Consider the following 72089-nt stretch of genomic DNA (forward strand, 5'->3'; position numbering starts at 1 on the left):
TTCAGTTGTTCTTGTTCTCTTTACTTTAACACGTTCCTGAACTACTCTCCCTGGATACTTCCTTTGCTTCTTCATGCTTTACCTTGTGTTTATCTATAGCTTTGTTACATCTATACAGTAAGCTGCTTGGAAACAAAGAACTGTTCATGGTTTCTAGCCCCAGCACCTAACATAAAGCCTGGTACATAATAGGCATTTAACAATGTTTGTTGGATTGAATAGGGTTGGAAAGGAGCACTAGACTAAGCCCACATGAGAAAATGTCTAGTTCTGTCTTCTGGAAGATGAGAACTGCAGGCTGAGTGACATGTGAACACAACACAGCTGGAAGAAATGGAGTAGAATCAAAATGGTGGAGTGAAGGGTCATAGCTGCCAAATATCCTCCAAAACTTCTCCTACAAAATGACCACAGAAAATGTCAAATTGAATTCTGAGCAGAAAAGCCAACAAAAAGTCAGAGTGAGTCATTGATCCAGCCCAGGGCAGCTTAAATAGGGACAGTGGACACTGGGGTGGGGAGAGCCCAGGAGCACAATGTATAGGTTGTGGTGGAATTATAACTGACTGTGGACCTAGGTGGCAGCACTGTGGGAGTGCTGTGTATACCCAATGCACAGGTAAGGCAACTAAACACCAGGTCAGAAAGAGATTCTAAGGGATTCCTGGGCTAGCACTGGGTGCAGGATCCAGTGCCATTTGGCAGCTCCATAGCCTATTACCCAGTTCTGGGTGACAATTCAAGGCTAAGAGGAGCAGTCACAGTCACAAGGGACCAAGGGTCCTACATGGGTGAGGATCAGAGGGCAGAGAAGGAGGACAGTTACCAGTCCTCTGCCTGGATTATACCATCTTGGAAGCATCAGAAACCTATAGGCCCTTAGATCAAGCTACAGAAGCATTCTGGCCATCCCCACCATGCCAGAGGGAGCAAGTCCAAAGTCAAGAAACAGACTGGAAAAATGAGCAAATAACAAAAAAGAACCTGATCATATATAGCTGCTGTAGTGACAGCGAAGCTCAAGACACAAACTCAGAAAAAAAAATGGCATGAAAACACCTACAAGCAAAGCCTCAAAGAAAAATAGAGATTGGACACAAGCCCAACAAGAATCACTAGAAGAGTTAAAGAAAGATTTTTAAAAAAAGCAAAAAAAAAAAAAGATTTTAAAAACAAAATAAGAGTTGTAGAGGGAAAATTGGGAAAAGAAATGAGAGCAATGCAAGAAAATTATGAAAAGAGAATTGACTGCTTGGTAAAAGAGGTACAAAATCTCACTGAAGAAAATGACTCCTTAAAAATTAGAATTGGTCAATTGGAAGCTAAGAACTACACAAGATATCAAGAAACAATAAAAAAAGTCAAAAGACTGAAAAGCTAGAAGAAAATGTGAAATATCTCACCAGAAAAGTAACTGACCTGGAAAATAGATCAAAGAGAAATAATTTAAGAATTATTGCACTATCTGAAAGCCATGATCAATAAAAGAACCTAGACATCATATTAAAGAAATTATAAAGGAAAACTGCCCAGACATCATGGAACCAGAGGGCAAAATAGAAATTAAAAGGATCTATCAATCACCTCCTAAAAGAGATCCCAAAATGAAAATTCTCAAACATATTATAGCTAAATTCAAGTGCTCCCAAGTTAAGGAGCAAATATTGTAAGCAAGCAGAAAGAAATAATTAAAATACTATGGAGACACAGTCAGGATTGCACAAAATTTAGCAACTACCAGAAGCGGTAGGGCTTGGAATATGATGTTCTGGAAGGCAAAAGAGCTAGGATTATGACCAAGAATAACCTACCCAGCAAAAATGAATGTAATCCTATGAGATAAAAACAGACATTTAATGAAATAGAGGACTTTCAAGCATTCCTGATAAGATTAGAGCTGAATAAAAATTTTGACATTCGAACACAAGACTCAAGAGAAGCATAAAAAGGTAAACATGAATGAGAAATCATAAGGGACTTAATAAGGTTAAATTCTTTACATTCCTATGTGGGAAAATAATACATGTAGTTCCTAAGAATTTTATCACTGAAGTATTTAGAAGGTGTCTATTTAGACAGATGGCATAGGTGTGAGCCTTATTATATTGAGATAATCTCAAAAAAAAATTAGAGGGGGTGAGAAAGAGGGATACAATGGGAGGAGGGAGAAGGGAGAGGAAGAATGGGGAAAATAATTGCACATAAAAGAGGATCCCAAAGAAGAGCTTTTACAGTGGAGGGGGAAATGGTGTGGGGCATGGGCAATGCTTGAACTTCTCTTCTGAACTACTTCAAGGAGAGGAGAATATATATACACATACAGCTGGGTATAGAAAATTATCTCACCCAATAGGGAAGTGGGAGGGAAAGGGGCTAAGAGAAATGAAGGGGGGATAAGAGAGAGGGCAGATAAAAAGCTAAACAAATTTTTGAAGAGGGAATGGGATAAAAAAGAAGAATAAATAGAAGAGTATAAGATTTAGGGAATTAAGCAGTTAGCAGTCATAACTATGAATGTGAATGGGATGAACCCACCCATAAAATGGAAGAGGATGGCAGACGATATTAGAAACTAGAATCCAACAATATGTTGGAGACACTTGAGAACAGAAAAGACACACAAAGAGTTAAAATAAGGGGCTGGAGCAGAATCTATTATGCATCAGCTGAAGTAAAAAAGGCAAGGTTAGCAATCATGATCTCAGACAAAGCAAAAGCAAAAATAAGCCTGATTAAAAGAGATAATCAGGGAAACTACATTTTGCTAAAAGACATCATAAACAATGCAATAATATCAATACTGAACATAGATGCACCAAATTGCATAACATCTAAATTCTTGAGGGAAAAGTTAAAAGAATTACAAGGAGAAATAGACAATAAAAGTACATGGGTGAGGGACCTCAATTTACTCATTTCATACCTAAAATAATTTTAAAAAGTTAAGGTCATGAATAGAACTTTTTAAAAAAAAGTTAGATATGATCAGCCTCTAGATAATATTAAATGGGAATTAAAAGAAGTATACCTTCTCTCAGCTGTACATGGCACCTTCACAAAAACTGACCAAATAGTAGGACATAAAAGCCTCTCAAACAAATGCAGAAAAGGAGAAATAATAAATATACACTTTTCAGATGAGTAGAGGCCATAATAGCCTCCATAGCAGGCATGATCAGGGGGATACCTTTGCTGGTTGCAAGTGACTACGACTATACCTGCCTTTTAGTGGTGGTAGGTGAAGACAATGGGGAAGATTACTCCCTGATTGGTATGACTATGTTCTAGGCACTTTGATAAAAGTTTATTTGCTCTCAGTGTGTAGTGGTTGTTGCTATAACACAATTTCTATGGGAATCCAAAAGCTCCAGAAGTTGTCACAGAGGAAAGAAAAGTTGTGCATTATAGAGAAGCTATATTACATTGAACATACTTTGGAGCAGGGAGCTCCATGACAGGAATCAGAGAGGCATGAGATCTGTACACTGGGTTTCAGGGCTGGCTGCTTCCTTTTTTCCCTCTGCTGCCTCTGAATTTTGGATACATTGAGGAAGATTATAGTGGTTGACAGCTGCCCCTGGACCTGGGCTTGTCAAAGTGAGAGGGCTTGGGAGGTAGTTTTGGGAGACGGATCAAGTCAGATAGCTTGATATAGGAGCACTAAGCTTCTTTTCCTTCCATTTTTGTTATATTTTATAAACTATGTGGCCACAATATGTTGAATGGTTGAGTCCTACAAATGTGGGGGCTTTAGATAAGAAAAAAGGAAGTCTAGACATGGGACCAGAGTTTTAGAGACAAAAATTTAAGGATTTTGATAGTTTATCCAATATTGATAAAAATTTTGATACTTTTGATAGTAATATTCCATTGTATCCCAAGAGAATTCTGAATCTTGCCAGTGTGTGTTCAAACTTAAAGCCTGCTTAAAGCCAGGGAGTAATCTAGGCATTCATAGGATCATTTTCTCTTGGTAGCCACTGGGGATATTTCAGCCTTAGACAGGCTGTATCATGCACACATGGGAGAGCAACTGAAATAGTTACTGGCCTGGTAGCTTCAGGACAATGAATGCCAACTGGTAAGAAACTCCCTTGATGGATAATTAACATAGTGACATGCTGCTTTTTCTGCATAATTAAAGAAGGCATCACACAAACCAATTTGAACTGATTTTTATCAAGGATATGCATAATTACATAGTTTCATATTTGAATTGTTAGACTAGAAAGGCCTTTCCTTTGTCCAACCTCAATGTCTTTATCCAATCTAGAGAATTCTCAGTGATGAATGGTAGAGAAGGACACCTGATCAACTTTTCCTCTATAACAATCTTAAATAGCATGTAGTTCCCAGAACACTAACATTATAGCCATGACCCATTTTCCAATTAAAAAAGTCTTCAAAGGTAAAACTCTGTATGGAAACTACCATTTATTTATGAGGAGTACTGGGGGGGGGGCATAGTAACTAATCTTTTTAAAAGCTGATTTAACAAGCATGAATATTCAAAAAATGTATTGAAAGACCAAAACCTTAGTGAAATGAACTAGTAGTCTGGGATATGTGGACAAATCTGGAAACATCCAGTGTGGATCATTTGTTCTGATGTTTGGTGGAGCTACATTTTTACTATGACAAATGAATTCAAGTGTGAATGTGAATGAATATTGATGTCACCAAGGTGGTCTTCTGGGTCAAGGGATACAAAATCTGTCTTGCAGCTGAACTTTCTCTTACCATCTGGAGATTGGGTTATAGAATCATAGATATACAGTAGGAAGAGGTCATTTAGTCCAATCTCAACAATTTACAAATAAGGAAACTGAGGTCCAGAGAGATAATAAACAAGATCTGTAAATATCAGAGCCAGGATTTGAAGTCAATTTCTCTGATTCAGAATCAAGCACTCTTCTCCTTTATATGCATAAGGACAGGATTTGTTTTTTGTGAACTTTGGGTATGACCTGTGTCTGACTGAATAATTCTAATTTTTGAACATTATATGTTGTTAGGATGGAAGAAAGGCCTTTAGGGTATGCAAGGTTTTAAACAAAGTATAATCTCAAGCTTCAGTGGCTACACAGGGGGTGGACAGGAGAATTCTGTGTAAAGATCAACTGAGGACAAGAGATGAGCAAGTAGTATGTGCTGATTATCTGAGTATTGCCTACATGCATAAGTGTAATTTTAAGAATCATATAGCTAGGTAGTATAAGTTAACTAGATGGAGATGAAATTCTATCTTTAATTTGTCTCTAAGACTATCACATAGGTATTTAATGGTTCCTACCTAGCTGAAAGCCCCACTTTTTTTTTTTTGCAAAAGAGCTAGACCTTGAGGGGAACAAAGTTTGACTAGATACTACTGGGAGACATAAGTGTTTTGCCCTGACCACCATATAGTACAAAAATCAAGGACATTTTAATGGTAAAGAGAAGTCATAAAGGCAGGACTATGAGGATGTAAGACAATGGCCTTGCTTTCTTTGCTTAGCCTTTCTTCATGCACGGCTTCATTTGCATGCCAATTAAAGATCTTGGAATAAAAGTAGACTTTATAGCCCCAACCTCTGCATTGATCCTGTGGGCTCATTTTTCTTCTGGTAGAGACCCAATTTGGGTTTTGTGGATATAGGATCCCCACAACGGTTGAATGGGAATTATGAAGAATTTTCAATTTCAATTCAAATAGTTTTCTGTAACCATGGATTCTGGAGTTAGCATGAGACACAGAGAGTTAAAAAAGAAAGTCTTAGCCTGGGGACTTTTGTCTGACTTTTGTTAGTTGTCCTTAAGCTTAATGTGATAGCACATTGCTTCAGCTATGACCTAGTCAGTAAATCAGTCAGTCAGTTAACAAGCATTTATTAAGTGCCTACTATATGCCAGGCACTTTGCTAAGTGCTGGGAATACAAAGAAAGGCAAAAGACAGTCTCTAGCCTTGAGAAGCCCACTTTCTAATATAATGGTAACAAAGGAGATTTAACATGGAATATTTGCTTCAATAAGTGCAATCACAAATATACCATCATACCTTCCCCTTTCCCCCATCAACATGTAGGAGGCATAATCCCCTCCTCCTCATGCTACTTCAGGCTCTGGGAGGGGAAGGTGATTAGATTCATAGTTTAGCTCAGGGCGCCTAGAACACAGTTCCAGTTTCAAGTTCCAAACCCACACTGGGCATGAGTTACTGACATATTGGCTTCTATGTCCGACTGGCTGTTGTAGTATCTCACCTGCAATCTGAACTTGAAGGTCACTGTGACTTGAATTGGGATTGACCTTCAGTACCTGGTACTGAGGACAAACAACACAGAACAGAGTATCCCCAGGTCCATTTCTTGGCACTGGGGTAAAAGAGAGGGAGCAGGGGAAGCCTCTCACCAGTTCTATTTATGGCATCCACACTGGGCCCAGTAGATAAGAGGGTAGCAGAAAAATGTTGAAAAGAGGCAAGGATAATGAGAGCTAATGGCTTAGTCTTGGCAACTTTAAAGACACAGGCAATCAATCAAAGGAGATTACCCCACTTATATGGTAGGGTATACAGTGGACTCTATGTAAGCAAACTCAAAAATATGCCGAGAGAAGCCTAGGCTACACTAATAATCTAATAAATCAGACAACAAGCGTTTATTAAGTACTCACTATGTTTCAGGCACCGTGCTAAATGCTGAACTAAAGTAATGTTGGTTTGCTTTTGCCAAGGACAGGCTTTCTAGTCATTCTTCTCTAGCAGATGGGAGCCAAGTGCCTCGCCTTGAAGACCTATAGCCTGGTAGGTGGAAGCAGAGAGCAGCACAGCATCCTTACAAGACAGGCACACATCTGAAATGCCCAGAGAAGAGCAGTTGCATGCTCACCAGAGAGCAGGAGACAGCAGGTATGACAGGATCACCACAGGATATTGTCTGCCTTGCCATATTGAAGGTGTGAGTTGCTCTGGCCATGCGTATACTCTGGCCGTACGTATTCTCTGTTTGTTGTCCTTTAGGTGGGGTGGGGTAGGGGGTTTTGTAGTTGGCTGTAGTTGTTTGTACCTAGGTTGAGGGAGGAGGAATTACTCAGCTCACTGATTATACAGGAATGTAGGTACATTGCTGCCCCCCCCCCTTCATCATAAGGAAATGTCCTGATTGGTGGGCAGCAAGCCTGGCATTGTAAAGATCAATGAAGCTGCTCCAGAGTGTCAAGGTGGGCCATCCCTGAAGTAGACATTGAGGGCATTCTGGGAAACAACTGCTGATACTGTCATTTGATGGTCATAAGGGAGCAGACATTCCAGGCCCAGAGGGCATCCTGCTGGGTAAGCCAGGTCTATCAAACTTCTAAATAGCATAGTTTCTAAATATTCCCTAGTCTGGGAGTTGCTAATTTAATTTTATTTATATTTCTAATTACTTTTTCCTGGTATATTATTTCTGAATTTATATAGTCCCTTCTCCACTATGAATTAACCTCAGAAAATATAATCTTCCATTCTAATGTGGAAAGATGGGGTCTGTGGCTTCAAGAAGCTGCAGGATGTGCAGTGGCTACACCCTGGTAAAGTTGTCTGGCAGACAGGCGAAAGGAGGTTGAGGGTAACTGACAGGTGTCAAACCCATTGGTGAGTGAGGGAGGTGTCTGCCCCAACCATGTGAAGATGGCCAGATAAGAACAATTGGTTACAATGGTCACAAAGGTGGCTAAAGCAGGTCCTGTGGAGTGCTTAGAGCTTGGTCAGACTTTGAAGACACTAAGATCATCCACTGCATCCCAGGCCAACGCCAGCCATCTTGGCTTCTGTCTTGTTACTGAACTTTGATGACTCTGTAGGAGAGAGTGAGGCTGACAACTTTATGCGACTGTGCCTCACTTAAATCCAATTCACACAGGAGCCAAGACTGTGATATCATCTGTCCTCTTTGAAACAAAGTTCAAACAACAATGATTGAGTGGAATAAGGGAAGAGGGCAGCAGCCCATGTTATAACCAGTATGACATTTAAAAAGGTTTGAGCAGGTTATTAATAAAAAGATAGTCATTTGGCCATCTCTCTTAGACCAAAGACACTCATGGTGGCAGACTCACAGTTTATATGTCCTTTAAAACAGTAGGTGGTCCATCAAACAGCAATTATATCTAATTGGTTAAGTAATTGGAGATGGGCTATATTAAAATGAAGGACTGAGTATCTCTTGGATTTGGAAAGTATCTTTATACCAAAAGACCCATAGCTTTAGAATATCAATTCAAAGATTGTATTCCCCACCCAAGTCTGAGAAGAACACAGTGGGCTTCCCCACCTTAGATTAAATTCCTTGTAGGTTTGGGGGGGGCGGGTCTGACCAAGATCGAGGAGAGTTAGTGCAATCTCATTATCAGTAATGTGCTACAAGAAAACTGAACTTAAAGTCAGGACTTTGGAAGAAGAGTGGGGAGCTCTGAATCTCCCCAAGATATTACTAATTAATAATCATTTCTCACATTCCCCCATTTGATTCTTAAGAGGTGTGGTCTCATCAATGAATCACTAACTGATGTGACAAACACTTCATCAAGGTTTTCTACCTATGAGACTTATGAGGGGAGACAATATGAGAGGGAAAAGGGAAAGATGGATGGCCCTTTGACAAAATCAAAGAGGGCAATCCCCTTTGATAAGCAGACCTTACAGATAAAAGGCACAAAGGGAAAAAGTAAACAGCAAAATAAAATTCAAAGATGTGTTTCTACAAACATCTGATGCAGTCCTGTGGTTCAGGTATGGTCTCAGAGCAGTTCGACTCCAGCTCAGGTCACTTGTAGAGATTCTCTTCTCTGCTAAAAATATCCTACAAAATTGGTTTTAACACAAATTTAAGTTTACTTTGCCAATAACCAGGTCAGATAATGAAAATTAGCTCAAAGTTATGTATCTATTATTAGAAAATTAAATTTAGAAACTTTTAGACCAGGGAATTTACAGTTTTAGGTTGGTCAATTTTCATATATGTATATATATATGCATATATATGTAGGTATATGTATATATATCTGTGTGTAGATAGATATATAGATAGATATAGATATGAAATTCAGGTACAAACAGAAAATTAGAACCCATTTTTTATACTTGGCATTATTCATTCCCCCATTAGGAGGATGAGATTGTGCTAAGGAATTAACAGTGAAACACTTTTTATAAGAAGAGAGACTCTAATAAAAATGAATTCATTTAAAAGTTGCCAGATTAACTTCAGTTGTAATGAAAGGTTCTGGGGATGGGATACATAAGTACATTAAGTAACCAATTTTAAAAGAGTGCATATCAAGTAAGTTATTTATAATAAAATCATCTTCAACTTCTAGTAATGTTCAAATGAACAACCCTTAACAAAAGTGAATGTCTCTTTAAGGCATTTACAAGATAGAACACTAGACATTCATCCAAGATAGCTAATTGTACTGATAGTCCTTTCCATAACACAGAACCAAGACAGTTATGATATTAACGGAGTAACAGAATCATATCCTGGTTTCACAAATCTTTGCATCATTTGCCTAATCATCCCCATAGCATTGTGAGAAATTAAAGGATCTTAACTTACATGGGAATATATAGCTAGTGACAGATGTCAAAGCTAAATAGTTAGTTGTTTGGAATATATAGAGGACTAAAATTCTAGGCAAAATAGCTCAAACATTATACCTGTATTCTTACTATAGTAACTCAGATGTGCTCCAGTATTGCGTATAAGATAAAGATTTAATATTGTGTTCATACTGATCATCTGACATGATTATAGAAATTTATCATAAAAGAATAGGGAAATAAGGGAAAATGTTCCCTTATTTTGATGTCAATTCTAGGCAAAAGTTATGTAGATGGCCATTTGCATTGAGCCAGACTTAAAGTCAGCCGGGTGGGATATTTTCCTTTCAAAAAATGTCATGTTGAGGAAATTGAGTCAGGAAAATCTTACCTCAGTTCATGCCAATAGCCCTTCTTTCAGTCTTTCCCATGAGAACTCTGATGTGGTCTGGGGGTGCTAGGAACCCTGAAACACAAGGGTATAGTATAAGTCTTCCTCAAAAGAATTCGAACACTCAAGCCTTCTTTCAATCAGAGTAGTGAGGTTTTATTATAACACCTGTTGAGTGAGTGAGATTCTAAGAATCTGCGCAATTTAATGGGGGTAAGATTGGTACTTTTATACATAAAAAGATTGAGCAAATTTGGATGGGATCAAGAAGTGGCAAGTAGCCAGGGGTGGGCCAGGTACAGACAATGGGGAGGAGATTAAGTTTTTATAAGCCAAAAAGAAAAAGACACTCAATTAAATTAGGCTTATCACAATAACAAAGTTTACCAGGCCTTTAAAAATTCACTCAATATCTTTGTCTTCCTTTTCTCTTTAAATATATCACTAGAAATCAAGAAAATAATTGCATTCTGGAATCCCACATAAATAGTGAATATGTAGTTCACTTAAATCTCTAGAAAAAACAAATCTCCTAAAATATATAGAGTATATATATATCTACATATATCTACATATACATATAAACACATATATACATATATATGTGTATATATGTATATATCCATCCCTTTCTAAAGGTATTTTTATTCACCCCTTAAAGCAAAATTAATTTTTAAGAGTAGAGTTGTTAAGACTAAGTTGCTTCAAGATGTATGTAACTCTACAAGTGATAGATAAATAACTTTAGATGAAAACCACTCTACATTATAAATAGGCTTGAAAATTTCACTCCTATTTTGTGCAAGGATTCCCATTTTGTATACCATATACACAGCAGGAATTTCGCAATGTAGAAAACTCTTGTATAGAATTGATAAGAATTTATGACTAGATGGTACTAAGAATCCTTATAGGTTTACAAAGGAGATTTTACAAGGTCTTTTCTTTGTACAATTATCAATTTTCTGTTTTAAACTATCTATGTAAATACTTGATTTAAACAATAACTACAAATAACTTAGTTAACAATCTCATAATTTTCACAAGTGATAGCCAAATAATTTTAGGTGAAACTTCCTCTTAAATATAGACAAAACTTGGAAGTTTATAAGTTCTTAATTACAGGGTTTCAGAATGTTACAGCACATGGTCAGCAGGACTGATAGAATGGGTTAGCTTCCTAACCCATTCATTCTTTTTTTTTTTTTTTAAACAGTACCATTCTTAATCTAACAACATCTAGGTTATAAGAGAAATTGCTTTTCTAACAACATAGCTGATATATTTGTTTGCTAAATTACACAGTATAAGAAAATTTAGAAATAAAACAATACCATAAACGATATTATGTATTTAAAACTTGAAACAAACCCATTAATTACCAAGCATGTGACCTTAATTTAGTTGGATGCATTTCTAAATTACCTTACACAGAAAATCATTCATCTCAACATTGGCATTATGTATTGATCACATCTAAAAACCCACGTAAACTTATCAAGTCTGAAGCAATTACATCTAATTAGAAGAGGTAATGAAATCAGTTAACATTCATATAGCATTTGCCCTATGCCAAGCACTTTACAATCATGTGATCCTCACAACAACCCTGGGAGGTGGGTTCCATTATTATCCCCTTATAGAATGGCAAACTGAGGTAATTAGAACTTTCTTGGGGTCATACGGCTAATACATTTCTTAATGCCAAATAACAAATATATTTTCATGTTAGGTTGTAATTTACCATAACAATACTGGTAAGTAGTGAACTCTCAGACCTGGTTCTTATTTCTTCAGGACCAGATTTTGGTTTAAATCAAATCAAATACGGATTTATAATCACTAATGGTAACATTTTAATTTCTAAGGCCCAATACTCTTAGCACTTTAAAAGAAAAAGGTTCTTATCCATAAATTAATATATTTACTTTTTTTTAAAACGTGGTGACAATTCCCAGCTCCTTATAAATTTTTCCTTAAAGAGTGAGGATCCCCTGCCTCTCTACCTTTGAGACTTATCAGATAAAGCGCTGCCCAGATAAGGGGCATTCTAGCTCCCCATTCCCATCCTCCTGGGAATTTCAAGTTGCATATACTAGGAAATACATATAAAGTTTTACAAACAGTTTGAAATTACACATGTTATCATCAGGTCAGCTTAAAAATGTGCTGGGTTAAAATATTCTAAGACTCTAAGTTGACCCAATGCTTTTGGTCCAGGCAAAGAGACCCAAGGAATTTGATTTAATGCTGGCAGAGTGTGGCCAGTTTCCCCAGGCAGAAATCTGAGCTTTCAGTTACTTAAATAATGTGCTCAGAAATCTGAGCTTTCAGTCACTTAAATAATAATTAAATAATTGAGCAGTACAAGGAAACATCTAAGGTTTTATATAATAATCACAAATTACAATAACCAATATCTCTACCATATCCAATATTTATGGAGTATTAGATTTAATAAGGCCTTCTTATAGACTTATCCTGAAAGATGGGTGGACATAATTAACCAGATGACTATCTTAACCTTACTCTTAGGCTAAAGCTGGTTACAGACTGATTTCTAAAAATCTTTTCCTTTTCAATTTCTAGTTCTTAATTGAAGGCAAATTACTACACTTTAACCACTTAAGCTTAGGACTAGAGCCTGAAATCATAAAATACTGATACCCTAATTCAGTTACTAATCTGCTATTGATTATTATTTTTATATGAGTCTTTTAAGAATTTAATCTATAATCCAAAATAATTAAATAATTCACATTTCTAATAATATTTCTTTTTTTAAACTTATTTTATTTTTAATTTTTAAAATAATTTATTTTTCATTTTCAACATTTACTTCCATAAGCTTTTGAGTTTTAAATTTTCTCCCCCTCCCTCCCATCCTCTCTCCCCAAGGCAGTCTGCAATCTGATATAGGCTCTACATATATATTCATAATAAACATATTTTCACATTAGTCTTGTTGTAAAGAAGAGTTAGAATCAATAGGAGGAACCACAAAAAAGAAGAAACAAAACAAAACAGAAGAAAAAAAAGAGCAAATAGTATGCTTCTGTTGCTGTCTGAGAGGTTTGCAGCCCTCAAGGACCAGAGTATTGGATGGGGTCGTCTGGAATGAATTCACAGCATTCTTTAAGTCAAGGTGGCAAAGATTTATTGTTATGCTATACAGTGGGCAGAGGTCTTTAAGGAATTCTGCTATGGTGGGCAAAGCTCCTTAGGGAACTTGCAACCTAACAAAAATGATGCTAAAGCTTATATAGGAAAAATAGTAGATTGTGTGCCAAATATGCTAAGTAGGTGATAACATCTTGTCATTCACTACTGCAAATGGTGGGGGATGGGTGGGAAGAGAGGGTTCCTAAAGGGTATATTTTGGCCTGTTATGTCTGAAACAGGATAGCTTCAGGAATTGACGTCTATATCTTGACCTCTAGATTGTATATGGTAACGGTGGGCATCGGTCCTTGATAGTTCTGTTGGTACAAGATAGTCTTGTTCATACAAAGGAATTTCTACAGAGGTCATCTTGTTCTTGTAACAGGGAGAGATAGTTTGCCTCACTGAGTACACTCATGAGTTATTGCCAGAGATAGGGTCCTTGGGCTGGAGGGAAACTGTCAGGGGTAGTGTTTCTGAGGCTAAGGAGGAATATGATCTTAGAAGTGGGGTCTGAGTACAAGCACCCAAGCTCCCTATCACTTCAACCTGCATTTAGACTCCATAGTTCTTTCTCCGGATGTGGACAGCTTTTTCCATCATGAGACTTTTGGAGATGTCTTAGATCCTTGTATTGCTGAGAAGAGCTAAGTTTATCAAAATTAATCATTACACAACATGGCTGTTACTGTGTACAACTTCTGTATACTTCACTCAGCATCAGTCCATACAAGTCTTTCCAGGTTTTTCTCAAGTCCACATGCTCATCATTTCTTATAGCACAATGGTATTCCATTACATTCACATGCCACAACTTGTTCAGCCATTCCCCAATTGATGGGCATCCCCTCAATTTCCAATTCTTTGCCACTATAGAAAGAGCTGCTGTAACTATTTTTGTACATGTGGGTCCTTTTCCCATTTTTACGATCTCCTTGGGATATAGCCCTAGAAGTGCTATTGCTGGGTCAAAGAGTATGCACATTTTTATAGCCCTTTGGGCATAGTTCCAAATTGCTCTCCAAAATGGTTGGATGGGTTCACAACTCCACCAACAATTCATTAGTGTTCCAATTTTCCCACATCTTCTCCAACATTTATCATTTTCCTGTTTTGTCATGTTAGCCAATCTGATAGGTGTGATATGGTACCTCAGCATCATTTTGATTTGCATCTAATAATATTTATCATACAATAAATTATCAAATTAATGTTAAGCATTATCTTTATACATATTGCAAATCACATAACTGGGGTAACTTGGCTTGAAAACCACACAGCACACAAGTTTCCTGATATAGTATAATAACAATAAATAATAAATTTCACTTAAAGTGAGACCAGAATAAATTCAATTATATCTGGATCTATTTTCCAAATGTTATCATGTATAACCTCAATTTATAATTTCAATTATTTAGCATTATATATTACACAAGGGTTATTTATTCCAAGCTTTTCGTATTATGGGATTCACTATTTTCAGCTAATCTACTGCCAAAGATTTTAAAGTGATGGTCTATAAGGAGAAGAGCTTGAGATCCATTTTGATTCCTTCTAATGCTCTATAACTTTGTCTATTGACATTCAAATCTCAATGTTTTTACTTAAAACAAAGTCAGACTTCCTCATACCCTCTCAACATGCTTAAACCATATGAAGTTTGGCACAAGGGCACTCAGAGCCAGGGACAGGAGGGAGTTGGAGCACATGGGCTTGCTACTGCCTGCATGCTATGTGCAGGGTATGTCCCCCATTTGTCCCCAAATTTTCTTATCTACTTTGCATATTTTTGATCAAGATTTTATTTATTTTCCTAATCTTTCAAACCCATTACTCGCCTACCCCACTTTCCTTTACATTTTAACCATATCCCAGACTGCACATACTATTGTTAAACCAATGTCTTACAACACCTCTGCTTTCCCAAGCTGTGGAGTTAATTTCAACCCAGGGGATTCTCTTCATTAATCTGCATATCACAAAATTCAGGTGTTCATTAGGAGATCAAAGAACTCCATATCTCTCTTTCTCCCAAAAAGAAAGAGAAACCTGCACTGTCTATTCCTAGTCTCAATATAGGAGGTAGTTTGTGGGACAAATCCTTAAAAGAAATCCATTAAGATGTTTTTAGTGATTACAAACACTTTTAGGAGACTTGCAGTGGCTTATGCTCCAGTTGAAACACAAGAGTGGGGTTCTGGCTACTCCCAAACCCTGTTAACAGATTATGAAAGTCTTGATTGCCTGTTTAGCTCAGTTTTTCAAATTAAAAATCATACCCACCCTCATTTTTGCCCTGCTTTTCTTTACCTTTTAGAATCCGGAGAGAGTTAACACTTAATAATTTACAAATCAAGAGAGGTATTTCTTTCACACCCTTCATCAACATTACTTATAAAAGAAAAATAGCTTTTACAATGCTAATATACTTTTTAAACAAATCACTGAAATCCTAAAGTGATTGCATTTAAGGCTGTGACATAAAAGCCCCCATCAAAGTGTATTCCAAGACAAAAATTTACAAATTTTAGCTTTGGCATCTAATTAAACTTGAATTCATCTTACTTTGGAATAACAAAAAACTCTCCTAGCTTACCCTCATCAGTCCTTGCTATCTTCAGGCTGCTCAGTCTAGATCTTTATCAGTATAAAGCTGTAAGTTGAAGCCCCACAAAAGAGGGGGGGACTTGGCATTTTTACTCAGAGAGAAATTCCTTCTCTGATTCCACCTTCCAAACTAACTCCTGGGAGAATCTCACACTGTTTTTCAGCTCTCTTATTTAACAAGTTAATCTTAGAAAACCTCATACAAACAGACACATAGACAAATGGAACAGAACCTTAGTGACCCAGAGAGTGAAAAGTTGAGAAAGACAAGGACAGACAAGAACATACAGGATACTCTCATACTGGCCTTAGTTCCGATCCTCGAGCCATGTTAAACCCCACTCTTGAAAGCTTGCTCTGGCAGAACACTTCATCTCCTGCCACCAGTCTAGGGCTCTTCTACCTCAACTCTCCTGTAAAAGACTTTGGACTACGCTTGCTCAACAAGACTGAAATAGTACAGGCCCCTATTCCACAATGTATACAAACCTCCCAGGTGGCCTCTCTAAAAATCTTTGTGTGATATAGCAATATATCTCTCTTCCTGTGCCGAGGAGACCACACCTTACTGTTGAGAGTAGAAATTCAGAAAGGCTGTAGTTCAAATACTTAGAACAAGCATATAGACAAATATATGCTACCCAGAAATGATTGAAGGTTGGAATCAGAAGTCTTAGGTTGAGGAGAGTCAAAATCTCAACCTAGAGATTCTTAGGAAAGGGCCTTTCTCTAGGTGAAGAAATCTCACCATGAGCACTAGAAGGAGAGGGTAGTTTCCAGGTAGAGACCTGTCTCTTTTTCTCTGAAGTCCCTTCATGGTTGCCACAACTGTAACATTTAAAAAATTTTAAGAGACATAGTTTCTGGGTAATTTAACTATTTCATTAATAAGGCCAGCAGATTATTAATAAATCTCTCTTAGACCAAAAATCACAGCAACAGACTCACAGTTTATATACCCTTCAAAATAGTAAGTAGTCCATCAAACAGTGATCAAATCTAATTAGCAAATCTAATCTAATTGGTTAATATAATTGGAGGTGGGCTGTTGTTGTTTAACCTTGGTTCTTGAAGAGGACCATGGCAAAAAGGTGATGCCATGATTTCCAAAGTGAATTGGATTTAATTGAGGGAGTGCTGTGCAAAGTCACCAGCCTCACTTTCTCCTCTAGAGCTATCTGAGTCCAGAGGCAAGATATAGACCAGGATAATCGGAGATGGCTCTGGGTGTAGTGGAACACCATAGCCTTTTTAAGTGAAGGTCTTTCGCTGGTCTCAGTGTGATTGAGGCAATGCCTATTCAGTTATTAAGACTAGGTAAAAAATGAGGCAAAGAATGGTCTCTTTTACCTTAAAAAAATACCAATATGGGAAGGGAAGACCTTCAGGGTTTCTGGCCAAAATAGAAACAATTGCTATTTACGTTCACTTTGAGCAATCAGAGCCGAAACAATGACCCATGAGCTTGGCCTGGAACCTATTGTTGGCTAATCAATGAAAGCCAGAGTGATTAAGATGAGGACAGTTGGTGCAATCTCATGACCAGTCATGTTCTGCAAGATTGGTTGGTTGTTGTTCTTCATTCTTGAAGAGGGTCAACGTGACATCAACTATGCTAGAATCAAGTTTCAGTGTCTGGCATCTTATCCTGCCAGGTGATCTTCAGAATCTTCCTAAGGCAGTTCTAATGGAAGCAATTCAGTTTCCTGGCATGGCACTGGTAGAATGTGGAGGTTTCACAGGCATACAACAATGAGGTCAGCACAATGGCTCTGCAGACCTTCAGTTTGGTAGTCAGTCTAATACCTCTTCTCTCCCACACTGTCCTTCGGAGCCTCCCAAACACTGAGCTAGCTCTGGAGTGCGTGTGTCAGCCTTCATTTTAGTATACTTATTTAGATTCTATTGGAAAGGGACATGATGATTTCCTGCCCTGTGACTTCTTCCTGGGCTCATCAAACTCAGCTATCCCATTGGTTGGTACTGGGTACAGGACATGGGAACGTCCTACTCCCTCAATCTAGAGCGAAAGGAGTAGAGATATCCATTACATTTTTTTTTTGGCTAGGCAATTGGGTGAAGTGACTTGCCCAGGGTCACACAACTAGTAAGTGTCAAGTATCTGAGGCCAGATTTGAACTCATGTCCTCCTAACTCCAGGGCCTGGTGCTCTATCTACTGCGCCACCTGGCTACCCCAACTCATTACATTCTTAAGCATTGTTGGCAGCAGAAAAAATCCAAAGCAGTCTATTTTTGCTGATGGTATTGTTGACTTTTCTGTGACATAGCAGAACAAGTGTTGGATTTGGAGTCAGAGAACCAGACTTTGAATCCCGATAATCTCTGCTACTTACAAATTGGGAGACTTTGAGCAAGTCGCTTAAGCTCTGTGCTTCTCAGTTTCTGCATCTGAAAAATGAAGGACCTAGGCTAGGTTTTACATGAAGTCCCTTCCATTTCTAAAAATATGTGAACCTATGAGCTAAGTCGTCTAATCTTCATGACCTTTATTTCACCCCACTCCTGCCTCCCAAGTTGTCATTTTGTCTTGTTCCATCGATTCAAGAGAAGTGTGATTGTTCTCTCTGCTTTAAGGAGAGAAGCCCCCAGAATGGAGGTCAAGATTCTGACCAAAAGCAATTGGTAAGAATGTCCGCGGGGAGTTGGTCCCAAGAACCTCACTTCGAATCCCAGGTATTCAGCTCTACTGCTGCATTGTAGAAAGAAAGCTGAAATTCAGAGTCAATGGGAAAAGGAGGCATCAAATAGTCATAATTCTGACCAAGTGCGTGATTCACTTGAAGTGAAGTATGGAATGGGGTAAAGTGGGAAAAATCATAGTGGGGGGAGGTTGGGGGGAGGGGGTACAGCTCTGTCATCTCAGGGCAGCCTGAGCTGAAAGATGATTTCCCTCCTGGCTAAAGACTCTTTGGTATCAAGCTCCTATAACTTTAAATCTCCAGAAATCAGTTTTACTACATCAGGAAGTGATTTATTTTTCAAAGTTAATGATCTGGAACAACAGATTTGCCTTGGTCAAAAATCAATGTTTATTATTTGGAGAAGGGGCTTGGAAAAAGGTGTCCCTTTTATCACCAGACTCCGAGACGACAGTCCTGAGTTATGGCCATTCAAGGACAAAGCTTCCATTGCTGACTTCTCCAAAGTAATGTTTAGAGTGTGGTGAAAAGAAACCTGCAATTCTTCCCTTTCATTTATTCTTAAAGCTTTAATTCATAATATGTGATGACTTTGTAGCCCGCACTTCAAATCATTTGGCTGACCCAAGGAAGAATGGTTTGGTTGTCCTTGGAGAAGATTATAATTTAAACATGAAATGCATGCTGCACAGAGCTTCCTAGAGGGAGGTGGTGTGCTCTAGTGGACAGATAGTGGCACTTGGAGTCAGAAAGAGGCAAATATCTGCTGTGACTCTACTGACAGTGGCTCTGTGGCCTTGAGCAGGTCACTTAACCTCTCTCAGCCTCAGACTTCTCATCTGTAAAATGGGGACAATAACAGAACCTATCATATAGAGTTGTAGTGAGGATTAAATGATCCTTGTTATTAAGGCACTTTGCTTAAAGCCCCACATACATTTTAGTTGTTGTTATTATTATTGTGGGGTAATCAATTAACAAACATTTATTAAATGCCTACCATGTGCCAGATACAACATTAGGTGCTGGGAATACAAAGACCAAAACACAGTCCCTGCCCATAAAGCAGTGTGTTGGAGCAGACTTGAAATTCTACTTCCTTTTACTAGGCTGTTAGGTGGTGCCATGGTGTGATGGATAGAGAACTGGGCCTGGAGTCAGAAAAACCTGAGTTCAAATCTGCTCTCTGACACTTACTAGCTGTGTGATGCTGGGAAAGTCACTCACCTGCTATCTGCCTCAGTTTCCTCAGTTGTAAAATGGCAACAATAATAGCACCTGCTTCCATGTAATGGTTGTAAGGATCAAAAGAGGCAATATTTGTAAAGTACTTGATAAACCTGAAAGTGCTATATAAATGCTAGCTGTTATTATTGTTGTTGTAGCTGTGTGGGAAAGTCTGTCTGAATCTTGGGCAGCTCTGGGAGGTTTCTCTGCTAAGTTATAGATGTGTAGCATCCTACCTAGGTAGAAGGAGTTCCTATACTTAGAACTCTCCATGATGATGAAATCACAGGTCTCTGTTTCTTTCTCCTCTCTGTCTTTCTTTATGTCCCTCTCCGTGTCTCTGTTTCCCCTCTGTCTCTGTCTCTTTCTCCTTCTCTCTCTCTCTCTGTCTCTCTGTCCGTCTGTCTCTCTCCATCCTCGTGTCTTTGTGTCTGTCTCTGTCTCTGTCTCACACACACACACACACACACACACACACACACACACACGGCAGCATGGAATAGACAGAGAGCTGACCTTCACGTAAGGAAGACTTGATTAAAGTTCTTTGATACATACTGGCCATGTGACCTTGAGCAAGTCACTGAACCCCTCAGTGCCTCAGGCACCTCTTTAAGACTGTAAGGGCCAGAAGAGTTTCTGGTCTGATGGGTAGAAGGGAGTTTCCTGTAACAAAAAAATCATGGTCTGGATTTAAGTGTGCATGTATACGTACATGTATACGTATACAAAGTGGTTAATACACAACATATACACACATAGAATTATAAAAACTGAGCCAAGAGTGTACAGTGGAAAGAGCTGTAGGTTTGGTGTCAGATGACCTGGGCTCATACTCCAGCAGTGACCTTGAGAAAGGTCATTTAGCCTCTCTGGCCTTTAGTTTCCTCCTTAGCAAAAGAGAGTGTTGGACTAGACCCTACCCCATGTAGTTCCACATCTACAATCTGTATCACTAAGTAGTTTGTGTAGGGGTATGCAAAGAGCAGTCTGAATTTCTGGAGGGCTTACCAGAAGGTTGACCAACACACCTCATGGTATAGTAACATGTTAGAAGTCCTCTCGTTACCCAGGTCTCGGGGTAGGAATGAAAGGTCTTGACAGCACAAATCTTACATGCTCCAGGGACTGAAGGCCTCATGGTAAGACTAGGTAAAGGGGTGAGGGCAGGCAGTTTACTCCGGTCACCACAAGGTGTGAGGGTCTCGTGGTGTCTGCCTCCTTGGGTCCTTCACGTTTGGAGTCAGGCACAGTCAAGGAAAGGAGAAAACGCTCAGCAGGCATTGCTGAGGAGACTGCTGCTTCAGACCTTGTGACTAAGAGTCATCCGCCTCTAGATCTTTGGTGTTCTTGGTGCCCAAGACATCAGGCAACTCACAGTGCAGTCAAGTGCTGAAAACTCCCCTATGCTTCCCTGTGCTTAGCACAGTGCCTGACTCATAGTAAGTGCTTAATCAATGTTTATTGACTGCCTCAGAGTCTGCAGCCAAGACCTAAGGGGAAGCTCGCTATGTATTTGGGCTTCCAGCAGCAGGCCAGTGCCCCTCCTACAGATATTGAAGAAGCCGGTGATTAACTAACTTCATCCAAGGAGTCAATGATAATGAACTTCATCTGCCTATCCCTGCCCCAAGCACTCCTGACATCGGTTCAGTTCCCAAGTTCTCTGGAACATCAGATGTAGCCAGTTTGCTCTCTGTGTCTCCCCATCTTGTTCTCTTTGCTGCATTTGTGGTTATATCCATCTTTATCACTACTTTGCATTGTCATTCTTCAGTAGCTCGTTATGACTAGACCTTTGGCGTCTGTTAACTTTTGCCTTTTCTCTCCTGATTCCTATACCTCCAGACAACTACAGCAGAGCCTGTCCCATTCCCATCCTTAGTTATTTTGGCTAGCTATTAGACCTGGAATTAAGGGGAATTCAGGTAGGCAGCCACCAGGGAACATTTCTGAATACAACTGTAAAAATGCACAGATCAGGATATCAGGGTGTACTGGATGGAGCATTCAACTTAGATCCAGGAAGAGTTGGGATCAAAATCCCCTAACATATTTAGTCATTGTGGGACCCTCGTGCAAGTCACTTAACCTCTCCAGGCCTCAGTTTCCTCATATGGAAAATGAGAAGGTTGAACTTGGTGACCTTTAAGGCCACTTCCATCTCTAACTCTATGGTCCTATGATCCTGATGTCAGAAGACTACTCCCAGTAGAAGGACAGCTTCAGAACTGGAAAGGATATTAGACACTGTCCTATGTGGGGGTTATTAACTCATGGACCTATTTAAAAAATATTTTGATCACTATATTTCAAAATAATTGGTTTCCTATATATGTTATGCATCCTTTTTAGAAGGGGTTCCATAAGCTTCACCAGACTGCTAAAATGGGCCATTACACACACACAAAAAAAGGTAGAACCTCTGATTAGTGCAACCCTCTCATTTGACAGATGAGAAAATGGAGGATCAGGAGTATGAGTAACTTCCCCCTGGTTACCCAGGATTTGAACCTGAGTCCTCCAAATCCAAATTCACTGCTCTATCCACTGTACCACACTGCCTGGGATAGACATGGGACAGCCCAAAGGTTTTTCTTTTGCAGCTAGGCAGAATAAAGTGTGTTACAGTGGTAGACAGAATCACACACTGGGGACGCACAACCAGGAAGGAAAACAGACTTTATTGAAAATTCATTTGGTTGCCCAATATGAATGAGCCCATGAGAATACTTTTGGAAATTATACTTTGCTGTGAACTGAAAATAATTTAAAATTGTTTTAGGTCATCTATGGCGTGGAATCAATTGGCAAAAACAAATGTACTTTCTGTTGAGTACAAGACTTCAAATCACATTAATTTTTCTATTATTGTGCACACAGTAACAGCTCTTAACAAATGCAAATTAACAAACAAAATAAAACACGGAATAAATTTTCAATTAAAATCTAACTCTCTGCCCACCAGTAAGGAATTCACCCAGAGTCAAGCCATATACATGGGAGGATGACTTCTCAGTGGTGAGTAGAAGCAGTGTACATGTCTAACCTTGTTTCCCTAAATTGGAACAGCTGGGTTTGTATACCAAAGAGATTTGCTACTGACTGCTTGTGTGATCTTGGACACATCTAAACTATATACATTTTGCTTAAATAATTAAAACAAAAAAAGGAATCATAGATTTAGAACTGGAAGAGATCATAGAAGTCATTTGGCACAGCCCAATAATTTTTTTTAATTAAATTTTTTGAAGTTAAATTAAGTGAATAAACTAAATGAAGTTAAATTAATTTTTATGAAGTAAAATAAGTCAACTTTCTCTCCAAAACATTTTTCCTTTCACACTGGAAAAAAAGAAAAAGAAAATCAAATTTGCATAGTCAAGAAAAGCATTTACTCCCTCAATGGTCATGAAAATGCACATCTTATTCTGCAGCTTAAATCCATCATCTCTTGGACAGAAGGTAGGTTACATGCTTTTGGCACGTCCCCTGAAATTGTGATTGGTCATTGCATTGATCAATTATTAAGTCTTTCATAGTTGTTTGTCTTTATAATGCTGTTGTTGTATACATTGCTCTCCTGGTCCTGCTCATTTCACTCTGCATCAACTCATGTAGATCTTCCCAGGTTTTTCTGAAATGCTCCCTTTTATAATTTCTTATGGCCTGGGCATAGTATGCTGTTGCACAGATATTATAATTTATTCAGTCATTCCCTAATTGACGGGCACCTTGCTAGTCTCTGGCTTTTTGCCTCTATGAAAAAAAGCTGCTGTGAACATCTTTGTACCTATGAGTACTCCTCCTCTTTCTTTGATCTCTTTGGAGTATAAATCAGTAATGGTACAGAGGATATGCTAAATTTAGTAATTATCTGGAAACGGTTCCAAATGCTTTGCAGAACAGCTAGACCAATTCATAGCGCCACCAACAGTGCATTAATGTGTCCAGTTTCCCCTAATCCCTCCAACATTTGTCGCTTTTCCTTTTTGGTCAACTTTGCTAATCTGATGGCTGATTCCTTGATTTAATGGATGAAGAACAGAGGTCCAGAGACATTCTCACTTGCACAGGATCACATAATTAGCAAAAAAAGCAGTACTAAGATTCGAACCATGATTCTCTGAGCCTAAACCCAAGGCCCTTTCTATTTAATCACACTGACTCTAATTCTGAGATTTACATTTTAACAAAACAAGACAACTAACAATTAAGTTGCTCCAATATTTGTGTATTTGAAATTTTTGTGACCCTAGTGGACTTTCTCAATCTTGTTGAATGAATGGATGAGTGAAAAATCATTTATTAAGTACATACTATGTGATAGGTACTATGTTAAGTTTTAGGGGAGACAAACACAAAAGTGGAGATAGTTTCTGCCCTCAAGGGGTTTACATTCTAATGGGGTGGGGGGCAAGGAGGAATAATACATATATGGGTGTGGTGGCAGAAAAGACGGAGTCATGGGGCAGTGGTTGTAGTTGTTGTGTGCATTGCTATAATTCTGTTGACCTCATTCTACATTACATCATATATGTCTTTCCACTTCTCTTTTTAGCCTTGTAATTAGTCATTTTTATGTCACTATTGTATTGAATTACATTTACATACCATCATTTTTCTAGCCATTCCCCAGTCATTGGATATATGGGTTGTTTCCAGTTTTCACTGTTATAAATAAGGCTCCTATGAATATTTTTGTATATATGAGTCATTTTTTCCCCTTTAAAAATATCCTTAGGATATAGCCCTAGCAGTGAGATCCCTAAATTAAAGAGCATGACAAAGCCCATTAATTTTGATGATGAGATCAATGACTTTGCAGCTATTCAAGTAAAAAAGGTTGTACTGTGATAACTAGGATTCAGAACTGAAAGAGACCTTAGTTAAGGAGACAGGATGATATGGGCAAAAGAACACTAGCTTTGGAATAAGAGGATAGGGTTTGGACCTATGATTTTACTGCTATAGGGACTTCTTGGATAAGGAAGTCCCACTGTCAATGCAAGTTGGCACCTTCTTTACATCTTATAATCTTCAAGAATTGCCAAGAGCACTGAAACTTTGTTGTTGTTCGTCCTTTGAAGAGAACCAATGACATCATGGATGATGTCTTGATTTGCCTGTGAACTGGATTTAAGTGAGGCAGAGCTGCACAAAGTTGTCAGCCTCACTCTCTCTTCCAAAGTCATTGAAGTCCAGTGACAAGGCAAAAGTTGGGATGATTGGCAATGGATGACCTTGGCATCTTTTGATTTGATGGCCAAGGGCTAAGCACTTCAGTTGCCTAAAATTTATGGCCATTGGAACAAATTGTTCTCATCTACCCACTCTGCCAGGGGAAGTCTTCACACACTTGAGGTAATCACCCCTCTAACTCACTGATGGGTTTGAGGCCTGTTGATTACCCTCAACCTGGTTTAGCAGTTCAGGTGACTGGCCAAGGACCACAGAGACAGTATCCATCAGTGGAGGGGCTTGACCCCAGTTGTTCCTGGGTCCATGCCAGCTCTCTAGGTCTCATGCCATGCTGCCACAAGTTGGAGCACCTGGATTCAATTCTGCCTATGACGCTGCAGATCTAACACAAGTCAGATTTGTATAATGAGGTATTTGGGCTAGATAGCCTTGGACACATCTTCCAGCTCTGGATCTAAGATCTGAAATAGGACCCCAAGAGAGGGTTCGTGAATTGCCAGAGTGACATGGTTTTGAAGGGAAACTTCCTGCTTAGGCTACTGCAGGTTGGTTGGCCTACAACCAGCTTCTCCCCGCTCTGATCCAGCCTGTGCTCAGCTTTCCTAAAGGACAGGACTAACCATGTCACACCCTGATTAGTGAGCTCCAAGGGCTCCCTATTACTCTTAGGATCAAATGTAAACTCTTGGGTTTGTCATTCAAAGCCCTTCACAACCTTATTACCCCTTTTTACCTTTCTTATTACCTTTCTATCTTCTTTCAGTTTAGTTTCCTCCAAATGCTTCATGACCCAACAACACTGGCCATCTTACTATTCCTCATGTGTAATACTCCATCTCCTCACCACAAGCCTTTTTCAATGGCTTCGTCCCATCCTTGGAATGTTCTCCCTCCTCACTGTACCCTCTCCGCTTCCTTGGCTTTTTTTTAAGATTCTATTCAAGTCCCACCCTCTTTCTGGTCCCTCCCACTGCTAGTGCCTTCCCTCTAAGATTACATCCAATTTCACTATGAATAGCTTGTATGTACCCTTTTTTTTTTCTGTATGTAAATCTTCCCCTCTCAAATGTGGGCTCCTTGGAAGCAGACTATTTTTTTATCTTAATTTTTTTTTGCTTTTCTTTGTATCTTCAATGCTTAATAAAGTTCCTAATATATAGTAGATGCTTAATGAATGTTTGTTGATTAGCTGACTGGCAGATGGTTGTCACTTAATAAATGCTTATTGATTTGAATTGCATAGCTGAGTTCTACTCTATGTAATTGTCAATTTTTTTCCTGAAGTTATGTCTGAAACACCTCACACATAGTAGGGGCTTCTTAAATGTTTGTTGAATTGGATTGGGATGAACTCTAAGTGGTTTGACTCAGAGATCTAAGTGTAATAGAGAACACAGTAGTTGGGACTTGGGAGGTGCTTAATATTTGCTGAATGACTAATAACAATAATAATCCACATTTATGTAGTGCCTTAGGTTATACAAATTACATTCTGCACAACAACCCTATGAGATAGATAATCCGACATCTTCATTTCTTAGACAAAGAAACTAGGCCTAGAGTGTTTAAGTGACTTGTCCAGGTTGACACAATTAAGAAGTAATGGAAGGTAGAATAGAATCTTAGATCTCTTCTGATGCTATGCCCAGTTTTGTATGGCACATAGCAAGTACTTAATAAATGCTTTATTTAATCTCATCTTCATGGTACAGTGGCAAGGACAATGGATTTGTAGCCTAAGAATCTGAGTTGGAATCACCTATGTGTCTTTGAGCACTGAGTTTGGAATCTGAAGTCACTTCCCTTTCTGGTGCCTCAGTTTCCTTATCTGTAAAATCATAGGGTTGAGCTAGATGACTCCTAAAGTTATCTTATAGTTCTAAATCTAGGGTACTATCATTTTATTATTCTGCACTGAAAGGGAATGACAAAAGCAGGGAAAAGACCATGAAGTTTCTTTGATTTGTTGGCCAAATTTGAAGTCCATTCCAACTATGACTGACATTAGTGGGTTAGCACACATGCACATGATTCCTCCTATTCAGGGAATAGCTTGCCACTTGGATTTTCCAGTGGCATTGATGGATGTGCTGGGAATTCTATTCTGGGGATGCTCCAGAGCAAAAGTCCAGAGAACTATGGGGGCAAGTGATCTAGTCCCACAAGCCTTTGAGGGTAACTGGATGCCATTACTCCTTAATCAAGGAGCAAAGAGTTTGTCTCCTGAGCAAGCAGTCCCATCTTGGGCTCTGGCTCCATGAATTTAGCAGGCCTCCAGTAATGGATAATCCATCCCTCATGGTACTTCGGAAGATTTAATTCTTGTTACTGTCAATTTTGGCAGCAGCTGTAAAAACATTTTGAAAGGAATAAATGATGGGGACATTTCACCGGTGGGAGCAGCATTTCTAGATATTAGTACCAAGCTCAATTTGAGGAGATATTTCTTATGTATCTTTTTAAATAAGTGGAGGAAAAACATCTCAAGTTGGGGAAGAGAAATCTGTACTTAGTTCATTGGCCTTGACAAAACTGAAGTCTCAGATAATTTTCTTTTAGGGGAATAGAGAATGAATCAGGTAGAAATTAACAGCCTGGAGCCATTGAGAACTGGGCATGGTGCAAAGCTAACAATCTTACGGGGACTTGTCAGGGTTAAAGAAAGAGCCTTGGCTTTGGAACTGGGTTGAAATTTTGGCTCAGCCAGTTTTGCGTGACCTTGGATAGATCACTTAACCTCAACTGCATGCACAATGAGGAGTTTGGACTCGTTGTCCTCTAAGGTTCCTTAAAGCTCCAAATGTGTGATCCAATGACTCTGCAGCAGACTGAAAACCTGGGGCATGTTTCGGTTTTAAACACTGAAAGCCACACTTAGGAGGTAAGTTTCATAAAATTCAGAGCCGGAAGAGACATTAGAGGTTATCTTGTTTAGTCCTCTCTTCTCGTTTTACAGAAGAGGAAACTGAGTCACATTGCTATCTGAAGAGGCCAGTACAACGTCAGAAGGGTAGGACGTGTTCAAACCAGGATTCAAATTCTGCCTCCAAAGTCAGGGTTTGCTTTGGCACCAAGTACTTCCCCAAAAGTACCTCGTTTTGGACTATGCCCCGCTCAATATGCGTTAGATTTAATACGTGCTCTGTAAACATTTGTGTCTTCATTTGACCGCACTGAAGTGACCATCTCATCTCTCCTCTTCTCAAAATCGTCCAGAGCTCCCTGTGGGAAGTGCTTGACAAACGCTTATTGATTGACTTGACTGTCGATCTTCAAGCGAGAGCCAGACTGGCCTGTAGTCCTAATTTCCAGCCACGTCTTATTCCGTGGCAAAACAAATCTACACTCCAGACAAATTTGACTCACAAATATGCCCTGAACTTTACAGTCTGTTTGCTTTTGCCTTACATTTTCCTCCCCTCTTACCTACACCTACTAAACATGGCCCCTTCTTTAAAATTCTGCTCATCTGGGAAAAGAAAGGGTTGAATGAGATGACCTGTAATATTCTTCCCAGATCTAAATTCTATGAAATTTACAACCTAGTCCCTTTCAACTCTGCAATCCAGTGGGTCTAAATGTCACTTTCTTTATAATATGTGGCTCTTCCCCCTACCCTCAACACACACACTTTGAGATGAAAATTCCTCTTTCCCCAAGCTGTCATAGCATTTTGCTTGGGCATATCCTGTGCACGTATAATTTGGTTTGTCTTATAGTTATCTGTGCACATGTCTTTACTCCTTTACTAGACTTGCATCTATCAAGCAAAGGATTATGTTTTGTTTACCTCCGTAACTTCTTCAGCATCCAGAACAGTGAGTTGCTGGCTTTTAAGTATTTAAAAAATGTTTGTTGCATTGAGTTGGGTGGAACTAAATCTGGGAAACAGCTCAAGAAGACTGGGGAGGGATGATGGGTATGTTGGATTGACAGACCCTCAAACCTCCAGTTCTGAGTTCCAGGAAATATCTCTGGGAGTGATTGGGACTGATCCTATATCCTCAGGAATCTACCTCCCCCCCCAACCCCAACCCTGCTCTGTGTTCTCTCTTTCAGACTTTGTTGCCTCTTTGAACCCAACCACAATTAAGTCAGGACCATGAATCATGAGCAAGGATGCTTTGTTACTGGATTAATTCCTGAAGTGTTAGCAAATCCAATGTGGAACAAATGAGTCTGGGTTGAGACCACGGTGACCCTTTCCACCCTTTTCAGTGGTCCCTGAGGATGAAAGGTTGAGGTAACAGGGTGGCATAACATATGGAGACCTAATCTTGGAGTCAAAAAGACTCAAACTCAAATACTGTCTTAGACACTTATCATGGTGTTGTGCAAATTGCTTGAGGCAAGCAATAATTTGTTATGTTTATGGGTATGGAAATGGTTATGAGTAAGTTTTTCCCCTGAAATCAGATTGACTCAAAAGTCTGACCTTAAATAAATGAAACCAGATTGGGTTGGTTTCCCTACCTTTAATTTGTTCTCTGTCAGTTTAGTGCTGTATTTCTTGCCAGACCCAAGTGTTTCATAACTCTGCTGTGTTGCTGAATTTGTTAGTTTTGTTTGTTTGTTTGTTTTGACTAGGCAATGGGGTTAAATGACTTGCCCAGGGTCACATAGCTAGTGAGTGTTATGTGTCTGAGGCCGGATTTGAACTCAGGTGCTCCTGACTCCAGGGCCGGTGCTCTATCCACTGCGCCACCTAGTTGCCCCAAAATTTATTGTTTTAAAGAATAAATATTGTTCAGAGGAAAGGTACAAAAGTTGTAGCTCCTAAAGAGCATACTTCATTGAACATTAGAAGTATTGTAACAGCTGTTGTCATGGAGAAAAACACAAAGGAATGTGCGGTAGAAAACAAGCAATCAGCCAACCAAGCAATAGGAATTAAAAAACTATTGATATAAAACAACCTAATTAATCTTCCAAAAATCAAGCAAAGAACTTCAGAAGGACTGGCAGCCAGAGGAGTTATTTCTCCACAATGTGGTGGAGACTTCTTCAAATTGGAAGGACAATGAGAAGAACAGTTGAAAAACACAGAATAGCTGCTAATCATTGCTATAAAGAAAAATCAGTTGTCATGGGTAAGAAAATACAAAGATTGGAAAAAGACTATTTTTATTTACAATTCTCACTTTTTCATTCGAAGTTATGCCAAAAATATTGTCAGAAGAATTCTGGGTGAGCCTATGAAATCTGAGCATCTTTATCTACCCAAATATAATGTTAAACATTCAACTAAAATATTTGGAGGATTTTTTTTTTTAGTTACAGTGGTCTTGGAAAATGTTTCCCAGTTGAGGGAATGATTAACTTTGATAAATACGTTGACATAATAAGAAACAAAATTATTCTGAATTAGCAGAAAATCCTAAATGGAAATGGAACCCTACAATATGACCTTAAATCAGGTCTCTCATAATAAGGGATTAAGAAATTTATACTAGAGATCAGTTAGTCAATAAACAGTTATTAAATGCCTACTTTGTGCTAGGCACTATGCTAAATTTTGTGGATATAAAGAAAGGCAAAAGACAATCTCTCCTCTCAAAGAGCTCTCAGTCTAATGGGGAAGGCAACATGCAAAACATTACGTGCAAACAAAAAGGCTACAGGATAAAATACAGGATGAATTGGAGATCATCAATAGAGGGAAGACATTGATTAGCATTAAGGAAGATTGACAAAGACCAATGTAGAAAGTAGGATTTTGGCTATGGCTTGAAAGAAGCCGGGGAAACCAGGAGGTGAAGAGTTGGAACAGGTTATGAGATGGAACAGTATTCTAGGCATGGAGGACAGCTAGTCAAAATGATGACTGAAGAGACAGAGTCCAGAGACTGAGTGGGCAGAGCAGCAAGGAGGCCAGTGTCACTGGACCACAGAGCACCTTGGAGGTGAAGCACAAGGTGAAGAAGACTGGAAAGGTAGGAGGAGAACAAGTCATGAAGGGCTATGATTAACAAACAGAGGATTTTATATTTGATCCTGGAAGTGATAAGCAACCATTGGAATTTATTGAGTAGGAGGTTGACATGGTTGACCTGAGCTTTCAGAAGATCAATTTGATGGCTAAGTGGAATATGGAGTGTAGTGAGGAGAGACTTGAGCTATGGAGATGAACCAGCAGGCTATTGCAGTAGTCCAGGCACGATTGTAGCAAGAGCTTGCACCAGGCTGTTAGCAGTGTCAGGGGAGAGAAGAGGGCATATGTAAGAGATGTTCCAGGTAGAAATGCCAGGACTTGGCAACAGATTGGCTATGGTGTTGAGAGGGACTGAGAAGTCAAGCATATCATTTAAGTTGTGAGCCAAGTGGACTGGGAGGTTGGTGGTGCCCTTAGGAATAAAGAGGAAGTTAGAAAGAGGACAGGGGGAAAATAATGAGTTCAATTTTGTACATGTTGAGTTTAAGATGTCGATGAGTCTTCTAATATGAAATATCTAATAGGTAGTTGGAGATGTAAGTCTGGAGAGCAGCAGATAGGTTAGGGCTGGGTAAGCAGATGTGAGAATCATCTGTCTAGAGATGGTAATTGAATCCATTGGAGCTGATGAGATCACCAAGTGAAACAGTATGGAGGAAGAAGATAAGAGGGCCCAGGACAGAGATAAACATACTTCAGTGACCTGGGAAGTTGTCTGATTTAAACCTCTTTGATAATCTCTGACCTGTAATCAAAGTTAGACTTGGAAAAATTCACTGTTCCTTAAATATGATAAAAAGGGTTGTTTCATAATGAAGACTTCTAAAAAAATGTGAACTCAATGCCAAACCATGCAGAACAAGTGATTGCATAAAAAAGTATTGCATATTAAAAGTTTTTTTTTTTGGTTTTTGTTAAGATATGTTGTTCAATTGTGTCTGACTCTTTGCAACCCCATATGGGCTTTTGTTGGCATGGAGTGGTTTGCCATTTCTTTCTCCGGTTCATTTTACAGATGAAGAAAATGAATTTAAATGATTTGCCCAGGGTCACAAAACTATTAAGTATCTGAGGCCAGATATGAACTCAGGAAGATAAGTCTTTCTGATTCCATGTCCAGCACTCTATCCACTGTGCTATCTAGCTTTCTTTTTAAGATATAAAAAGTTTTAAAGTTTATTGTAAAAGTCAATAATTTGGTCATTTTATTTTATCCTGAGAAATTTGCACACTGTAGCCAGGTGACCCTGGACTACTCACTTAACCTCTCTCAGCTTCAGTTTCTTCATCTGTAAAATGGGGATAATGTACTTACTTTATAGGATTGTTATGAGAGCCAAATGAGATAATATTTATAATAATATTATATAATATATTATAATATATAAGATAATAAATATGTGTTCATTATTACTGTCTCTAGTTCTGACCTAGATAAATTCTCTACATTCCCACCATCTATCAGCACAGTAGAAGCCTACACAGATTGGAGAGAGACATCTGCTTGTATTGAGTCCAACTGGAGGTGTTCATTGGCAAGTTGCCTTACTAGCAGACATGGGAAATTGAAGTGGGGCTGGGGAGCCTTGGGGGGGATGGAAATAATATACATCAAAGAGGTTCCTATGGGACCCCCAAATTCCTCAACCTTCATTTCTTGGCAGGGTACTGGTCAGCTCTTCCTAACAAATTGACCTTTGACTCCCAGAACATCAGATACACTTGCTATAGGACCTGGTATGTTCAGGGGCCTCCGAGAACTTGATAGAGCAATCTAGCCCAATGGGGGTCCCCTGATAGTGCACGGAGTCTAGCCAGGACTGCTCCAGGTTGGGAATGATCACAGAAAGCCTTCACCGTAGACCTCACTGATTACCCCTTATTTCTGGTGATCCTTCAGGTCTAGTTATAGAGGCTGTGTGGAGGTTAGACCTAGCTTGTGAAATTGTGCAACATTATTGTAGGCTGAAAGAGAATTTAGCCCTTACCAAATACCAGTAAAACATGACCTAGAGTTATACATCATAAACTTGCTATTTTTCATGGACTGACAGATGAAAAATCCCCATAATACAAATACAAACCTCAAATCACTTTATGTACAGAAGGTAGCTAGGCCGTGTAGTGGTTAGAGCACCAGACTTTGATTCAGGAATACCTGAGTTCAAATCCCTCCTTACCCCTGTGAGGTTTACTTTTCTCATCTGTAAAATGGGAAGAATAGTAGTACCTACCTCACAGAGCTGCTGTGAGGAATGAATGAGACGTGTGTATTAAGTGCTTTGTAAACTTTCAATGTGATTAGAATGCTAGCTATTATTATTTTTATTGTTGTTGCTTTATTTCCCCATTTGAACCTCATAACAACCTTGGAAGATTGGCAGGTATTATTATGCCCATTTTACGGAAGATGATAATTGAGACTAAGAGACGGTAAGTGACTTGCCAAGAAATGAAAGATCCTGACTACTTCCACGACAGGATCTTAGAGCACAGAGTGTAGATAGTCATCATAAAGACCAAAGCTTTTGGGAAGAAAATAGGGATTCTGTGACCTAGTGGCCAAAGGGAATTAAGGAAACAGAACGAAGGCAGAGTCATACAAATGGCTTCCCAGTACTTTCTTTATCTTTCCTGAACTGGATTTTAAGTTGTTTTTCCCATTCAACTCAGGCATTTCAGTGACTCCTTGGTACTGACATGACTTGGCTTCGAATTTACATTTGCTCTTCCTCCAAGTGAGGATTACCCTAGTGCGGGCCTAATCAATGGCATCTATTGGCTCCGACTCACGCCTTATTGCATTATTTGACTCCCTCAAAGGATAGCTTGGAGCTTGTGATGAGGGAGCTGCTCGTCATACTGCAAGTCTCCAGCAGAGGGCTACAGAGACCACAGAGCTTCAACGAAAGGCTGGCCAGACCTCTCAGGAGCCTGCTGTAAGAGACGCAAAATCTTGACCTTTGTCTCATACAACACTTGGAGTCAATAGCACTCAGACACAAGAGTACTGAGCCCAGATGGCTTTTGTAACTGCCTCGTGACTATTTTGCTGGACAGGTTGAGGACCTCTAAGTGATCTTGGCCCAGAACAATGGTTATAACCCCAACAGCCCTGAGGATTACTCATTCCCTCTCTCAGTAGGCTGGCTACTTTCTGGCTAACTCAATGAAAAGCCCCCCGCCCCCACCCCCCACTCCGGACAGTGGGAGAGGCTCGTGAAGAAGCTCAGGTGAATTTTGGATCTTGCCCTTAAAGCCGGGATTGCTAATGAACAGAATTTTTGGCTCCAGCAGGGGTGACCCAAAATGAAACCTACCCCTGCTCAGGTGGAGCAAGTTTTGAAGGATTTGGCTGCACCCATCTGCAATGAATTAACCCAGACGGACATGGCCACTGACCTGACCACACTTTTCTAGCAATATGCTTGGGTAGGACCAGTGTAGTTTGGAAGATGCCTGTAACCAACTCATCTCTGCTGCTTGTGTGTGTGTGGAGGTCCATTCCAACAGAAAGGCTTATGCAGACTGACTATATAATCATTGACTATAGGGAAGGAGGTGGTGAGAATTTCTCTTTTCCATCTCTCCATCCCCCAACCCCCAGTTAGATCAGCTGGCGTTGTAGCATTATGGATAGAGTCCTGAGATCACACTTGGAAGATCTGAGCTTGCATCCTGCCTCAGATATTTACTAGTTGTGTGTGACCCCGGATAAGTCACTGTTGGGTCCCCTTCATCCACTATAACCTAGTACTGCTCTGCCTTGACTGCTAATTTATCCTTGCTTGTCTTCTGATTTCAACTCCACTCTTTCTATCTTTGGATTGTCCTTCTTCAGCCCTGGTGTTTGTCTAGTCAGTGACATGTGTCATCCCTGCTTTGGACAGAATATGACGACAGTGGCAGTTGAAAGCAGTGTTTGAGTCTGTGGGATGACTGGAAGGCTAATTTTAACATCCTTCAGGTAATAAGATCAAACTGTTCAATCCAGTGAATGCCAAAAACTTCCAGGTACAGTAAGAGACATGCAGTATTCATATTCAGAGTTTCCTAGTGAGACCCACAGAAAAAAGATCTGGGTCAAGTGGATGATAGGCTCAGATACCAAGGGCCATCCATCAATACTTTTTAGTACTAAGAAGATGGTATTGGGATGAATGGGGATTTATTCTCACTGGGCTAATTCTTGCTAAATCAATGAAGCTCCCCAAGATCCTGAAGAATACTAACGCCTACATTCAAGGCATTCTAGCTAGAGGCCTGGAATTAATAGCATGGATTTGGGTGCTTGGTATGATAACCGTAGTTATCAACAGTTGGGATATAGTGGTTACAGTTGGGATACTTGCAGACTTAAACATACATATTAGTATTGTCTCAAGTACCCCGACCTCCCCGTTCATGAACCTCCACTCTCATGGAGGAGTCGGTGCTGTATTGTGGAAAGAGATAGAGGAATTCTACCTCTGATGCTCATTACCTGCAACACCTAGGGCAAGTCATTTGACTTCTCAACTTCATTTTCCCCATTTGTATAATGAAGGCATTGGATTTGATGATGTTCAAGGTCTCTTCTAGGTCTAGACTGAAAATTCTATGACCTCAATTTTTGCTGTAATTCCACCCTCATAGGAATTGTTCTATATTATCCATAACTATGCCACATCCATTATCTTGAATTTACAATTGTTTTGATTATCGTGTCTAATCTTTGATTTGGTCATAATGATAATCCTTTCCTTCTTTCTCTCCCTCTTCCTAAATTGTAAAGAGGCCAGGACATAGTGTAAGAAATACCAGATTTGGAGTTAGATATCCTAGAATCAAATTCTGGCTCTGCTACTTCTTGTATGCCATTGGGAAGGTCATTAATTTCTCTGGGACTGAGTTTCCTCATCTGTAAAATTAGGGGGCTAGATTAGATGACCTCAGAAGTTCCTTTCCACCTCTATATCTTTGATTCTAATATATTCCTAAACTTATTCTTCATCCTTCCTATGACTTCCAGTTCCCCCATTCACTCTAGCCTTCCAATCCATCACTCTTGTTCTGGCCTCATTCTCATGTCTTTGAAGTCTTGACATTATTGTTGATTGGTTCAGCTATATGTCATTGTGTTGTATCCTTGTTTCTTTTATGCCTAGTCCTTTTACAATTCAGGCTCTGCCATTTCTTAATCCTGAACTACCTTTAGCACCTGCCTCCACCCCCCCCACCCCCTACTACCCTGCTGATGTTAGTGGTTGAAGGAAGTTGTGGAAAGATCATGACTGGGTTCATTACCTATGCATGCACTCTTATCTGAATTGGCTTCTTACCTCCATACAGCACTTCTTTTATTCTTCCTTGATTGACTCAATATCATACCCCTTGAAGTGACTGTGCCAAACCCTCTCTTCTCTCCTTAAGCCTCATATCTTTCTCCTTCCATTTCTCACCTCTCATCTCCTTTATTGAGAAAATCGATGTTATCCACTATGACAGAGGTCCCTAAAGTTTCTTGGTTCCTGCAATGTCTTTGTAATTTTTTTCATGGCACTTGTAGGCTCAAATAAATTAACACTTCCTTTTATTAAGTAGTTAGGTCCAAAACAACTTAATAAGCATTTATATCCTAACAACTTAGCAGCTATTTAAAAAAAGAATACACATAAATTGAAAGAAAAAGTAATAATTTCATTCTTTAAAAAAACACAATTACTTACTAATGGCATATATTGCCTATTGGACACTGCCCAAGTTCTCAAACCTTGGAATCAGATTGGACATTGCCACCTGCATTTCCTGTTCCGAATTGATTTTGGCTATACTTGCTTTTTATCACAGCAACCATTGAAATCCCAGCTTCACAAAGATATGATGTTGCAAACAAGAATGCTCAAAAAGTTACTGGTGTAGCTGGATATACAAGTAAACAGAAATACATTTCAAACATTTGAGAACATCATTGAAAAGAATGTAGTTTAATCTAATGTTGAAACTGAACCGTCTCAAGCTATAGTTCTCAGTGTCTGCCTGATGTCGAGTATCTGAGTATTGCTGAGTTTCCCTTGAAAACTTAAAATATCTCACAGTGCCCCTGTGACTTCTTGGTGGCACCTGGGGGTGCTGTGCCCCCATGGGCTATCCCATCTCTCCCACTCCAAACCTTGAACTCCCTATATATCTTCACTTATCCTCTTCTCCTTTGCTTAAATGTCTGCGGAAGACGGCATTTCTCCTTACCAAGATTAACTCCTTTGAGCCTGCCCCCCCCCCCACCTCTGGGAACATGTTCTGTGGATTATTCCGTCTCTCCCTCTCATCTTTAGTTTATATTTGTTCCTTCTCTGTTGCCAAGATCTCCCCTAGCCTTCAAAACCTCTACTTGACCCTGCTATCCCTTCAAGCTACCATCTTCTATCTCTCCTTCCATTCACTGCCTAGTTACTAGAAAGAATTATTTATTCTCAATGACTCTACTTTCTCTGCACCCACTCACTCCTTAACCTCTTATAATGAGGCTCCTGATCCCACCATTAGACTGCAGTTTCTCTCCAAAGTTACCGTGATCTCTTAACCACTAGATACAATGGAGTTTCCTCAGTCCTTATCCTTCTTAACTTCTCTTTCAGGTAAAGAGGATAGGAACCTATGAAATGAGAATAATAATTTGTACCACCTGCCTCACAGGGGTTTTGTCAAATCTAGCAGGGCGATGACTGATTCCACCCAGGCCATCTCAATTCCACCATAAATCTGGTGCTGACTGCCTGGTATAGCTCAATTTTAGTCTAGGTCTACGCTTAGTAAGTAGCAACTGTTTTCTGATTGAGCCCTGAAGTACTGGGTAGCAGCCTTTTCCCACCCAATGTCTTCTAGACTTCTCCCTTGAAGTCTAAGAAGCAATACAATAGATAACTATTCTCACTGATTCAGTAAATTCATTAAATACATACTATGTTTTAGGCACGGTGATAAACGCTGATATTACAAAAAAAAGTTAAAACATAGTTTCCTGACTTCAAGGGCTTACAACTGCTTACTGTGGACACAGTACAGTGCTAAATGCTGAATTAGATACAAAGTTTTGTTACACCATAGTCCCTGCCCTTATGGACCTAGAGTAGTTGGGGATGTCATAAACATAGGTAATAGTGATATACATATTATCTGATAAATACATTAGAAAAATACCAAATAAATTACTATATAAGGTATGAGGGGGGGTGATCAGCATTGTTAAAGGTCTGGAAACCATGACATATGAAGTTTGGTTAACAGCATGGGTTTATTTAGCCTGGTGGGGCCATGATGGTTGTCTTTTATTATGTGAAGAAGATAAATTATATTTATTCTGGGTTCTTCAGAAAACAGAACTTGAGCCAATTAGTAGAAGTTTTATGGAGGTGATTTTGGTTCAACATGAAGAAATTTGTAAGAATTGGAACTGTCCCCAAATGGATTTGGTCACCTTGTGAAGTAATGAGATTTCTGTTAGTAGAAGTCTTTAAGGGCAATTGGAAAGCTATGTGTTTGAGCTCTAGGATTTTAAATGTAGTGCCCAAAGAGACCTCAAAAACCATCTGGTCAAATCTCCTTCACTTTACAGTTGGGGAAACTGAGGCTTAGGGAGATTGACTGCAGGGGAGAGGCAATCAGGGATTTGCCCTAGGGCAGAAAAATTGAGGAAATATTGAGAACTTGTTCAGTAGAGAGAAACATTCAAGTTCAGTATTGAGATCAAATAGGGAGTAAGCCCAGGAGGTGGAATTTGAACCTACCTCCTCTGACTCTATAGCCCATGCTCCTTCCACTCTACACCATGCTGCCTCCTTTCGTAAATTGCATGGGGCATGAAGTTGGATCAGACGAGCTCTGAGGGCTTTTCAGACACCGATTCTAAAGCGCCCAACTACCCCAGGCTACACTACTCTTCCCTTTCTCTGAGCCCCCAAAGGCTCAGAGTTCACACAACCCAGCGCTTCTTTGCACTCAGCCAATGTTTATTGAATGAACCAATCAGTGGATTCTGCCATGCGTTATCCTCTCTGCGCTTCCAGCAAGAGAGTGAATCTTGTCTCTCCATCACAACCATGAGCTCCCCCAGGGCAGAGCATGATCCTCCCTTTCTCACATGCCACATAGCACAACCTAGCACAAGTCTGGGCATGTAGAAAGGCTCAGTAAATATTTGCTAATTGATTGGCACGTGGACCCCGGGTTAATCACCCCTATCTAGCACCATCTCTTTGCTTGACCAGGCTCCAGTGATGTGTGTGAGAAAGATTAACCTCAACCACACTAATCCTCCTGGAAGGTCTTTTAGTTTTTATGAGGTGAGCTGGATTTCCCTTAGCAAACTGGGAAATAAGGTTAAACTCAAGCTCCAAATGAAGGGAAAAATTAACCTTTAATCCTGAACTCTGCTGTGCCTCTCTACTTGTCCAATAGGAAAGTGGCATACAGGGGGGATGGGACAATCTCTTTGGGACTATGGGGAAAGAGACCCTGTAACACTGCACGTTCCCCTCATTCTCGACAATTGGGTCATTGTTGATGAGGCTACCACAGGGGGAGGGCTTAGGGTAGGACTGAGGTGGGAAAGGGCTTACCTGGTGCATGTCCATTTTGTTAAGGAGGAAACAGGCCACTGGGTAACTTCTGATTTTATTTATTTTTGCTAATTAGGTGATAAATTCAGATGTTCCTGTCTGCTGAAGTATAAATGCTCCCTATCACTGTAGTGAAAGCCCTCATCACCCCACACCTAGATTATTGTAATAGCCTGTGGGTGGATCTGCCTGCCTCCAGGCTCTCCCTATTCCAATCCATCCTTCATTCAGTCACTAAAGTGATTTTCACAAAGTGCAGGTTCCTTTCACCCCTCCCCACCCCCAAAATAAATTCCAGTGGCTCCTTATTGCATCAGGATCAAATACAAAATGCTCTGTTTGGCATTCAGAGCCCTTCATGCCCTAGCCCCCTCCTACCTTTTCAGTCTTCTTACACCTTACTCCCCACCACATTCTCCTTGAGCCAGTGATACGGGTCTCCTGACTGTTTCACAAATGAGACACTCCATCTCGTGGCTCCAGGCATTTTCTCTGGCTGTCCCCCATTCCTCAACTGTTCTTCCTGCTCTTCTCCACTTACCAACCTCTCCAGCTTCCATTAAGTCCCAACTAGAATCCTTTCTTTTACTAGAAAGCTTCCCCATCTCCTCTCAATTCTACTGCCTTTTCTCTGTTAATTATTTCCTGTTTATTTCATCTATAGCTTGCTTTGTATATATTTGTTTGCATATCATCTCCCCCATTAGATTGTAAGCTCCTTGAGGGTGAAAACTGTCTTTTGCCTCTTTTTGTACCCCCAGTGCTTAGTCCAGTGCCTGGCACTTAGTAGATGCTTAATAAATGTTTATTGATTGATTGGTGCCTCGGAGCAAATCCCTAATTTCCCAGGCCTAGTTATATCTCTGGGGTCAGGATAAATGGTTTTATCTATTGGTTCTGGTCATAGTTACAGATGTATCCTTGAATCCGTTGTGTACTCTAAGGAACCTTCTAGCTCTTAAGCTATGACGTTAAGATTCTGAAAACTGTCCTGGGATTTCCCAGGGGAGAAGCTGCCTAAGAAGAAGGTCCCCACTGTTTCCCATTCCCCCGAGGTACTCACAAAAGGACCCTGGTATTGAACCAATCTATATGTTAATGCCTAGGGAAGAAAGCCAGAGTAAGAGATTTCTGAGAAGTTAAACCAAGAAGACCAGGATTCTACAGCCTCGAAATCTGGGCTGAGGCTATCAATCTTAAAGAGAATGGAAAACTGAACTTCTCCTCCCCCAAACTAGAATGAGAAGACAGGAATAGGTGCCCTGTGCCTGCTCCCACAACTAGATGAATAAGCAAGAAGGAACCGTGATTGCATCTCTGTACTCATCTCTCACAGATACCTCTACATCCACATGACCTTATGCCTCATGTATGATCACATAATCACAGAACTCCAAGTCGGAGGAGATCTTAGAGGTCATTTAGTTCTACTCACCTCTGATTTAGAATTCCCTCTACAGCATTGCTGATGATTGTTACTGTCCCTGCAGGGAGAGGGCACCTACTTCCTCCCAAGGCAACCCAGCCCACTTTTGGACAGCTCTAATGTGTAAAAGCATTATAATTCACAGAAAGCCCAAGTCTGCCTCTCAGCTACTTCCACTCATCTCTCCTTCCTCCTTTTGGGGCCAAATAGAGCAAATCTCATCTCTTTTTCCTATGGAAGTCTTCCAAAGTCTTCCTTGGAGATAGCCATCATGTTTCTTCCCTCAAATCCCCAAGTCGTCTCTCTACCAATTTAAATATTCCATTTCCTTCAGCTTATCTTCATTTGGCATGATTTTAAATCCCCCCATCCATCTTGATTACCATCCTCTGGATGAACTCCAGCTTGTCACTATCCTTCCTAAAATATAATGTTCCCAGACCAGACTTCTCCAAATGTGGTCTCAACAAAGAATAGTACAGTGGGACAATCACAACCCTATGTAACATAGGACTTAGCTTTAACTTTTGGGGCTCCTGTGACAGACTGTTAATTCATATTGATCTTGTGGTCCACTAAGAACCTCCATAACTTTTTTAGTCAAATCTATTATATATCCATACCTCTCCCTCTCTGTACTTATATAATTGTGAAACTGATAATGTGGACCTAAATGGAGAACTTTACATTTGTCCCTATTAAATTTTATCTTACTAAGTTTGAATTATTGTTCTTAACTGTTGAAGTATTTTTGAATCCTGGCAGACACCCAGTGTGTTAGCTTTCTCATCTAGCTTCCTGCTACCTGGAAATTTAATGAGTTATTGTGTCCATAAACAAAACAGCTGCCTTTCAGGAATGTCTAGGTCTGTCTTACCTTTTAAAAAATGACAACAAAACATCATCTTCACCAAGACACATCTTCCTGAGTTAAAATCTGGCTTCAGACTCTTATTAGTTGTGCGACCTTGGGCAAGTCACTTAACCCAGTCTGCCTCAGTTTCCTCATCTGTAAAATGAACTGGAGAAAGAAATGGCAAATCACTCCAGTATCTCTGCCAAAAAAAACCCAAATGAAGTCATGAGGAGTCAGACATGACTGAAAAACAATTGAAAAACAAAACAAAAGAAATTAATAAAAATCTTTAAAAAACTCAAGTTAATATCTGATAGCTCTCCATTATCTTTATATATAACCCTTCCATTCATATAACCCCTGCCTTACTTCAGGCCCTCGTCACCTCTTGCCTGGAATATTCTAATTATCCCTTAGTTAGTCTCTTTGTTTACAGTCTCTGCCCCTCTCTTATTGTTGCCAAATGGATATGACTAAGACACGGTTCTGACCACAGCACTCCCTGGCTCAAGAATCTTCAATGACTTCCTATTGTCTCTAGCATGATATTTAAACTCTTCTGCTTGACATTAAAAACTCTTTGCCGCCTGACTTCATCTTATCTTTCCAGACTTGTTTTATATTACTCCTCTTCACATACTCAACTTTCCAGCTAACCTAGCCTTCTTATTATTCCTGGCACACAACATTACATCTCCCACCTCCACACCTTTGTACATGTCATTCTCTGAGCTTGGATGTCATTTGTACGTGTCATTCTCTCTTCATCTCCAACTCTTATAATCCCTGATTCCCTTCAAGACTCAGCTTCAGTGCTCCCTACAAGAAGACTTTTCTGACCCCCACAACTATTAGGGCTCTATACCTTCCCCCACAAAAATTATCTTGTCTTGACTTTTTATATATTTTGTATTAATAATCTGTTTTACCTGTTTTCCCTCCGATAGAATGTAAGCTTCCTGAAGGCAGGGACTCTTGCTTTTCTACTTGTGTTCCAGCAGCCAGTATAGTGCTTAGTGCATTACAATGCTTGTAAAACTGAATTGTTGAATTGACCTGGTGGCCAGTCTTCTGGAGATGAGCCTCCCTGAAGTTAGACAGGTTGTTTCTAGCGCTGTGTTGCTGGGCCCCTTCCTGAAGCCTTGGTAGGGCTAGCATTCCTCTCACAGGCCTTGGAGAGCCCAAGGTCACCTCTTTGCCAGAATGAAGCACAGGATGGGGGATTTTAGTCAGGGGGGATAGAGATAATATAGAGACAAATAGAAGGGAGTGCTATTTCTCCCTGTAGGGAGTAAACCTTTAGAACTTGTGATCCAGAGGGAAGCAGGTTGGAAATATAAATAACTTCCAAAAAAGGTCAGATCATTCCACATCCAAGCTGGCAGTGTTTGGGGAGGGGCTTATCACTGGCCTTTCAAGGGCATGCATTGTCGACCTTTCCCAAACTTACCCTTCATCAAGAACAAAATACTAATAAAAAATTAATATGGCTTTTGAAAGTGTTCTTCTGTAAGGAAAAGAGTGCAAGGGTTTTTAACCCTTTCTGGGCATAGATATTATAGAGCAGAGATTTTTAGAGATGAAAGGGATCTTAGTCTGGCTCCCTTATTTTACAAATGAGAAAACTGAGGTCCAGAGACAATAAGAGATTTATCCAAGGGTGCAGAGATAGGATCAAACAAGGTAACAAATGCACAGCAGTTTGCAAGCCTTAAAGTGCTATATAAACATTATTATTATTGAAAGAAGTGAACCAGGATTCAAACCTAGTTCCTCTGAATTCAAATCCAGACCCTTTTCCATTGTATCACGTCCCCCAGCATTGGAGAGGTAGAGGAAGAAGCAAGAGCAGAGACCCAGAAGTGAGCTAGTGAGAGCGGAGGATGGAGCCACGGTCGCATCAAGAGCCAATCACCAACCGACGAGCGCTTAGTAGTCATTTACAGTGTGCCAGGCACTACTGAAGGTACATAGACAAAGATGAAATGGTCTCTGATCCCAAGGAACTTAGACTTGCTCTGGATAAGTAACAAGCACACATATAGAAAAGGAAAGAAATAATCATTTATTAAGTACCTATTATGTATTGTGCTGAGTGCTATTTATAAATTTATAAATATTATTTCATTTGATCCACACAACAACAACTCCAGGAGGTAGGTGCTATTATTATCCCCATTTTACAGTCGAGGAACTGAGGCAATTAGAGGTTAAATGATCTGCCCAGAGTCACGTGGCTAGGAAGTATCTGGAGGTGCCATGCTCTCCATCCACCACACCACCTAGCTGCCTTTAATATGAAATACATACAAGGCCATTTTTGTAAGAGGCACCACCCCTGGGGGGCTCAGGAAAGACTTCATGGAGAAGATGGTCCTTAAGCAGAATTTTGAGGGAAGCACCAATGAGCAGGATTGAAACACCCCAATGGATCAGTGAAAGCAGGAGAATGGGAAGGAACAGAGGAAGAGGGACAAATAATTGTTCATCGAACCCCCCAGGATGGTCCCGGAAGGATGGCCCTTGAAGAAGAGTGGAAGACTCTAGAACTCTGATGGATTCAGTGGCCATTGATTGACTCCAGAGGATGCACCCTGTCTCCTGACTCTTGGTAGGAAGGTAGAGAGCCTGAGATGTAGACTGAGGCGTATGCATTTAGCCACAGCTGTGCTGATTATTGTGCTGATTTATTTTAACTGTACTTATTTGGATCTTAGATTTAGGGCTGGGAGGGGCCTGCAACAAGGGAGACACAGAGCTTAGACAAGATACTATCCCTGTCCTCAGGGAGGTTACAATCTAGGGGGAATAAGACACAAAACTTGATTGCTATTGTATACAATATTACATGGTAATAGACATCAGAAAGTTGCTAAACAAAGCACAAGGGAGAGGTTTTCAAGCTATGGGGGATTATAGCATCATTGGGTTAGATGTGGACAGGACCTTAAGATGGCCTTCATTTCATAGATGAGAAAACTGAGACCCAGAGAGATTTGCACAGGGTCACACAGCCAGGAATCAAGGAAGGCTCCCTGGAGGCTTCATTTGAATTAGGCTTTAAAGGGAGGGTAGGAATTCAAAAACTGAAGCCAGGGAGGAAGAAGAAGCGTATTTCAGGCAGAGGGAAGAATGTAAATGAAAGCACAGAGTAAGAAGCATAGGGCCTATTTAGGAGGCAAAGAAATTAGCTGGAAATGAGGAAATTAAGCAGAAAGGTTGGCTATTGCCAGGTGATGGAAGGCCTGGAACATTCTGAACTCATTGGTGCTTAATAAATGTCAGTAGATTAATTTGTCAGTTGATGCCAGGATGGGGAGTTTGAGCTTTATTCATCAGGCGATAGAGAGCCACAGAAGATTCTAGCAGAGAAGTGACAAGAACAGATCTGTGCATAATGAAAAGCCATGGTGCCTCTGAGAAGGGCACTCTCTTTAGCTTTCCAGTTCAAAGAATTTGGCAAAAAAACCTATTTTTCTCTTGGAAAAATAGAATCTTTGCTTGTATCTGGAGACAAGATGGTGTACCTGTCTTTTCTCATCCTTTACCCCTCAGTTCTTTCTCTTTACTAGGGCTTCTTGTCCACTATTACTAGAAATTCTTCTGAGGACATGGCCTGGTTGTCTTTACCCTGACAGACCTTCATTCCTCCTTGCAAATGTGGAAACTGAGGCCCAGAACCAAAGTCCAAACACATAGTTGGAGTTCCTTATTCAAATACTGGCTCTTTGTTTTGCAATAGGAGAGTCTAAAAGACTAAACAGCCTTGGAGGCCCAAAGCAATGAATTCCAAATAGTGAAATTTCAAGTCACTAGGACCTGGGTGGGAGAGAGAGAGGTTTGTATCCAGGAAGTCTCCTGCTTTGATTTATGTAAGATTCTGAAAAAGGAGGAAATTTTTATAGAATGAGGACAGTGAGATACCTAACTCTTGTGTGCAGGGTCAGAAACTATGAGCCTCTGGAAAGAGGGAGATACTGTTAGGAAATATCAACTCACCCTCCCGAATCTAGGACACTTGTCACCCATCACCACTAGAAACACTAGCCCATAGAAAAGAAGTAGGGCCTTGCTTTTGTTTAACTTTCCCTTCAGTGAGCAAAATGAAACAGAGACTGACTTTCTTTTTGATAGCCCAGGGGTAGAGTGTAACTCTCTCCTTTTAAAGGCCCTGCCCCATTTCATCCTTATTTGATGTTGTTGGAACAATACTCAGCTCTTTTGTTCAATTGGAATACCTGGCAGCCTTCAAGGGGCCTCCCCCATCTGGCTTACTCAGCAGCTTCTAGTTTCAATGGATGCAAACAGTCAATGGGGAGACTTGGAAATTACTCACAAGGGGAGCTTGTGAGCAGCTGGGGCTGCTGGGTAAGCTGCAGAGCCCTCCGAGGATCACTCAGTCTTTCCTGGCTTTAGTGGCTATTGATGCATTTACATTTCTGACCATTTCTAGTTCTTTATGTACACAGTGACCAAGCCTATCTATCCAACCTACATCTTCATTTCCACAGAATAAAGTTTCTAGGAGATGCCCGTGCCTTTACTTAATGTAGACGGCTACAACACACTGGGCTGCCTTCTGAAACTGTGAGAAAAGAGACATTAGCATCTTTTTTCCTTTTAGTCCAAATTTCTGATCTTATGAATTTTAAGTCCTTTGTCATTAGAAGTTTTCTTAGTCTCTTGGTCTCTTATTGCAAGACAAAGGACTAGAATTTAAATGCAGAGCCTTAATTATGCATGTATGTCAATTCTACTTTCTGTGCCTCAGTTTCCATACTTGGTTGGGCAGGGCAGAAACAATGTTCTCCAAGAGGAAGCTTCATGAAAATGGATAAGAAACCTTAGTGAAGGGAGAGACTGAAGGGTAAAAGGTGTGTGTGTGTGTGTGAGGAAGGATATGACTAGGATACTAGGCGCTAGGATGCTCTATTTAGAGACTGGGGGAAACTCACTCGCCCGCTGGGCTTCCAGAGGCACTGTGCATCCCTTTTCACATTCAGTGAGCTGCACAAACTTTGGGGGAAGGAGGGCTCCCTAATTATACAGTCAGAGAAGGGAACCTTAAGGTATTTGGGGTATTAGAGCTAAAAGGGCCTCTTGAGATCATCTGTTCTAACTCCCATTCTTTGTATTTTAGGGAGAAGGTCTGCACCTGTTCTTTCATTTATCAAAACAAAACATTTTTTAACTAAAATAAAAAGATTCTTTCTTCATCTCTTCTAGGGATTCTGGTTGAGTTTGTACCCAAGCTGGGTTTTTATTTGAAGCTTTGCTTGTAGATATTTTTTTTTCTGATTTCACCCTTAACATTAGGGCTAGGCTCTGCCACACTTCTGGAGGGAAGGTACGGGCTGGTCCTGTTTCTTGGGGCGTTGAGTGTTGTGTTACTCTAGGTTCTCAGGATCAGGCTGGAAACCTGCAAGCTTTCAGTGCTCCCAGTGTGGTCTGATTGAGGGCAAAGTCTGATTGCTGCCTCACTGGTCAGAGCCCCACACAGTTGGGAACTAGATTTCAGTCAGAGTAAGAGTAGAATGATGCTAAAGTCAGCCCCTATCAGCTAGCTAGGGAGTCCTCCAGTTCAGAGTGATGGAACTGCAGGCTGCTCTTTGGTCTGGGATTTCTGCCCTGGTTATTTTTCTGTAGGCTGGGCTACGTGCTGGAACTGTGATCCTGCTCTGCTCCTGGGGTCTGAGTCACACTGCTGCTATCGCTGCTGGCTTTTGAACATCCTCCTTTCTTGGTCTGCTACCTAGACCTTCCCTACTCAGGATCAGTCACCCCTCTAGCAAGTCCCCTCACTGAGTTCCTGACCTAGAACTGGGTAGTTGCCAACAAAGTTGCCAGTTCACACTTGCCCTTGTGGAGGTGCCCAGGTAGGGGTCTGATGATGACCCAATATGAATCTGGCACATCCTCTTGCCCTGGTGCACAACCCCTCCCTGGGTGTTGGAGTGCCTGTCTCAGTCCCCAGTGTCTGAAGATCTTCCCGTGTATCTCACTGTGCCGAGCTGGGCTGGAGGAATTGCTTACTTTGACTTTTTGTGAATTTGCCTATTATCATTAGGTTTGGTGCATTCTCTAGATCTATTTAGAGAAGCTTTGTGCAGGGGCCCTTTGTCTATCATCTGAGCCTTCTTTTGTAACCAAACATAAAAAAAAGAGTCTCCATTTCCTGACTCTGGGTCTTTTTTTCTGGTCATCCCCCTTCCCAGAATTCTTCTCACCTTCACCTCCTGGCTTCCCTGACTTCCTTCAAGTCTCTGTTAAGAGACTTCTGATAAGTAGAAGTGACATCTGTGTCACCTACCTCGTGAGTCAGCTGTCAGGAAAGCAGCGAGGGTTGAAAGGGCTAAGGGATAAAAGAATAAGACTTATGTGGTCTTTAGACTTTGAAGTCTGAGAGACTTGAATTTGGTAAGGAAAGAGTCTGTCATTAATTCCCTGTGTGACCTTGGGCAAGTCACTGACTTCCTCACAGACTGGAACAAAAAAACAGAGAAGAGAGGAGGATGGTGAGTGGCTCTGAGGCATTCTGTGCAGACAGACGCAGTGGAAGACCTCTATTCTCTCAGTAAAGTAGGAGGCAAGGTCATCTGCTGAAAGAGAGGTAGTAGTGGTGGGGTAGACAGTCTTCTTCAAGAAGACCTCCTTGTCTTCCCCTCTTCCTCCAGTTGTCTGGTAACTCCTTCTGAGATGGCCTCCTATTTAACCATTATATATCTTGTATGAGCCTAGCTCCTTGCATGTTGTCTTCCCAGTTAGATTGTAAGCTCCTTGAGGACAAGGACTGTTTTTGCCTTTCTTTGTATCCTCAGCACTTAATATGGTGTCGAGGAAATAGTAAGAGCTTAAAAAATGTACCTTGACTTGCCTGACTGTCTACCCCCCCCCCCCCCCCCCCCCCCCCTTCAGCAGATGACCTTGCCTCCTACTTTACTGAGAGAATAGAGGTCTTCCACTGCGTCTGTCTGCACAGAATGCCTCAGAGCCACTCACCATCCTCCTCTCTTCTCTATTCTTTTGTTCCAGTCTGTGAGGAAGGCAGTGACTTGCCCGAGGTCACACAGGGAATTAATAACAGACTCTTTCCTTACCAAATTCAAGTCTCTCAGACTTCAAAGTCTAAAGACCACATAAGTCTTATTCTTTTATCTCTTAGCCCTTTCAACCCTCGCTGCTTTCCTGACAGCTGACTCATAAGGTAGGTGACACAGCTGTCACTTCTACATATCAGAAAAAGAGACTGATGTTCAGGGAGGATCCTGATCAGGGTCAAACCATTTACTTGGCAGTTCCTCGAGCAGACAAAAATCACAGCCTTCATTCTTAGAGCATCTCTTTCATCTACGATACCTGTTTCCTGGACACCGGTGACTTGGGCTCACTGCTCCACTGTCCTTACAGAGCTCTGCCTCTCCACCAAAATGAAAGTTGACTAATGTGGACTCTGAAGTGGCAGTCCTCTTCTGGTTATGGGGCAGGTAGATAGGCATATGCACATATGCATGCATACCCACATGGGCACACACCCAATTGCCTGCTTTGTAATAATAATAATGGCTAACATTTTTATAGTGCTTGAAGATTTGCAAATAACTATATGTATACATTATATACATACATACACGTCTGATCTCATTTGATCCTCACAATGACTCTGTGGGCAAGGTGCTGTTACTAACCCCATTTTAGAGATGTGGAAACTGAGGTTCAGAGAGGATAAGTGACTTGCCCAGGGTGATATAGCTATCAAGTACATGAGGACATATTCAAGCTCAGTTCTTCCTGGTTCCAAATCCAATGGGCTATCCATTAGCTGCCTCACTTAGTCCTCAGGCAAGGTGTTTATCCCAAATTATTTGGATCAATTTCACATAGGGAAGAATGTTCTACTAAAAATAGCTCCTATTCACAGCATGCTTTAAGGTTTGCAAAACACTTTACATGCATCATTTGATCTTCACAAAAATCTTGTGAGGTGGGGGCTATTATTATCCCCATTTTACAGATGAGGAAACTGTGGTGTGGTTAAATGAATTGCTCAGGGTCACATAGTTAGTCAGAGGCCAGATTCAAATTCAAGTCTCCCTGATTCTAAGTCCAGTGCTCTGTCCCATATTCCCCCTAGCTGCCTCACTTCAGTACTTGTTACTCAGGATCTTTGTCCCAAATTACTTGGATCTGATTTAGGCAGGAAAGAATTTTTCCTAATACAACTTCCGATCCTTATGAGGTCACCCTAATGAGAAGGGCCCGGCAGCTGCTTGTACAAGACTTGTTGTGGGTTTGTTGGGGGAAGAGAGACCTGTATCCACAGTGATTCTGGAGGCCAACGCTCCTCTCCCAGAAGTCTCTGGGGTTCCTTCTTCCTGCCTGGACAAATGTGCTGAGCAGAAAGCCCAGTACCAAGTGGCCTTCGTTCCACCTAAATAATGGAACAGTGCATTAAACACATCTGGCTTTGTGGGAGGCAGCTCCAATTATGCCCCTTGCATTATTTATAAACTGGAAGGCAAGAAGAGGGGTGAGATATGGAAGAGTAGGGAAGAAAGAGGGGAGAAGAGGGAAGCAAGGGTGGGAAAGGAGAACAAAAGGAGACAGAGAACAAGCAATAGGGGAACAGAGGGGAGAAAGAAGGGAGAAGAGGGGGCTCCAGGCGTCCTTCCAAGCTTGTTTGTTTTCCCTCCTCAGATTTTCCTAGAGTGCTCAGGGTGGGTCTCTCATTGGTCCTCATCAGGCTATATCTTGTATTGTAGTTATGTGTACACACATCATACCTCCACCCCTCCTGCTCTCCAGCCAGTAGCATGTATACTCCTGGAGGGTGGGGGTCATAGGCTCATTGCATCCCACCTCAGGAGAGAGCAGCCATAGGTCCCTCTGTGTGGTTGGTGTTCTGAGTGGCAGGGGGTCAAGATAATTAGCAGCAAGTGATTCTGGTAGGATCGTGCCTCTGGACTTGGTGTGCAGGGTGATTTGGTCAGTCAGTCAATAAACATTTATCATTGCAACACATAGTCTCTGTGGATTAATACCTCTTGGAATGAAACATAGTAGAAAGCCCTAAGACAAAACAATATAAATGTGTGAATAAATATATAAATATAGAGAAGAGAGTATGGAGTGACATCTACAAATACCATAATGTTTCTACCCCCTCTACCTTTTTCTCTCTTGTCAGATGACCTGATCTGATGTAGGGAGCTCGCAGCTAATACCCCAGGTAGGCGCTCAAAGGTAATACTCCAGAAACTCTATGTCTTATGATGGAGGAACAAGTAAGATTATAATTCAAGAATGAGAGAATAAAATCAAAGCCCTTTCAGGCAAGGACTGTTTTTTGGCCCTAGTACTTAGGAAAGTTCCTGGCACTTAATAAAAGCTCATTGAAATAAATTGAGGTACCTGTGAAGACTAGAAAGGGTTAGAAATGATTGAGAAGGACAAAATAAATGAAAACTTTTTGGAAAAGAGTACCACCAAAGTGTATTACATAAGCTAAGAAAATGGGGGAGGGATGGATTTTGAACTATATACTTATCTGAAAGTGGAAAGACGCAAAAGAGAGGAGGATCAATCAATTAAAAAAAAGGAGGAGAAGATGAGAAAAAGATACTGCATGTTGTTTTGGGAGCTCCAGCCTCACCTATAGAAAGAAGATATTGATTCCTCCAAATCGGGATTAGATAAGAGTCTATATTCTCAAAGAAACCTAATTGTTACAAGGAATTGCCATGGGAAGGAAGTCAAAAGAATATCTCTGGAGCACTTTCTGAACAAAACCTCCCTCCCTAATGACCTTGTATTTATTCTCTTTAGATGAATTCTGGATTTACTTATATATGTCCTTGTTTTCTCCCCAGTAGAATGCAAGCTTCTTGAGGGTACGAATTATTTCATTCTTTGTATTTGGATCACCAGCACCTAGCACAGTAAATAAAACAAGCGTTTAGTAAATACTTATTGGTTCACTGATGTTATGGTTGGTCTTAAGTATTTGAAAGACAATGTTATAGGAAAAGCAATTAGACTTTTTTTTTCTGCTTGACCCCAGAGGGCAAAACAAGTAGCATCAGGTGGGAGTTGCAGAAGCAAAATTTGACTCAATATATGGCGAAAGCTTATTAACAATTTGAACTGTTCAAAAGTGGAATGGATTGTTTTAGGAGGTTGCTGGTTTCCATCGCTGGAAATCTGTAAGCGAAGGTTAAATAACCAATTGTGAGAGATGGAGAGAGGGATACCTTCCCAGGTATAAGTTGGACTAAATGGTCTTTAAGGTAACTTCTAACACAGAGAGTCTTTGGATTTGGATTAATTGATCTCTAAGAGAACCTCTAGTTGTAAAAATTAGCTCCATGATCTCTGATACAGGATATAAGTCCATTTCTCCATCCCTTATGGGATAAGGGGACCAGAGGAGAGAAGTATCTGGGTCCAAATCTCAGTTCTACTTGTCCTAGGACAAGTCATATCACATCGCTGGGCCTCAATTTTCTCTTCTATAAAATGTGAGCATTGAACAACATGATTTCTAAAGGCCCCTTGACCTCTAAAACTTTGATCCTATGAAGGGGACGGGGAAGAAAGAAGACAGTATTAACAGCAGAAGCCATTGTCACAGAAGTGCTGACCCACCAGTGTTGGTTTGTGAGAATCGCAGGCATTTGTGTATCTAATATCAATATCAGCTATGACGATGGCAACACTTTCAGTGTAAAACAAGAATCCAAACCAGCCAACACGTTGGGCCACAGGACAGAAGCAATAGTCCTACATTCTTAGGACCTGCTTTGGAGGAACGATGCACCTTATTGTGGGGGAGGGCTGGGGTTCTGTAAGACAAAGGCCATTTCTACCAAACACCCTTGTCTACCTCTAGTCCACCCTTGTGGCCATGGCCTCGGACTCGTGAGAGGTTTTCTAATGGAACAAGGAGAAGCTAATGGACCCCTCTAAGAATAGAGTCATGACTGACTCCTTGAATACTGTTCTTTAACAAGCTGAGATAAATGCATGTCTGGTCCATGCTTTGCCAAAGAAGAAAAGCCCTCCATAGTACTGAGGGCATGTGGAAAGATGGAATGGGCCTTATTGTTGAATCTCTGCAATCCTGGAGGAATGATAAGCCTTTTCTGAATGGAAACCATATGGCATTGTGCTGTTTTAAAAGGACTGATCACCAGAGTACAAGGGAAAGTGTGCACGCTACCCTCTCACAAATTCATTTCAAACAAAGCCAGATGTGGTCAAAGATGTTCATAGTAATTTGTATGAGGAACAGTGGCCAATGGATAGAGGACTCCCAGATCCATTGTGGAATCCATCTTCTTCTCTCACCTTGTTAATAATAGAAGCAGCTAACATTTATAACATGCCTTAAAGTATGCAAAGTAGTTAACACACATCGTCTCATTTAAGCCTTACAACAGCCCTGCAAGATAGGTGTTATAATTATCCTCATTTTACAGATGATGAAACTGAGGCTAGGTGACTTGCTCAGGGTCGCACAGCTAGTAAATGTCTGAGGCAGGATTGGAACCCAGGTCTTTCTCACTCCAAGTCCAGTGGTCTGTCTATAAAGCTGTCTAGTTTTCTTGAAGAGATCCTTCAACCCATCACAACACCTCATCCCTTGACCTGCTGTGGAGGATTGACATCCCGGGCCTAGCTGGTCTCCCAAATGTTCTCCCCTCCTCTAGTGTCATCCCTTTTCATCCATGCTGGAGACATAGCTAGGTGGACTAAATAGTTTCTAAGGTCTCCTTTAGCTCTAAATCTCTGTCTGATTCTGTGATTCTCTAAAAACATCTTTTTAATGTTGCTGTGTTCTAGAGGCAGCTAGGTGGCGCCATCATGCACAGAGCGCTGAGTCTAGAATCAGAAAGACCTGAGTTTGAATTTGACCTCAGACACTTACTAGCTGTATGACCCTAGGTCTATCCACTGCACCACTTAGATGCCTCAGTTTCTTCAATGGTAAAATGGTGATAATAAAAACACCTTTCTCCCAGGGCTGTCAAAAAGATTAAATGAGATAATATTTTAGAGGCAGCTGGTAGCATGATGGATAGAGCTCTGGGTTTAGAGTCAGGAAGACAGAGCTAAAATCTAGCCTTAGACACTTACTAGCAGTATGACCCTAGGCAAGTCACTTAACCGTGGGTGCCTCTGTTTTCTCAATTGTAAAATGGAGATAATAATAATAGCACCCACCTTGCAGGATTGTTGTGAAAATCAAATGAGATAATATTTGTAAAAAGCACTTACCACAGTGGTTGGTAGATAGGAAGAAATATTGATCAGTCATTTCAATCATGTCTGACTATTTGAGACCCTATTTGGGGTTTTCTTGGCAGAGATGCTGGAGTGGGTTGCCATTTTCTTCTTCAGTTCATTTTACAGTTGAGGAAACTGAGGCCAACAGGGTTAAGTGACTTACCCAGGGTCCCACAGCTAGTAAGTGTCTGAGGCCAGATTCGAACTCACCAAGATGAGTCTTTTTGCCTGCAGACCCTGGTGCTTTGTCCACTGCGCTACTTAACTGCCCAAGAGTTATATAAATGATTATTTGCTTCCTTTCCCCAAATCCCACCGCTTTTGGGGGTTTGAGACTGACACTCCCCCTCTGGGTTCCTCCAGAGCCAGGGCTCTGGTCCTGGTAAATCCTCACTGCTGAGAGAAGTGTCTCCATACTATGTCAGAGCCAGCAAACTCCCAGCTCTGGGAGGACCAAATTCAAAGTCTATTTTCTGGCATTCAAGGCTCTCCACAATCAGGGCCACATTGGCCATTCTCATTTGATCCCCAGTATTTGCTTACTTGAAGTCTCTGCTACCATCAGAATGATCACATGGCCCCCTTTCATGGCCTCCATGGGTGCTCTGGCCAGCATTTCTTCACTCACATTATCTGCCCTGCCTGTTGTACTCTCTCCCCTCCCCCACTCCTATCAATGTGTTTTGTCTTATCTATTCTTCACAACCAAGTCCCAAGCTCTCCCTGACAATCTAGGGCAATGGTGACCTCACTCTCCTCTGAATTCCTACAGCGCCATTACCAAAGGCTCTCCAATGACAGAAAGTTGGCATTAGGAGACTTGGGATCAAATCTTTCATCTGCAACTGAGTGACCCTGGGCAAGTCACTTAATTGCTCTGAGCTTCTATTTCCCCATGTGCAAAATGGGAATAATAGTACCTATATCATAAGTCATTAAGATCAAATGAGATTTGTAAACCTTAATATGCTTTATAAAAACTAGTATTACTATAAGATAGTCTTTTATCACTTTCTTTCATCATTAGTTCTTTTTTCTCATGTTTATGTTTTAACATCTTGTCTCCTGAACTGGACCTTAAGCTTCTAAAGGCCACCAGTCAGGCAGGATTGGCATCTGGTTTCCAGCTAGGCCTGGTCCCCCTGTAATAATTGGGATTAGGATCTAACCCAAGATTCCCTCTGAGCAAGGCTGGGTTAGGGACCACAAGATGTCAGTGTATCCTCAGACATGCCATGGGAATCACGCTATTGTCAGGATACCTCCTTCCCTGCAACCAGCAGGGCTGGGGGAGCTCGCTGGCTCTGGCACAGTGTGAAGACCCTTCTCTCTGCAATGTGAATCTCCCAGGACCAGGGTCCGAGTTCTGGAGGAGCCTGGAGGGAGAGCTTCTGTAGGAAGGGCTCTTTGGTGAGGCCAGAATCAAGCACCAGGAATCCAAGTGAGCTGGTAATCAGTCCCTTATCTTGTCCAGCAATGACACTGCTTCACTTACGTCTCTCCAGTCCTTTCACTAGTAAATAGGACTTCTTTAGCATGCTGGCTGCATCTTTATATGGTGAGTTGGGTTCTTGAGAGGAGAGAATCCGAGATCCAAAGACCGGGGCTAGCACCTACTATGGTCCAGGCTTTGTGCTCAGGAGAATGGGAGCCTGGAGAAATGGGAAAGTAGGGGAAAGAGGACTTCTTCACATCTCCCCACACCCCAATTTAGGAAGCAGGCAGGTGCAGAGCCACACCAAGGAAATTTTGCCTCTGGGCACTGGGGATAAAAGATATTGTTGTCCTTAGAGAGGAAGGAAGATGAAGGTGTGAATCCTTTGAAAGATAACAAACACAGGTCATATATTTTATTCTTTGGAGATGGAGTCACAGTGTAGAAAGAATTTATATACCAGCCAAACAAGGCATTTTAGTTTTCAGGATTAGTCAGTGAAGAGGAATTTAGGGCCCAAAATACAAAGTGAGGTGAAAGGGAAGGGGTGAGAAGTAAATGCCTGGTGGAAAGCATGGGGCTGGACCATAAAAGCTAGGAAGATAGGTGAGGCAATAGGTGCTCTGAGCAATTAGATAACAACTGGGATGGCCCCCACAGGGCCCAGGTGAGCTAACATGGAAAGTGTGCTATCTGAGAAGAGGAAAAGGGGAGTGAGAAGAAGTCAATTTTCTCTTTTTTTGCTATTTGCTATCTGTATGACCTTGGACAAGTCATTGAACCTCGATGCCTCAGCTGTAAAATGAGAGATTTGAATTAAATGGCCCCTAATGTCCCTTCCAGCTCTAAATCTATGATCTTATACAGGGGCCTCAGTCTATTGGGAGATGGATGTACTAGATTTTCTAAAGTTTCATTTTACGGAAAACCAAGATGTCTCCTAAATCTGTCTGGGAATGCCATGTTTCATTCTTGGGACAGAGCTCCATGAAAAATAGACATTGGAGGGATGTGAAATGCCTGGGTTTCCACTGTCTTGTTTGCTTCCCTAGGACTGGGGATAGAATCACGGTCCCTGAAAAAAGGCATTTTCCTGGGATTGTAGTATTAGTAAAGCCAGGGATGTCCCCTTGAACATCTAGAAGCATTAGCTTGCTCTCATGCATTGTTATTTTCTGTGCCTCAAATGTGCCCCTTTTTCCTCCCTTAGAAAATAGTTGGATAGAGATGGCAACAGGCCCTATTAGTATTTTCGACTCCTCTATGGTCATGGGGGTTAGGATCACTCACTTAGAGCTGGAAAGTTAATTAGAAGCCCCTTAGTCTAATCTCCCTTTGCATATGAGAAAATCAAGGCCCAGAAAATTAAGGGACTTGGTCAAGGTCACACCAATAGTCAGTGATTAGTAAAGCAAGTCCATATGTTTAAATTGCTTATCTAGAAGTAGCAAATAATAAACAGGACTCATTTCATTGCAGGTTCCCCACCCCTGATCGAGGGGCAAGATTCTTAACTTTTTTTTCATTTCATGGACTCCTTCATCAGTCTGGTGAGGCCTATGGACCCATTCTCAGGATAATGTTTCTAAATAATTGAAGTAAATGCTAAATTTCAGCTAGAGATTAATGAAAATAAAGATGATTTTTTTTCCCATTCAAGTTCACAGACCCACTGAAATCTATCCATGGATGCTTTATGAACCTCTGGTTAAAAACCCCTAATTTAAGGCTACAAATGCCATCTACTCTAACCTCCTCATTTTACATAGGAGGAAACATGCCAAGGGAGGTTGAGTGACTTATCCAAGGTCATGTAGGTAGAGCATATCATAGGTGGAATCTTAACCTAGGTCCTCTGATTCCAGAATCTCTGCCCATTCCATTGTACGCTATCCCCTTTTATTAAGTGCTATTTTGTGCCAGGCACCATATTAGTTATTAGAGATACTAGGACAAAAATGAAACAATCCCTCCCCTCAAAGGAGCTTACATTCTATTGTACACCTCATTTTGTTCTCCCAACAGCCTTAGAGAGTGGGTTGATCCTTGAGTCCATGGGAGGAGTTGTGATCAGTAAGGGAGAGACAAAGATAAAGAAGAGAAGAAATTTCAGGACAGAGTCTTTGAGGGCACCCAAGATCAGGAGGCAGGATAAGTGGGTAATGATTCAGCAAAGGAGGCTGGAAAATGAGAAGAAGCAGAAGTATAGACAGCAGAATTATAAGAGAACAATAGCATAGGAAGCAAAGGAATAGAGTGTCAAGGAGCGGCGATGGGTGTTCCATGACAGGGTCAAAAGCTTCTTGAAAAGTCAGGGATCATGAACACAGGGAATAGAGTCATCGAATTTAGCAATTACGAAGTAATTGATGACTTCTGAAAGAGCAATTTCAGTAGCGTGGTAGGGTTAAGAGTCAGACCTCAAAGGGTTGAGAAGGGAGTAGGTGGTGAAGGAGCAGAAGCAGCAAGTATTGACTTTTTCCCCTAGGTGTGTATCAGTGAAAGGAAGGAGGCAGAGAATCCTTGAGGCATTAGGAAGGTAAGGGGAAAGTTTTAAGGATGGAGAAGTCTTATAGTAGCAGGCAAGGAGTCAAACGATAGAATGAAATGGAAGACAGAAGAAAGGAAAAAATCAATGGAGTAAGGTCATAAAGGAGATGGAAGGGAACAAGATGATGGAGACAAGTAAAGGGATTGTGGAGATCCTTAACTTGCAAGGAGAAAGTCTACTTTTTTTTCAGATACCAAAATGGAGAAAAGTATACATGAAAACAATAACTCATATTTGTTTTTATTCATATCTAAATTTTATTTATATCTTAAAATATTCATATTTAAGGTTTTTGATAGTTCCTTCACAATATAAGTGTTATCCCTAGTTTATAGGTGAAACAATTGAGTTTAGGAGAGATTAAGTAATTTTCCCATGATCACCTAGCTAACTACAGGGGGATCAAAATCAGGTCTCCCGGTTCCAGTCTAGCAGCTATTCACTATATAACATTACCTCTGAAAGTATGGGAGGGGTTCTCAACCTGGAGTTCACACACACTTTGGGGATCTGTAGATAGATTTCAGTATATTTATTAATTTTAAATCTTTAATATTTTGATGACTATATTTCAATATAATTGGTCTCCATCCTAATTCTACGTGTTTTATTTTATGTATTTTAAAATATTACTCTCAGAGGAGTCCATAGGTTTCACTAGACTGTCAGAGGGGTGAGTCCGTGGCACAACAAAGGTTAAGAACCCCTGGAGTAGAGGGTCTTTGAGTTGAGGAATAAGGATGATGAAGAAGCTCATGATGAATAACTTCAATTTTCTCCACAGAGGAGGTGAGGCAATTTGTGGAGAGAGAGGAGAGAGAAGAGAGAAGAGAGGCAGGCACTGAGGGGCTTGGAGAGACAGGAGAACATTTGAAGCATTAGCTATGGGGAACATAATGGAGAGTCCATCAGAGAAGAGTGAGAGTAATGCTGAACAGTAGACAACAGGGTTTTTTAGTGCACTCAGTGTGACTTCTGCTTGTGCTCTGCTGCTCAGGTGTAAGAGCAGAGACGGTAGAAGGTGGGGACAATTCAGGATTGGATATTGTGAAGATATGAATGGCAACAGGACAAAGGGGCATGAGATTTAAGCCTGACAAACACTATGCAGTTCAGTTGATTAAAGATATGGTCAAGAAGACTGAAGGAAGGACAAGGTCAGAGTAGGGGCAATGGGAAGGGCCAGAGTGTTGAGGCAGAGAGAGACTTGAAGGGGTCATTTAAAGAACTGCAGTTCCCTTGGAGCATCCAGTCCCCTTTCCTCCAAATGTTCAATTCTGGACCTTGCTCACTGTCCCATTATGCTGTGCTTGTCCCACATAGCTGTCCTGATAGGTGAACTCAGGAAAAGAGAAAGTAATTTCCCATCCCTCCCTCTTCTTTCCTCTCCTTCCCATCTCCCCCTTCTTTCTGCAGTGCAGGGGGCTCTATTCCCAGGACACAAAACTCTGGCTAGCACTGTAGCATAGCTATATGATGCAGTAAATGTATTTTCATGGTCTAGTTTTGGAACCTGACCTCCCTCCTGCACCCAAGACCTTTGGATGGCTTCTGGTTCTGCTGTGCCTCTTAGGTCTTGGGCACCCATGAGCTACGATAGGCAGACATTTGGCATTTTTATAGCTCATAGAGATTATTTACTATATGTGGGGAAAAACTTGGCATACCTCCTGTAGGTTTCCTCTGCTGGGAGGAAATGTCATAGCGTGAATTGTCAACACCTGTGGTGAGGTTCAAAAGCAGTGAGAAGCCTCTGGATTAGCCAAGCAGACCCACTCCTACCTGTATCACTGTAACATTTCTTCCTCTGGGGGCTTAATCTCCAAAAAAGTCACACTCAAACTTACCATGAAATGGGCTTTTGCAAGAAGAATCTTTCTCTTCCTTGGCAGCAAATACTTAACACAATAATGCAGTGGGCTGCTCTTTAGCTCCCAAAGACTCCGGACACTACCCTTCTCCCTCATTCTTGCTATTTTAGTAAGTCTTGTTCTCAGGTTGCTTGCTTTCAAGACAGACATAGCCTGGTTAAGCTATGACTTTATTTGATTGTTGTCTGTTTGATCCTTGTTATTATGAAATTTCTCAGTGAAATTAACCAGTGAAAGAGATCGTGTATCCTGAGCCCAGTGGAACCAATGATATTCATAACTAAATTCCAGAACCAGTTTCAGGATGAGGAATGTGGAAGATAGGGTGAGTTGCACAGTTATTGGCTCAAACCCCCAAGATCCTGAAGCACACATGTGGTAACAGTGGCAGAGGTATATCCCTGGCCTGTGAATTGGCTAAAATCTGGCATGCCTTCTATAGTCACCACCACAGTAGGGGCATATCCATTTACTGAGTCCCTGGTTATCCTCTTTTTAGATTCCTGTTTCCCAGGAATCAGCTTCCCCTGAGGAAATGGAATCTAAAGAGAGGCGACTCCTCCATTTGTGATGGGAGACTGGGGGAGGGTGACCAGGAACTCAGAGGTGCATGTTCAGCTCTGGGTGCTCTATTTTAGGATGGATATCAACAAGTTAGAACATGTGCGGAGGAGGGAGGCCAGTATGGTGAGAGGAATGAGACTCTTGCCATGTAAAGATCAGCTCTGCTCTAGTCCCAGGTGTAGATAATTAGCAGGAACACTGGTGGGCAATGATGGCGCCTACACACAAAAGCAGACTGTGGTCTATAGAATTGACCAGCCATGATAGAATTCACATTTAGGGAGATAGTGTACAGAACCCATCTGGGTGCTCGTGGGAGCTGGCAGTTGCCAGGGACCAGCCCCTTTCCAAGAGAACGTGGCTGCTCAGGCCATTTGAAGGAAGTTTGACATCTATAATCCCTCTGGTACAATCTACAATCCGCTAGGCCTTGTCACTTGCACCAACACTGTGCCTTAAGGTCTACTGAGCTTTGCCATCTGCACGCCCTCCAGACTCCCAGATATTGCTATATGACCTAACAATGTACCTGAAGGACACCTGGGCCTTGGCATCATCACCCTATTGCTGAACCCTGATAACCACTGGACCTTTCCAGCTGCTCTGCATCTCAATCATCCTATACGATTTGTTTCCCACAATTAGAGCATGAATCCCTTGAGAGCAGAGGCCATCTACTTGTCTATTTGTATCCCAAGTGTTTAGTATAGTAGTGTTGAGTAAGCATCTAAGAAAAGTATTTTCTTTTTAAATTAAATTCTATTTTTTTCAATTAGCAAGCATTTATTTTTTGTTCCTCCCTCTCCTCCCAACCTGAAGAAGGAAAAACAAAACAAAACACTTGTAACAAACATATATAGTTAAGGAAAAGAAATTTCCATCTTGGCCACGTGCAACAATGTATCTCATTCTGCATCTTGAATACATCTCATTTCTGTCATGATGTAGGTAGTGTTCTTGCTTGGTAATTTTTCAGTCTTGTACCACTCTTTGTGACCCCATCCCGGGTTTTCTTGGCAAAGATACTGAAGTGCTCATTTTACAGATGAGGAAACTGAGGCAAACAGGGTTAAGGACTTGTCCAGGGTCACACAGCTAGTAAGTGTTATGTGTCTGAGGCCAGATTTGAACTCAGGTCCTCCTGAATCCAGGGCCGGTGCTCTATCCACTGCACCATCTAGCTGCTCAGGTAGTATCCACTCGTTCATCATTTTATTCATTCACAAATTTATCTCAGTTCCATTCCTCCTACTGCCTCAGAGAAACAAATCTACATTTAAATCTCAGAGGACATCCTTTCAAGGTAGCGTAGATAGCCACAGGTATATTCCTGGGCATCTCACTGAGGTGACCAAATTTTCAGAGGACAACAGAGACCCACAAATGAGGTTTAGGATCCGGGGTCCCCTAATATCACTCCAAGTGATGTCAGCACACTGAGTATGACATTTCTACCCATTCACACTCTTGTTCAGGCTGATATTCTCTCCTGGAAGAATTGAAGTTGGCCAGCCTCAAAATCACCAGCAGAATGAATGTAATTACAGTATTTTTCTCTGAGGCAGAATTCTCTAAAGGGATTCATTGCCAGGTTTCAACACCCCCTGTTCTTGTGCTCTATGTCCTATACTAGAGTGTGATTGCCCAGGGGACGTATAAGCCGATGCTGACATTAACCAGAAATCACTGGCAGTAATTGTTCTGATAGTTGTCTGAGGGATTCTGCTGCTTCGAAACTAAAACAACCCAAGCCCATCTGTTAAGAACAACACTCTTTGACTATCCCATGTAGATTTACAATTGGTCTCTGATGGTATTCCTTCATTGTATATATCTTATGGAAGAGGCATCTTCCCTGCAAAGGCAGAAGAATCCAATGTCCTAGAAATTCAGAAATGCCAGTTCTCAGCCCTGTACTTTTATGTTGCCCTGTGAGGGTTGAGTATTGGCTCTGGTTGCAGGGACCTGGAAGGCAGGATATGGTTTAATTATTAAAATTGTGTTGATATTATTTTTGTTTGTTTGTACAGACCCATCCGTCACTACTGAACTGTCCTTACTTTATCTACCCCAATAGTATGCTGGTAATAGTGTCAAATGAGTCTAGAAATAGTGAGAAATAGAATAAAAGACTCTTAGGGTTCAACAGGGCCTTTGATATCCCAGATGCCACCCTCACTGTTTTACAAATAGTAGGCTGAGATCCACAGAGGGGAAATGACTTGGCTAGTTAATTGGTGGAACTAGGACAATAACCCAAATTGATTCCCCACTGTATTATATCACCTCTCCTAAAACTCAAGAGAGTGGTCAAATTCATAAGACTGCTCTAATTACTTTCCCAATTTTAGTAATTCCTAACTCATATAGTACAGGGTGTTCCCAAAGTCTTAGCTCTGTTTTAACTTTTTTTTTTTTGCTTTTTGGTGAGGCAATTGGGGTTAAGTGACTTGCCCAGGGTCACATAGCTAGTAAGTGTCAAGTGTCTGAGGCCAGATTTAACTCAGGTCTTCTTGATGCCAAGGCCAGAGCTATATCCACTGTGCCCCCTTGCTGCCCCCTGTTTTAACTCTTAATAACTTAAACTTGCACTAAGACTTTTGGGACATCCATTAGGACTGGCATTAGTTACATAATGCACATAGTTGGGCAGTATAGTACAGTAGAAAGAGTGCTGATTTTGGAATCAGCCATCCCAGGTTCAAGTTTCAACTTTGAAGCTTATTAGCCGGGTGGCCTTTCACCTTTCACCGCCCCCCCCCCCCCACTCCCTGCCCTGGAAAAAAGAAGAACCTTTATAAGAATATGTGCAGTTAAGAAAACAAACTCCTGCACTGGATGTGTCCGAAAATATCTTTCTCATTCTGCATGTTGAGTCCATCGCCTCTCTGTCAGGAGGTGGGTAGCCTGCTTCATCCCCAGTTCTCTGGAGTCATGGTTGCTCAGTCGCATTGATCAGATTCCTTAAGTTTTTTGGTCATTTATTTTTATGATGTGATTTTGTAGGCTTTAGGAATCTGGAGCAGTTTCTAAGTCATGATGAGAAATTGGAGTAGGAATCCTGCAGATGGAAGACCGAGTTGTGCTCCAAGAATTAAACCTGAGTGGACTTTTGGATGGGGCTGCAAATGTAAATTAATCTCTTTGTCAATCAGTAAGCATTTATTAAGCACCTATTAATATACCAGGCATATACAAGTACAAATAATAAAACAATCCCTACATGTGAGTGACCTCAGTTCTAACAGGGGAGACAAGTACATGCTACCACACTGTACCACTAATATGAGCGATAATGGCCCATTGCCTTCCTGTCAGGGAATGGAACCCAAGTGTTCCACATACAGATGAGGGCTCTTGCTTACTGTACAAATCAGCAATCTCTGTTGCCATTAAACTCTTCCATTTGGCATTTAAAATTCTTCATAGTCTGGTTCCCATCTTTCCAGGTTGAACACGTATGACATCCACGGTCTGTTCAAACTGGCACACTTGCTGTTCCTTGTAGACAATCCTCCATCTTTCGTCTCTGTGCCTTTCCAAGGATGTCCTCCACACCTGGAATGTTCTCCCTCCTTATCTCCATTTCTTAGAAGCTCTGGCTCCCCTCAGTTGCCACATACTACAAGAGACTTCTCTGGATTCCCCCAGTGCACATGCTTTAAATCTTCCTATTTGGGTACGTATTCTCTCTTCCACCCCTCCAGCCTGCCACCCCCTCACGTAAGCTCCTTTAGAACAGGGGCTATTTTTATTTCTGTCTCTGTACCTCCATCACCGAGTACAGTGATTAGCACATAGCAATTGTTTAATAAATGCTTTGAATTGATCTTCTATGGAAAATTTGTGGAAAGACTCAGAAATGGATCCCACAGGATGAGAAGGCATGAAAAGCATTGCAATTTATACTAGCCTAGTGTGTGTCCATAGCAGTGAGATATAGTTCCATTAGAATATCAAAGTATGATAGAATCATTGATATGGAGACACCTAAGTCTTGACATCCTGTGACCTTGGGCTAGTCATTTAACGTTCCTAGGTTTCCTTTTCCTTGCTTAAAAAATGCAGAGGTTTTCTTAAATGTCCTCTAAGATCAACTGGGCATTCTAGCACAGCTGGGTGGTATGGTGGATAAAGTGCCAGGCCTGGAGTCAGGAAGACTTATCTTCCTGAGTTCAAATCTGCCCTCAGACACTTGCTAGCTGTGTGACCCTGGGCAAGTCACTTAACCCTGTTTGCCTCAGTTTGCTCATTTGTAAAATGAGCTGGAGAAGGAAATGGCAAACCACTCCAGTATCTTTGCCAAGAAAACCCCAAATGGGGTCATGAAGAGCCAGACATGGCTGAAACAACTGAACAACAACAAGGTCCCATAATAATAATTAGCATTTGGAGGTTTGCAAAGAGCCTTACAAGTACCATCTCATTTTTTCCTCAGAGCAACCCTAGTAAGTAGGTCCTATTATCATCTTGATTTTGCAGATAGTGAAACCGAGGCAGGCAGAAGTTAAATGACTCGCCCAGGCTAGTGCAGCTAGTGTCTGAGGCCAGATTTGAGCTGAGGTCCATTGTTCCCTCAAGATGTCTCCTTTCTAGGTGTATGATTCTACGAAACTTCTGGTCCCTTTTCTTCTTACCTGTCCTTCACTCACCTCCTCCCACTTTCTGTTTGATTTCTCTCTCAAGCAACTGAAGAGCTCCCAAATCCCAACATCTGGCTGAGTTCCTCCCTTTCTGGGTTTTCATTTTGGTGGCTGATAGCATGGAAAGGGCTTCCAAAAACATTAATAACCTTAATAATCCTACCTAACTATAGTGGTACCATTACTGTGTGGCAGGCCCATCTCCTACGAAAATGAAATCTCTGGGCATGTAATTACATCTCGTCTTTTAAGCACTGTTTCACAACCAAACCAATATTTGCCGATGGATTTGACAAACATTAACACAGATGAAGGAGGCCCCTCCCAGAGTTAATTCTCTCTCTTAGTTCTCATTTCTTTGGAAAGTAAGCAAACTCGGGAAGCTTTTGTTTGTCTGTCTAGTGAGGCAGACATCATAGTCCCTAGTCAGAATCAAGCTGTCTTTGAATTTTATCTACTTTCATTCATGGATCAGATAATTCTCTTTGAGGCTCTCGCTCTGCTATTTCAGTGAATCTAAGGTCTCCTGGCTATGAATACTTCATTTGCTGGCATAGAGAACAACCTTTTCACTCTGTTATTCTTGTTCATGTCTTCACATAAAACCTCCAGAGAGGTCCCGCCCAATGTGATAGAGGTCTTCCTCTGGCCCTTAACATTCTAGAGTTATCACTGTAGCATGTTGGCTGTTAATTCTGATATCCCTCAACATCATTCTATGATCAGCACTCTTCTTTTCTGGTCCAACACATATTTGATAAAGTCTTTTATTGAAAAATTCAGAAACTATCTATAGAACATCAATATCTACCAGTAGTGCTGAGATCTCTTGGGCTTGGCAAGTTTCCATCTGCTTCGGAGAGTAGAGGAGGTGGGCATTCTCCATTTTGTAAATAATTTCTGAGGTCTACGTTCCATTGGCCCAAATTACAACTCTGGCCTCTTCAACAAGGAGACTGGGAAAAGTGATAGGTCTTTGAGGATAGGGCATCGACTCAAAGCAGGTAAGTGCAAGTGAATGCTGTGATCCACACAGGGCCATTTGTTCTTTGGTATATACAGAAGCTAGGAAGGCCCTGATCCTGTATAGAAAATCACGTAAGGCCATCCAAAACCATCAGGGCCTTTAGATTTTACCTGAGATCAGTGGAATGGTTAAACTCTTACTCAAGTGAGACTTTATGAAGCTGTTCCTCCCTATTTTTTAGAGTTAAGAGGGAAAAGGTATGAAGTCCTAATATTTCTCAGGTAACTTCTACCAAAGAATCTGAGAGTTGGAAGGGGCCTCAGAAAGCATCTAGTCCTGCCGTTATCCAAACAAGAATCCCCTATGCAATATTCCTCCACCCCCTACTTCCCAAAGGGCCACCAGGAGAAATAGATAGCTCTCATTGTCAGAATTTTTCCTTGCTCTGATAGTATTTAGTTCTACCTCCCTGGAACTTTCCTTGGATTACTTCTACTCTCTGTGGTCAAGTAGGACAAATCTGATAACTCTTACACATGATAACCCTTTCAGCTACTATCCATCTCCTAAGTTTTTGCTTTTCAATGTTCAACATCCTCAAGTGGCAAAACCTCTAGTCCTCTCACTATCCTAAGTGGCCTGTTCCTTGCATTTCCAATCTCTTTTCTAAAACATGATGGCCCTAGAGACTAAGCACACTACTCCAGATGTGTCTGACTAACGTGGAATCTTACTAGATGAGGCCCACAATTCTAGTCTGTCACAATCTTTTTGAATCCTGATTCTTTTGCTCAACAAGTTAGCAATATTTCCAAAACCTATCATCTGTATATTTGACAAGGTGACATCTATGCCTTTACCCAAGCAAGTACTAGAAATGCTGTCAGATAGGGCCAGGGACATATGCCTAAGGTGCTCTCTCAGAGACCTCCCTCCAAGTTGACACGAATCCATTGGTCTTGGTGTTTACCACCTGTGTGACCTTGGACAAGTCACCTAACCTCCCTGGGCCTTGGTTTCCTCAACAGTAAAATGATGAAGTTGGACTAGTTGACCTCTAAGGTCTCTTACTACCGTAGATCAATAATCCTATGAACGAACTCTTTGGTTCTGGTTCTTTATCTAGCTCTAAGTCGACAAAATTGTATTGGGGTTCACCTGGGGAAATGTCCTTGGCCTATATATCCCCTTATTCACAAGGATAGCAGGAGGTGCCTTAGAATGATGTGTGTTTCTTTAAATCAGCTGACATGTTAATATCCTAGTGGGCTCAGTTGGCCTATCTACAAATGTTCCTGAATCTACTCTCCCCTCCTTTTTTCTTCCCCTGCTTTCCCTCCAGCAGGAGAAAGAAGTTGAGCAGGTTAATAATAAGGGCAAACTACTTTTGGCTCCTGTCAAACATGAGTTTTCAATCTTTGGTTCTTTAAAATTCAGAGGGGGGACAACAAACCAGATACAAATAGCTTACATGGTACATACAAAGTCAATGCCTTGATTAGAATTCTTAAGTCTTTCAAGGTCATTTTTCTTTACAATGTTTTTGTTATTGTACAAATTGCTCTCCTGGTTCTGCTTGCTTCATTCTCCATCAGTTCATTTAGGTTTTCCTAGGTTCCTCTGAATACACATACACACATATAATTTAGGCCTACAGACGTAGAAACACATTATAGTTACATAAACATGAAACTTGCCACAAACATAGTTGATTGTACGGGTATCAGATGTCCTACAAGGCTCCTAGAGATGCCCTGGCCCTTTCTCTTGCCATGATTCTAGAGAGAGCTGCCTTGACACTGGGCTTTTTCACTATTGTACTTTCTGGGTGCTGAACTGTGCTGATGCAATGCTGGCCCTATCTCCTGTGCCCCAGTAGGGGCTGCCTGGGCACTGGGCACCTGTCTCTTTCCCTGCATCCAGTGTTTACATTTTGCTTGTCCTGGTTTTTCTTCTTTTAGACCTCCAGGATTTTGGTAATCTTTTTGTCAAGTCTTGGACTGGATGGAGTATCTTATCACTTTCTTTTGGTTTTCCTTTTTCATGTTCCATCTAGCTTCCTGGGGTGTTTGTGAGGGATTTGGGGTCCTCTAGGTCCTATCAGTTTACCTTTCCCCCCACAATCCATCAATTTGTTTTCTGTGGCTCGGTCCATAATATGTGATCCCAGGTTAAAGAAAGGAAAAAAGCTGAAATTTTAAAAGGTTGGGCCTCTGGTCACCGTGGAAGATGCCACTGCCAATCTTCAAGCAAGGTATGGGGCTAAGAAATCAGAGTCAAGTTGGAAAAATGTTTTTTAATCAAGAAGATAAGACTAAAAAACTTTTAGTTTATTTTAAAGTAGGAGGAAGGGTTTGATTAAAAGGAGACATTTTTGAAAAATTTATGTTTTTAATTAAAGTTTACTTGTTAATTTGAAAAATTAAGTTTAGCTAAGTTTTAGTTTCTTTAATTTGATGAGTGAAAATAGCATCCTTTCTGATTGAGTATTCAATAAGTTCTCATTTATAAAAGACATAAAAAAATAGAATTCCTTAGGTGAACCATAAGAGAATGAAACATGCTGCACCTGAGACACAGATATAAATACATCAACTCCACCATGACTGAGGACCTGAGGAAGACATCAGTGCAGTAGCAATCCAAGAATATTCTCTAGTTGAATTCTCTGATCCAGATAGAGGCCGGTTTCCTGAACTGGGAATGAGGAAACCTGGGTTCTAGTGTGAACTCTGCCTTTCATTTCCCATATGAACTTGCTAATGTTTTATAATTTTTCTCGATCTGGCCCATTATTTCAAAACACAAAAAAGATTCTCACACTCAGATGATATAGCTATTGGGGTTTATTGATAGTATACAACTGATGCAGTAGATAAAAGACGCTGAGGGTCCATGTGTCCTGCTAGTCTCATGGCCACTCAAGCCTCAATATTGGATCAGATTCTGAGAGATGAAGAGGCACACTTGCCCAGGTAATCTGCCCTGCATAGAACTTAATAGGATCATAAATTTAGAGCTAGAAGGGATCTTAAGCTGTGGTCAAAACTTTATTCCTCCTTTCCTCAGTGGATGGCTGCCCTACTTTTTGCTCATTTTTTGCTTTTCTTCCCCCAATTCCTGCTTTTCAGCTGTTTCAATGCTTATGAAATTAAATGACACCTCTTCAAATGCAGGTAGGTGTGTTTCAAGATGAATCAGTCATTAAAAACTTCTAAGAACAATTTATGTCATTTCCATTTAAAAAGGAGTGAAAAACCCTACCAAATAAGTCATAATTAATTTGGCGAATTTCAGATCCACATTTTTTTTTTTTGGCATCTGTTGATGGGATTTTTTTTTTTTTGCATAATAAGGAAATCTGCTAGCTTCTCCTGGCTTCCCTAGGTTTTCGCATCTGTGTTGGGAATCAGCCAGATGTAACGCAGGTGAGACCCTCCTTGGCTTCCAGCCTAATTAGGTGTCTGATCAGTGTAGGGGGGCTGCCTAAGGGTTGGCTGGCTCCTCCAGAGCTGGGATCAGGCTCTGCATGTTTTCTTTGTTTTTTTTTCTGTTGTTGTTATTTAGAAACCCAATTTTTTGTTTAGGAAGCCACTCATGTCTCAGGAAAGCTTGGAGGATGTTTTATTTAGAAACAAGGATTGCACCCAAGAATTTGGTTGTAGGCACCTTAGAGTCTAGCCAAAAAATGGGATCTTTTCCTTGGAGTTTATTTTTGGCTATGCCTACTCTAGTAACTGAGATAGTGAAAGGCCTTTGGCTAATAGGACTTCACTATTTCCTAAGACTTCCCAGTCCATTTTTTGATAGTTCTTTTTTATGTTGATCACTGAGGAAGATATCCAACGAGAGTCATCTTTGTGACATCTGCCTGCCTGTAACGTGCTCTCACTGATTCTTTGCATATCCAATTCTTTTCCATCCTTTTATGCCTACTTAAAATTTCACATTCTTCCTATCTCAAACACCATGGGAGTATGATTTCCAGCCTCTGTGTCTTTGCTCTCATCATTCTCCAGGCATGTCCGATCCTCTGACATTCAACAATATCTATTGCCTGAGAAATAGCATATTCTACTAAGAGGCAGTGTGAGATAGTGAAAAGTGCAACAGAGAAAATTACAATTCTTGTTCCAACACTTAACTAGCTGTGTGAACTTGGGCAAGTTGCTTAAACTCTCTGAGCATATTAGAAGTTTATTTACTCCTTGGCAATATTATAGTTAACAGCTGACATCTAATAATCTTTTAATTATTTGGGAATAGGGGTGTAATAATTCTCAGTTTCCCTACCCAGGTCTGTCCAGAACATTAGGTTTCCAAAAGGGGATACTATAAAGATTTAGATTTAGATGAAAAAAAGTTTCATTAAGTAGAAGATGGTGAAGATATATCTAGACAACATAGTGTCTGAAAAGATTCAGGGTCTATAGTAAACCACAAACTCAATATGAGACTATGATGTGATAGGGCAACTAAAAAGCTAATGTAATATTGGACCATGTTGAGAGAGGGCTAGTGTCCAGGAGTAGGGAGGGGCAGTGCTCTTGGACTGTGCTGTATTCAGACTACACAGGGAGTATTGTGCTCTGTTTTGAGCCTTACATTTTAAGAAGACATTGATTGGCTGGGGACCCTGTTGAAGAAGGTAGATGGTGAAGGGCCTCAAAGTCATGCCATGAGATTCTGTTAGAGGATTCAGGTATGATATAAGGGAAGACTTCATGGGAAGCATGACAATTGTCTTTAAGTGTTTAAAGAGCTGCAATATGGAAGAAAGCTTAGATTTGTTCTATTTGGTCATAGAGAGCAGAACTGGGAGTAATAGGTAGAAATTATGATGAAGAAAATCATAGCTTGATGTCAGGAAAAAATGTTCTAATGACGCGAGCTGTCCAATAGTGGGATGGGCTGCCTTAGGAGGTAATGAATTCCCTCTCATTGGAGTGAGTTCTTTAATCAGAATCCAGATGAGCATATATCAGGTGTATTGTAGTCTTTTTGGTCAGGTATGGGTTGGAACAGATGGCCTCTGAGGTCTTTTCCCACTTATATTTTGTGATTCTGTGACTCAAGTAGCCATTAATTCAAAAAGGGAGTTCTGATGGGCATATGGAACAAATTTGTAATTCTACATAATAAATATATAATAATACAATATATAACACTTATATTTTTCTTTTTGACTTTCTTCCACATATTTTTTCTTATTAGAAAGCATTTGTTTTCTCTGACTCCTACATCTCCCTTTCCCCAATTGAATGATTAAAAAAAGAAAAAGAAAAAAAATATGCATAGGCAAATGAAACAAACTCCTATGCTAGCCATATCCAAAAATGTGTGTTTCATTTTGCATTTTAAGTCCATTACCTCTCTGGCAGGAGGTGGGTAGATTCTGCATCATCAGTGCTCTGGAGTCTTAGTTGATTATGGCATTGATGGCTGCTCTAAACTCCTTCAAAGTTTTTTCCTTTCTAATGTTGTGGTCACTATATTATTTGTTCTAATTCTGCTCAATTCCCTCTAAAGCTGTCCATTTCATTATTTCTTATGGCAGAATAGGATTCCATTACATTCATATATCCTACTGGGTTTAGCCATAGAAACCCTGTTGGTTTTCAATTCTTTGCTACTATGAAAAGAATTTCTATAAATATTTTTATAATATGGGTCCTTTTCCTCTTTCTATGATCTCTTTGGGGGTATATGTTTAGTAGTGGTATTGATAGGTCAAATGGTATGCAGAATTTGTTGATTTTTGGGGCATCATTCCAAATTGCTTTCCAGAATGGTTGGAGCAATCCACAGCTCTACCAACACTGTGTTAATGGACATGGTTTCTAATAGACCTTCCAATATTTGTTGTCTTCCTTGTTCGTCATCTTTGCAAATCTGATATGTGTAAAGTGAATGCTCAGAGTTGCATTATTTGCATTTTTCTAATTATCAATGATTTGGAGCATTTTTGTCATGTGGCTATTGATAGTTTGAATTTCTTCCTTTGAAGACTACCTATGACCATGACTGTTTATCTATTGGAAATGGCTCTAGTTCTTATAAATTTGAATTTGTTCCTTAAAAATCTTGGATATAAGGCCATTATCAGAGAGATTTGCTGCAAAGACATTTCCCCTTTCCTGTTTTTCTT

Source organism: Vombatus ursinus, unplaced genomic scaffold (assembly GCF_900497805.2).
Source record: "Vombatus ursinus unplaced genomic scaffold, bare-nosed wombat genome assembly UNPS02015129.1, whole genome shotgun sequence".
Taxonomy (NCBI): domain Eukaryota; kingdom Metazoa; phylum Chordata; class Mammalia; order Diprotodontia; family Vombatidae; genus Vombatus; species Vombatus ursinus.